Below are 72,089 nucleotides of genomic sequence, written 5' to 3'. Positions count from 1 at the left end.
GAATTGTTTCAATTAATAATTCCTAAGTCTTACCTTGATTCCTTTATTTGTGTCAAACATTATTTGCTGATTTTAGCTCCTTATTTCTTCCTGAAGATATTCCACCTTTGTTTATGATTATGACTATTATATTTACCAGATATCTATAAAGAGATGCATTTGTCTACTTAGCATAAAGATTTGTAACAAAGAGCTTATTGCAAAGAAAAATGAAGGTTTATTTCTCCGGTCAATACCTATTTGGAATAATCTCTGAGGGAATTAATTCTGTTCTCTCCTGGATGGGTGAATTCACAAAAAGAAAGAGAAAAAAAAGAAAGTTTATCTCTTGTGGGGAGGTAAGAGCTCACTTTAAGATAGGAGATAAAAAAGATTATGGAATTTTAGAAATAATTTATTTCTTCCTCCTGAGTTGCCCTTGTTTTGCCTATGGCATAATTCCTAGAATATCTAGGCTGCATGCAGAGCTGAAGTGTAATTTTCTGTCATCACAGTCACACAAAGTAATATATACATGTGCAGTCCTAGCTGGGAAGGGTATGGTCAGATCCTTACCCAGCTACATTAAATGCCTTTACCATATGACCTCTCACATCAAGAAAGATCAATTAGGAATCTCTTTCATGCTGCATCAGACAATGATCCATCCCACACTAAATTCACTATTTCCACTAATTAGGGATAATGGTGAACACTCCAGAGCACGCAGCTGACTTCCAGAGTCTTTGTGCACACATAGTCAGTCCAGCTGTTGTTCAAATGTCTCTAGCTTACTACACAAACATACAGCATAGAAAGCCCTCTGAAGACTTAGCTGTCTGCTAATTTTGCCATTTTACTGAATGCTCTCTCCCTGGCATGTCTAAGCTCTTCTTTTTTTTTTTTTTTCCCATGTAAACTACAAAAATTATTTATTTGAAAGCCAAATACCTACAAAACAAAGTGAAAATTTTCAAAGTTTGGTGCCACACATGGCTATTATGTGTGTAGTTTGTCCACCAGTGTAGTTTAAGCATGCTAACTTCTCTAAACAAAAGCACAGAAAAGAGTGACAGGTATTAACATCTGACAGCTTGTGGTTCATCAGCCTGAATCATGCAGTCAAAAGTTGCTTACAGCTCCATTGCTTGGGAGCAATTTCTAGCACAAATCTGCAGTAAAGTATGAACTCATGCCCCTGGTCTAGAGCACATGATTTAAGGCATTTCATAAACACTCCATCCAAACCATAAGAATATAAATTAATAATATCAGTCTGAGGAAACAACACTCTTGAATTAAGTTTACTTCACTATCATCACCACCTTAAGAGAACTTTTGCTCTCTTGGTCCATTTCTGAGTAAGAAATTAACTTCTGAGATTAAAGTGAGGAAGTGAACTGCATAAGGTTGTATCAAAAGAACAGAGAAAAGAGCTGGACAAGCATCTGGTAAAAATCAAGTTCACCCTGCTTAGAATCTTCCAAAATAAGATTCTTAAAGGTTTTATTGGGCATCTGAGAAATGTCTCACAGTCAGGTTTTTACCTGGTGGAAAATACTGAAAGTGCCAGTTGCAGAACAGTCATCAAATCTATCACACCTACTTATTTTCTTGTTCTGTAGGCAAGTGGTGGGCTGATATTTCTCGAAGCCTCTCTCATTTTTCTAGAAGTTTCCTCCTGTTCTCTGCTTTGTGGCCCCACATTTTCATCAGGAGCTATTTCGTCTCTGCAGCATCGACAGTAGTTAAGTTCTCCATGTGAGGCCAGTTATGGACCATGGGGATGCCTGAGTGAAGTAGGCATCTGTGTTCTAACCCACTACCCTGTGCTTAAGCAGGACTTCAGATACTGGGGAGCTCAGTAACGTACACTGACTGCCTATGAATTGCTGGGCAGAAATGTAGTTGCCATAATTTAAAAATATTGTGCCAGACAAATTACTGTGATGTTAGCTGAAGTCATTCCTGCATTTCCATCAGGTCTGCAGAGATTGAGTGTGCTGGCCTTAACTTCGAAAATTCCACTCCTTCCCTTCACCGAAATTGCCGTCTTAGGTGGGAAAATGGTGCAAATCAGTTCACCATTGACCTCTGTTCACTTCCCTTTAGCATATGCTGTCCTGATCAAAGATATCTTCACAAATACCAGATCCTGGCTCATAGAGTTACTCTGCTCATTTTTTATTAGTTTCTGTTGGGCATCAAGGTGTTTTTGTTTTATAATTCAACTCAGACACTTGAAGGCAGACATAGAGAATAGTTTTCAAACAAACATTCTGTCTTGGCAGCTTCTATTCCCACTGAAGCAAAAGTGAGTTTTACAAATTTCACTGAAGACACAGATACACCAAGAACAAATATGTCCCAGCACCTCACTCCAACTGTCTTGTATTGCAGGTAAATGTTCTTTACTTTAAAGAATATGCTTAAAGGGACTAAACATATATGTAGAGAGATTATCTCCTGTGACATCTGTGACATCTAAGATGAATGAATAGTGGGTACTTAAATCGAAAGTCAAGAAAGCATTGAACGAGTCAGAGCAATTAATTCAAGGTCTGCTGGACCAGTTAGCCTATGACCCCTTAAATATTCAAAGAGAGGTAGACACAACATTTAAGGTTAATACTTATAATGGCAGTCTTGCTACTTCCATTGATTCTAGAGGGAACCAGGATCTGTTAGTCTAGGAAATAAATTTACATCAATCGTTGTCCTCTGAAACAGAGACACCGATGCACACAATCTCAAAAGATCCCTTCATCACTTTGAAAAACATGAGGATCAGGTTCTCACCTCCTTTACACCCTTGGCAGATGCACTGAGTGTAATGAGATTTTACAGCTATAATAGAAAAGAATTTAAAATTTTGAGTCATAAAGATGACATCTACATCTCTTTCTTTCTGCCTTCTCCCTCTTCCACCTTATCATTGCATTCTCTTGTGAGATGGTTTAAATTTATACACATGAAAATTGCATGGGGATTATTCTGTTAATCTAATTAATTTTAGCATTGCAAATCAAAACCTAAAAATATACAAATTTATATTGTACCAGAAAATATTTTTTTCCTGTATGTTTCCATAAAACATTTTTGTTTATCTATTAGCTTTTTGTAGTTTTTCTCCAGGAGAACATGTCCTAAATACAAATTGGTACAACAAACCTAAGCAGATCCACAGGCAATCATTTAAGGGAAAATGTTTGCCTTATACATATTCAATGACAAACCGAAGTGTTCCTGTATAACAGCTACATAATATATATTTCAATGAATTATTTAAGTGTGTATTTATGTAGAGGATCTGAGCAGCACTAAGAGTACTCTTCTGATGCATGGGTGGCTCCTAGTCTGGAGAAAAGAGCATCGCTGATTTTGCTAAGTAATAGTCTAGTAGACTGGGGCTGCAAGCTTCATCGCTCCACATCCTCTTCCGAAGAGAGACAGCTTCAAAGCTACTGAAGGCTTGAGAATGCCATGGGTGATGCCAGGACACTCCCCACTGACCACAGTCTATATTTCCTCTTCCCTTTCTCTTCATGCCAGGGTATTTGGATGCACCTTCCTTGCCCAATTGCTTGCATTACTATGCCTTCTCTTTCCACTTGGTGGTACGAAAACATCCCTTCCCACTCCTGTGCCCCCAGCTCTCCCCATTAATGTTATTGATTATTAATCTGAGAAACAAGCCATTCTGGATGTCAACTCATTCAATAGGTAGGATGGTACAGACATGATAGAAAAGCTGTCCAAGCTGAGTGCAGGGTTTTGCAGCTGACAATACCTAAAAGATCATTAGCAAGCCATGTCTCTTTCAACTACAACCCTTCCACGATCTCCTCCAGTCTCATGTTTCTCTGACATCCGATGCACAAGATCTGTTTTATGACGTAACTTTGCTTTTTCAACTTTGACATCCAAATCCATGACACAGATTTAGCTTCTTTCTGCCAGCATAGAGATGTTGCTCATAAAAGCATGCACAGGGCCTTCTCAAAATCATGCAACCTGTTTTCTTCAGGAAGTTTAAATATTTTCCAGTTTACTCAATGATGAGACTTCCACTATTTTATTCACGAACACAGTGTCAAATTGAGTAACAGGGGCTTTCTGCTTCCCCTTCTAATTTGAAATATCATCTTGAATTGAAAATGAAACAGCTTCTTTAGAAGAAAACCTTACATTCCTCAAAACCATGATTTTTTTGTTGAGACATTTAATTCCCTCCCCCCTTTCAGACTGTGATTTTTTAGACAAGTGAGGTTTTTTCCAAATGCCCTCAACTCTCATGAAATAGTTCCAAGGCATCCTCTCCAGTTATGTCAATCAGTTTCAGGCACTCTGCAAAGAGACATGACATTTCATAACAATGACATACCAGCCTGGAAAATGATAGGTGGGAAATAAGTAGTTTTCTCAAAATAATCTCAATCATCTACACAAACTCATTTATATTAAAAAATGTTAACTTTCTTCATCCCAACCATGTTAAATGCAAAAAAAAATATTAAAAAATGAATTAAAAATTGAAGGGCTTGCTACCTGAGAAAAGATTCAAGTTTCACAAGTAATGAGTGGGAAGAAAAAAAATGTCTGATTTCTCTGCTGCTCATGGGTATTTTGATTGAATTTAACACATCTCAAGCTGCCAAAAGCCAATGCTACTCATATGAAGCAGCACTGCTTCTCCAATTAAAAAGTGGAAGTGCAGCTGCTTCCAGGCAAGTGGAAAGGAAAGTTGGCTTGAGTGGCAGCAAAAGAAGAGGAAAAAAAAAAAAAAAAGCAACAAAAAACCCCAAATAGATGTGCTAATTTCTTTATATGAAGTATTTTATTTGGTTGTTTTTTCAAGCAGTCAGGCGTTGTGGCCGTGAGAAGCTATGAGGACACAGGTGGAATTACTGTTATGTGTTACCAAAGGAAACGTGAACCCTTTCCCTGTCCCCTCCTTATGTTCTTTTTAACATTTTTAACAGCTTGTGGGCTCATTCTTGCTCCCTCTCTCTTTTCCTTTCCTGCTGGGAAAAATCATATATATATTTGACCCTCGGAATTCACTTCTCAAGAGTGAAAAGATTAACAGAAATTTCTTTTTGAGATATCTCAGGAGGAAGATGTGTATATATGATGTGCATTCTTCTGAGGTGTTTGATCAAATACGAACATTTTAAAAGGGTGGAATCCAATCCAGCTGAAGTACTGGTGTTTCTCATCCTTTTGAACTGATGTGCAGTCTAGATCTATTACTAGCTGATCTGTCAATATTGTGCTGCAATTTGTACACAACAAGAGTTGTGAAAAGCAATAAAAATGTCTTTATTGCATGATTGTGCACAGACATGCTTAACATCCAAAACCAACCACATGCAAATTTTATTGTTCTGACATTAATTATCATACCAATAAAAGAGCATAGAAAGTAACCAGCTTTCACAGCTCTTTCCCATTCTTCTTCAGACTACTGGCTTTATGTGACATAAATAAATAAAGCAGCTCAGAAAGGAAACCTGCAAACAATTAAAGATGTGTACAGACACAAGATTCAAACATTCTCAGAATCTAGGATACACTAGAAATTGGTACACACAAATTGCCCTGAACTTTCCCAAATATCCATATATCATTACTGGGTCAAATTCTAGATCACCTTTTGAACATCTTTTGAAAGTATTTGGAATGCAGATATAAGTTTGAGTGTGCAGATTAAGAGCTGAGGCATCCTCAGGCTATTGTGAGTTACTACATCACTACACATTAACTGACCCAAGTTATATGTGTGCTTTCATTCTTCACCAAATGTGATATAGTTTGAAGAGGTTTAAAATAGTCCCTATAACACTGCACTCCCTGTGGCCTGCATACATCTATATAGAGAGTTGTATTGTAACAACAGCTTTGTTTTCTGAGCATGATTTTTAAACTATGTATAGAGATAAGAAGATTGACCAAGTATTATCCTACCTTATCTGGTGTCAAGGTCTAAGAAAGCAGGTGATATAGTCCTTCCCCTAAATGAGCTGTCAGATGGACTGAATTTTCAAAACTACCTAAATCACAGAGGAACTTCTACTGCATTCAAAAAATGTGGTATCAGTGTCCAAGAGGCAGGGTTTTCTAAACCAACATGTCATTCAACATTTTCGGTAGGTATCAAGAGGGATTTTCAGAAATGCTTCCACTGTAATCAATGTGACTGAATCAGTCCCGCTGAAATCAATATCTGATCAATACTTAAAAGTATAACAACTTCACAGTGACAGGCCAATGATTGGTTAAAAAAAAGAATACATACTATTTTAAAATGTTCACTGCTATCTACCTTCCAGATGTAATACTCTGTTTGCATGAATGGGGAAGAAAGTATCTGACAGCTTAGTGCTAAGTGCATGGCTAATGTAAATAATTCTACTGCCATTTCAAATAGTGAAATTAATTGTTGTTAAAGTAAATACCTAGACCAAATAACAACAGAGCTCTCTTATTTGGAGGAGTCAAACAGCAACTCATACTATGTGACATCTTTAGGAAAAATCAACAAGAAAAGATTTCTGCATGAGGCTTTATAAGGTCAAAATAATGAAAATGCCATTGCTTTTTTTTTTCTCTTTTGTTAATTAGATACATATTAGCATAAAAAAATCTCCAGGTAAGAAATCACGAACAAAAGCCACCCAAAAAACCTCTATTAGTATTTCTAGGTTTGCTGCTTTAATTCTATTCCTGTCTTGAAAATCAGATGAAAAAGTAAGAACAGACTAACTGTACTAAACATAGTTATTGATAAATAATATATTCACCATAAAATGAGACTGTAATTATTTGTGGACTTCAACGTAATTCTGAAGAAGAATGTGATTAAAAAAAAATAAGATCAACTTAAACTTTAAACATCCATCATCTTTGTGGGTTTGGCTAGTATTTTGAAACAACTTGTTTTTTCAGTTCACCCCCTTTGATATATGGTAACGTTATTTTATTCATAGTAGATTTTACTGATATATTTATTATTTGCTGAAATGCTTAAGGTCTTCTTTGGCTTGATCTAAAACAAAACTGTATCCCTAAATTTTCAACTCTCTTATCAAATCAAAAATAAAAACATAACCTTCTTAAACATTATTTATTATTCCTAGCTAGTAATTTATCTAGATTGGACAGAGCCAATAAGGTGATTTAAAAAAGAAAACAAACAGACAAACAAAACCCACACACACCAAAAAAAAAAAAAAAAAGAAAAAAAACAAAACCAAAACAAAACAAAAAAACCCCAAACCAAACCAACAACAACAAAATCAAAACCAAACCACAACAAACAAAACAAACCAACCAAACAAAAAACCTCCACACTTGGACACTATGAAAATCATTGTTTGTAGATATGAAGGTTTCATGATTAAGACATCTTGTAGAAACCTGCCTTGAAAATGTTTTATCTGAAGCAAGCCCTTACAGCTAAATTTTTCAAAAGTACTTTGGTACAGTGATGTCCAAACTTCTGAACAGCAGGTCCTGTGCCTTGATTCAGTTTCTAGACAGCCATTTTCAATTAAAGGATTTTTACCTGCTAGAAAGCTAACTTTTGCAGATATGTAGCCTATCTATTGGGCTGTCAAGAGGGGTTTTTAGAATTACTGTCCTGACAGAGGCACCTAAATGCAAACCTGGTTTAAGACCCACCCAGTTGGTGAAGCTCTATGAGACATCCTTCAGATGCCTATGTGACACTTATTGACAAGTTTGCCTCACCCATCCCTTGGGTGAAACAAACTATGCTGGCAGAATGATTTGATGATTCAACTAAGAGTATGTTAGGGAATCTGTCCATGTAAAAGTGTCATAAAAATAAAAAAGAAAATTACACTACCAGCTCACATAACTATATTAACAAACACTGCTAAGAGCAGATCTGCCCTGTGAAGAGCAGAAAATCCTTTGAGAAGGGGCAGGGGAAGTTATTTGAGATAACTTCAGGTGAAACAAAGCAGACTTCAAGAGCTATGAGCCGGTGCTAGGCAGAGCTGTGTGGTTTTTTTCTCTGAAACGAGGAGCACTATGGTTTCGTGCAACTTCATTAGTGCTGGGATTATGATCTGACCTTGCTCACCAATCTGAAAGTAGACTGAGAGTCTCACTGTTCGTCATTACAGGCAAGGTGTTACCAGATGTAAATAGGTATCCTCAAAGGAAAAGAAGATCTGTACATAAAAGCATTATCTCTAGTTTATTTAATGTGGAATGACCAAACTGCAGGACTTTTTCATGTATAAGGCTAGAACTGTAAGCAAGTGTATCTGTACCACTGTAACTCATACAGCCAAGCCTGTATACTTACCAGGATCTCTTTCATCCTGTTTAGTTTATATAGCATTACCACCCCTAGGAGTTCATATTGCTTTCACAGTTTTCTAATGTTTTACAGACATATTTGATCTCTAGGGATGAAATGAGGTACAGAAAAATAATACTCTGTTCCATCTAGATATGAGTATCTGCTGCTTTAGCACTACTGTGAATTACAGGCTATTTTTACAGTTTAAGAAAATACCTGTATCAAAGCAACACAACAGTAAAACAACAAAAGTACTACATCATTCCAAAGTCCTGCTAAGCCAGGTCTGAGAAGGATAGACTAAAACAGAGCTGAAAAGAATACAACTAAAGATCTTCTCTGTGGTATCTGATTGTGGATGCATTGTTGTCCCGTGGTCTGGGGAGTCTGCAGAAAGCTAATGTTATCCAATTTCCATTCAAGCTAGCTCTGCAACCAAACCTGAACATTTCCCTTCATTTCACTGGCCACCTGAAAAGTCATTTGCATTCCCTAAAAACCTCTTTAGGGCCAGATATGGAAACGGTGCCACTTTCCCTGGATTTGTGCCCCACCTGCAGTGTGAAACACAGCCCCTCCCCCCAGCTGCTTTGTCCCCATGTCCCCATCAGGGACCACCATCCCTGGGAGGAGGTCTAAATGCCTTTGCTGCAGGAGTGCTTCAGGTGAGTTTAGCAGACCCAGGGAAGGGCACTCGGAGGGGACGAGCTGGATCCCGGTGAGTAATTCCTCTGGTTTCCCACATTGCTTTTAACAGCATTTTAGATATGACTGACACTGCCTATCACCTAAACCGTACTTACTGGAGTAGCTTATTCGTGTCATGAAATGGAAAAAGTTCAGGGAAGGAAAGACAGGGGAGCAGTTAAAGCAGCTTCTGCGGCTAGTGACGTGTCACCACCAAGTGACAGCCCTGTTTCAGCTTTTATCCAGCATCCTAGAGCTTTTGCCTGAGGACTTTCATTTAAAGACTTTGTTATGTGAGAGAGAAAATCTTTTATTCACAGGAGAAATGACAGCCAACAGACCGTGCCGCTTAATACTCTGAGAACGCACTCCTTGCTGTCTCCACACCAGCACCATAAGTCTGGATCTGTCCCCAGCAAAACCGTTTACAGAGACTTCATCTGTTAGCGTGGCTATGGTCTGTGGATATCTTTGGTTTTCTATACAGATGAATGTATAAATAGTTATTCTACTTAGGTGTAAATCATTTGTCTGTGCTAGGTTCTGCTGTGGGACAAAGCTGCTTATTGCTCATTGTTCAAGTTAGCCTGTCCTAAACTGAGTTCAGCAGGCCACTTGATGATTTTCTTTCTCATTTGTCTGCAGTCACAGTAGGAGACGTGGTTTCAGGATACAAATCCAGGAGGCTGAAGATCTATCAGGAGAAGCTAGTGCAAAACAGAAGCCACCCTAATGATGCTCTAATTTGTGGTGTGGATTGCCCATGGCAGTGGGACCTCTCAGGAGCAAGAAGGTTGGTATCTTGCTTTCTGTCACACACTGTTCAGTCCCAGCTGAGGAACAGAACAGAGATTTGCACATATTCTAAACCAGTAAACAAGTATTTTGCACCCTTATTTCACAGCTGATTTCCACACTCTCAGAAACTGTAGGCTAAATGGGAAGGAAAAGCAGAGTTTACCCGCTGCTGTGAATATACAGACTTCTTTACATATGACGGTCCCAGTCAGCAGTTCTCTAAGGCACAAAAAAACACACTGCTTTTTGCAGCTCATCAGCTGAGATATTATTGGAGTTTGGGCCTCTTTGGAACAGTGTGGCTGCACACAATTCAGAATGAGAGGATGGTGCTATTATGGCAAACAGTTTTGCAGATGTTTATCACTACTGTCTACACGGTTTTAGGACTTAAGATTAATAACGATGACACATCCCATATTTTACTTTACTCTTTTTTCCACTTCTTTTAGGCACACAATGGAAATCCATTTCATTTATTATTTTTTTTTATGTGATGGTACATGGGGTCACATCAACTTAGACTGCTCCATAAGGCACTGGTTGGGAGGTGGGAAACAGGCATTTTTTCAAGAATGAACAAAAGAATTAGGATTTTACGGCCCAAAAGCCTGCATCCTAATTCTTCTTATTTTTCTGTAATGGTTTAATACCATTAACATGTAAGCACTGAAAGTTCAGAACTTCCTTCCTGTAGCAAAATCTTCAGGCATCTAAGGCAAAGTAAGTGGCAATATTGATACTCATATCTGACAGAATGGAGCAAACTGGATTTTTCAGGAGCCTAAGGAAGCCACCTCAAAAAACAGTCTCTCAGAGAGCATGAGACACTATACACAAAAATCTGTTTCTCTATTCTGAAGCCTAGCTCAGTGCATGGGCAGCAAAATGGCATGTGCCACTTTTATTCTTATGTTGGGCTTTATATTAACTATTTTTTAATTTCGCTCAAGTTAATGATGAATTTTAGGGTAAAGTTACATCTCACCACCTAAAATAAAATAAGTTAATGGCAGACCAGCACTGAATGGTAAGTTCCTGCTTGCCCCCTCCTTTCTTCCTTCCTTCCTTCCTGCCTTCTGCCTGGCCAAGAAAGGAGCAGATAAAAAGGAGAAGGACTTGCTTCTTGACAGCAGTGAGCTGCCAGACTACTCCCGCTTCACCCTCAGAGAAAGGAATTTAAAAAAAAAAAAGGCAGAGTAAACAAACCAGCAGCAGGATTCTAAAAGTGATGGTGGGAACATGCTGGATTAAGATGGGTTGTTGTTGTTCACCCTGACTCCTGCGCTTGGGTGCACGAAGAGCGGCTGAGTGCAGCAGCCTGAGAGGGAGCTGGGAGGAGGAGGAGGAGGGGAGAGAGAGGTGAGGAAGCAGGAGGGGCTACTTTGGCAACACCAATTCTGGACAATTTCTTATATCCTTTGATAGGGGAAATAGCCACTCTAGGGAAATATGTAGCGTTTGATATTTGATGAAAGTTCTTATGCGTATTCTGATATTTTACCCTGCCTGTGACTCCTATGGACAGGAGAAGCTGAATAAAGCAATTTTTAGAGTAATCGTCATCATATTTCAAGCAGTACTGGTTAACAGGATTCTTAAGTTACTAAAAACTTTCCTCTGGCTACTATAGAGCCTATTAGAGGAGTATTATATTATTTGTCAAGAACGCTTTATGATGTTGTCCATGCCTACCTACATGAACTAGAAAACCTATGGTCAACAATTTGCTAGCAAGATTCATATTTAAATGCTGTTCTGTTGCTCATAATCTGAGACAGTGGATTAAATAGTCTTGCAAAGGAAAATACAAACAAGGAGCCATCCAGAAACTGAGCATGACTTGGGTGAGGTGACAAGATGGTTTGTACTGTTGCTTCTGGTGACAGTACCGTGTAGAAGCACTTGCAACAGTCAACTCTGAGATGTCTTCATTCTCCATCTACTTCTTCATGCCCATCTGTTGTTCTCTAACATGGTGTGTGGAACAGTACCAGAATGGATGGCAAGGCCAATATCCAGAATATAAATATTTATATTTAAATCCAACCATCTCCTACTCTAAGCTTGTATACTTTTATTAAACTTGATCTTCCTCTGTCTGTACTGCTGTTTGAGACAATACAACCACACATATATTCCTACGTTTTTCTTGGTGGTGTTTTGCATATTGCCTCTCAGCTTTTGCTTGGGCTTAGCAGGCAACATGCAACAATTCCTTCGCAACAGTTGATCTTCTGCTATTGCAACTGCAAAAACAAAATACGCAACACAAGATAAATACATGTTTATAAAAGCTTTTAAAATTTTTCAGAATGTTCTTAAGAGTCATAGCATGAAATAAACAAGATTGATAAAATTATTTTAGCACTGTCAGTCAGCATGATGGCAGATGACTTTTGGTTGCCTTGTAAGATAGTAGAAAGGATTCAGTCTGGTTTGGAAGCAATAAAACATGGAAAAGCATGTGGGAAACCCAGGCTCAGCCCATGCTTTTCTCAAAGGCCTGTGCTCAACCAAGAAAGGGTGTGCCACTCCAGGACCTTTTCAGTGGAGACCAGTTCAGAAAGTACTTTTTCTGAAAAACGAGGAGAGAATGAAAATGCCTCTTCACTACACTGATTACAGCACTCTGCTGCAAGAGGGATGATTGTGATACAGGCCCTGCTCTAATCAGTGTTAAAAATGTAATGGATCTTAAGTAATTATTAAGGTATTATTAGAAGGTAGTATAATTAATACTTATTATTTGTGATAGCTATTAAGTATGTGGATGTATTCGGGAAGATGAAATCATCAGTCAGGGATAAGATTCATATTTTGTCCTGTAAGTACCCAAATTAGTCATTAAACCCTTTCAAATTCAGGTGTCACACCTGACTTCAGTCTTGCTCAGGGGGTGCATTATGCATTTTTTTCTATATTCTGCTGCCATACAAAAGGGAAACTCCCCTGAGTATCATCGCCTGAGTATCAACGTCGCCTTGGCTCACCCATCCGGGGGCAGACAGAGGCCCCCACCATGTGTCCCGTGCAGTGAGGCTGGTGGGAGCTGACTGGGGACTGGGTGCCTCTTTTTGGCTGGAGCAGAGAAGACAATGCAGGGCAAAGCTTGCAGGATATAGGATGGGGGTCTGCTGTTTAGACACAAGGAGGTTCAATTTAGGCACAAACCAGCAAAGCCCTTCACAGCCGAACAGGACTAATGCAGGCAAAACCCCTCCTAGAGGCAGCTGAGCCAGTTTGTTCTCCAGCACAAACCTGATGTATGGGACACTCCAAGAAGAATTAAAATGTGTATTTTTTCTTTAACATAAGACCTTTTTTGTTGCAAGTCAGAATCAAAAATTGCTAGTGATTTGCTTTTGACAAAAAAACTACAACATCACAAAACATCGATGGAGCTTGTAAAGCTCCAGTATGACAGGGCAAATATCTTCACGGATACCAAACTTCTGATTGCAAGAGTCATACGAAAGGTTTGCTGGAAATTCAACAGCTGCCATGTTGAGTGCTATTGAATTCTTTAGTTTTATCTGTTTTTTAACCATGATACAAGCCGTGTCTTCATTCAGAGTTTCATTGCTGACTCCCTTGCTTTGGCTGCTTTGGCAGAACACAAGGCACCTTCCCATGGGACATGTGTGTCCCAGGGGCCTCCAAGGAACACCGAAGGGTGACTGCCACTCAGTAAGATGTTTCAGCTTGAAAGAAAAAATGCAGTTGTTTCATTTCTGTCTCTTTTCCTGATGAAGGTCTCTTTTCTTCCGTATGTCTGTCACACAGACAAAGAGAGAAACCTTTCTGAGAGCAGTAGTGTCACAACTGCAACTTTTTCATATCCAGTAATCATATCAGTAATGAGTTTTCCATTTAAATTTTGATAGTACAATTGCACTGATATTGCAAATGGCCAGCTTCTTTTTCACACAGTTATGAATCAAGCACATTCTTTTCAAGTAGCATGGAAACAGACATCAGCAGTAAATCAATCTGGACATATTAAATGATAGATTTTATTTATTCAAGTAGATTACTTCTTTTCTTAGGTCCAAATTTTGGCAGAACTGAAACATTCTAAAAAACTCACATATATAAAAAGCCAAAATGTTTTAAAGCCTGAGAATTATTATTTTTTCATGTCTCCTCAGGTGTCTGCCTTGATCAGAGGTTTAGATTTTGCCTCAGAACTGTTGTAAAAAGTTAATTTAAGTTGAACTGCTATATTCATGAACAAAGAGACTTTTTACACTCAGTGATGTGGGCCATTAATTGGACATCTCATTCATCACAGACTCTTACCAGAGAAAACAAAGAACACGAACTAAAACAGGGCTCTGGCTTTGTTAAAAAAAAAAAAAAAAGGAACTTTAAGGAATCTGCATTTAATCAAAACATGCAAAACAATCTCCAGATACTGTCTGGCAACAAATTTAGGATTTGCAGAGCTGAAGTGTTCATTTGCTTGGCTATAAATATTATGTTGATGAAAGACAGTCCTAACTCTGTCTTCCACCACTTCACTTCTGATAGAGAAGTTAAGATTTTATGTGTTTGCTTAGAAAGTCATTAGATCTAACCTTTCCAGGAGAATTACAAAGGGGAATGATGAATGGTCATGTATCACTTCAGGGGAGGGAGAGGTTTCAACTGGGGTACTGCAGGGGTAAGTACTCAGTCTAGGCATATTTGATGTTATCATTCACAATGAAGTGTATAAATGAAAATCAAAGATTATACTAAGGTGGCATGAACTCCTAACATTCATGAGAAAAAAATATTTAAAATTCTCTCGTGTAGTTAGGAAGAGGAGCAAGAAAATCAGATTAAAACTGGAAAAATGTAAGATATTATATCTGTGAGAAACATTCCGAAGAGATATTTAGTGGGAGGAAAAAGCAATAATGCAACAGGGCTGAGGCTGAGCAGAATATAAGATATGCACATGCAACAGGAAAAGACAACAAAAACCAAATAAAGTGCTATGCTTTCACAGGCCTTAGCTCAAAACTGTGGCATTACCAAAGCTTTTCCATATGCATGGGCAGCAAGAAGAGATCTAGGAAAAGGAGATGATCTGTGAAGTGTGTGAACAGAGTTCTGCACGAGTACAATCAAGTCAGAGGTTGCTGACTCTTGCTGACTGGTAGGTTCTGCATCATCTTGGCAGAAAGGTTTCTAGCTAGCTACACAATCTTTGCGTCACATGCCTCTGCAAGCATAAATGTAAAGGCTCTGCAGAAAGAACAGAGAATTTGGAACTAAATTTTTGCAGAATGCCCTCTCTACATCACTACAGAGTTTGACCCTCAGTAAACATAGGAGAGAAAAATCCTGAACTGCATACAAATAATAAAGTCATAAATACGGTCTGTGTGTTCCATGAATATAATCACTGTATGGGCTGTTACACTACTAATTTTAATTTGAGCACCTATACTGGGCTGAAACAATATCCTTAGAGGTGAACACTATCTAACTGTAGCATTTGGAAGTGTAATTTGAATATAATTTTTAATGCAACTTGTTGGGAAAATATGGAGTAATATAACGCCACTTTATTTTATACAGCATCTTATTATGTAAACCATAACATCGTCTGAAAGAAACATCCCACAACAGAGGAAAGTAAATGAGAAAGAATTCCAGGAAAAGGAGAAAAATAACACATAACCATCCTTTAATTGCTGACACCAAACCTATAATCATGACTATAGCAAATATTTGCATGAAATCAATCCATTTAAAGAGTGAAATATTTAGAATACACATAACATTTTCTCCTTTTTAGGATTAGTGGCTCCTAAAAAAAAGAAAAAAAAAGAGCAACAACAATAACAAAAACCTACATGAAAGAAGAATCCTTTTTCTCTGCTCAACGATAGACTTTCACACTTTGTCTAAAATTCTCCGTACATAAAGTCCTGGTCATGTTTTACACTGTGTTACATATTTAATAACTACTCACAATCAACCTGGGTCAATAACGCCAGTTTATCAGGAACCGGGCTCAGCTCTGGAAGATTATCAGAGAACGCTATAAAAATACTGCTGTTTGTAAGACACCACTAAGAACAGTATGTTATGCCCTATAAAGCAGCCAGGGCTGTTTTATTAAGGTCAGATGACATTTGAAGACAGAATCATGAAGAAACATATTGAAAAGGCTTTTATAGAATGGTCCTGTTGTGAAAACACCTTAGGGACCTAAGCACATGCATACATATGTTTCTTGTTTTTATTCCCATGACTTCATGTACAGTCACTCAGTTTAGTAATCAAAAAGTTTTCTGTTACTGCTGTCTTAAGCCTATACTATATGTGGATCTTCAAAATATATGTTCCATATGGCGTGAAAATAAATTGGGCTTTTATTAATGTCACTGAATATTAAATTTAAACAAACAAACAAACAAGCAATACACTACAAACAAATAAAACAAAACCAGTGTCGTGGTTTAGCCCCAGCTGGCAACTAAGTACCACACCATCACTCACTCATTTCTTCTCTTGCCCTCGGTGAGATTGGAAGAAAAATCCCAAAAAAACAAAGGTAAAACTCATAGATTGGGATAAAAGACAGTTTAACAGGACAGTAAAGGGAAGAGGTAAACAGTAACAATAATAACAATAAGAGAATATACAAAACGAGGGATACACAATGCCACCACTCGCCACCCAGAAACCAATGCCCAGCATGCTCTCAAGCAACAATTCCCTTCCCCATCCATCTCCCTCAGTTTTATACTGATCTTGACATCATATGGTATCAAATATCCCTTTGGCTAGTTTGTGTCAACTGTCCTGGCTTTGTCCCCTCTCAGCTTCCTGTGAAAATTAACTCTATCCCATCCAAACCCAGGACAATCAGGTCAAAGAACAAAGACTTAAAATACAGGTATTATTGTTGTTGTTACTATTATGTAGAAATGAAGATAAGGATGTATTTAAATTGTTGTCTCTTTGAAGACAGACAGTGAACCCAGAAATCTGGTGCAGCCTTCAAGGAGCTAAGAGAGCAAAACCAGGGAGCCAAGACTTAATGTAGCAAGACCTGGGAATGGGAAGAAGTGCAGAGCACGGCATCAGCACAGTACCGTTCCTGAGCTTCTTGCTTGAACAAACAGCCGTTGATTCTGCAGTCCGAGATAGTCTAGCAGGAGCTAAACAATCCTACTTGTGAAGTCTTGGGTCATCCCTCCCCCTTTTTTAGGTACATTGTTAAACATACTTTTTAAAGCTGGTGTTGTCATACCTAAAATCTGTATTTCTGACTTAGCCAGTGCCTAGCAAGTTGCAATAATTGCACCATTTTTTATATTAACTTGTATTTTTCATTATTAGTTTAAGATATCAGGTCATTCCCTAGAATTGCCTTGGATACGCTAGGAAGTTCCGGATTCCTAAGAATCACTGCAGTACTGAACTATTCCAGCTACCAGGCTAATTTTGTACTGATTCTCTGAATATTTTCAAGTTTTCCAGTTTGCTTTTTGAAGTACAGTCAACAATACTGGAATGCCATACCCAGCATTAATCACAGTATGGCCATCAATATGGTAACAACTTCTCTGCAGTTCTTATATCCCGAAAAGGCTTTACTTGTTGGTAGTTCATGTACAACTGGCTGTTTATACTAATGTCACCTCCATCTTTCCAAGATCAAAATATGTCACAGGTTTTCAGGGAAGAGTTAAAATGATCTCATTTTCCCAAACAAGTCAACCCGGCACATCTTACCAGTTCCTGTAATTATTTTCTATATACTTTTTGCTTTTAAATCATTTGCTAATGTTATCAGTGATGATTTTCTATTGTTTTTCTTACCACCACCAAAGATACTATACGTAAACAGAGAACAAACCCCAGAGGGACTTGCTAGAAACCTCCTGTCAGCCAAAGATTACAATTGCATTTTAGATTCTGCTGGTACCTAGGCTTAATCTGTATAGTACTTTCTGTATGTATTGTATACATTGATTCATACTAAAATATTATGGGAGACTAAGCCAGATTCTTTAAAGGTATTTGTTATTTCAACACACTTATCAATCCAGTTTGTGAATTTGTCAAAAAATTTTGACAGATCTGTTTTCATCAAAACCTCACTGAGTGACATGAATCATTCTCTTTTTCTTTCTTTCTTTCTTGTTTTGATTTTTAGCTAGATTGCCCAGATCAAAATTTCCCAGGCCATGCTGTTTACCTTTTTCTCAGTTACCTGGAAATGGAAAGCAAATAAAAGAAACTAAATGCACCAGACAAGGAAAGACATTGGATTAAGGCAAGACATATTGATTTATGTTGAGGAGATTTTAAAAATCATTGTTACAACAAGATGTTCAATTTCATTAGCAGGTATAGACCTTACTATACTACTGTAGTACTACAGCATTTTATATAGAAGCAAAAATAAGGTTTATATTTTCATTTAAGTTTTTTTGTTGCTACTGGGAAGAATTTAATAGGTGTGTATATATATTATTTAGGTAGAGTACAGGTAGTATTTAAGGAGATTTAGCACATAGTATACATTTAACATCCATGTTCTTGAAATAAATTTATTCTATCAGAAGATGGAGACTGACAGTATTTGTCAAATGACAATCTTTACACATGATTTGTTTGTGTTACTTTGGACAGGACTTAGAATTCAAAAACTGCACAAAACTGCATTCAAAATGTCTTTATTTTTATTAAATAATACTATTTGTCAGTGTTGGGCATCATGAGAGAAGATTTTTTTTCTTATCTTTAAAAACATCAGATCTAGGAAGCATTGTTTCTGATTCATAAGTCTAAAGCATCAAGAAATTTGTTTATGCTTCATCACCTAACCAGGACTGTCATCCTTGACTCCCTTTGGTCCTCTGCAGTCTTGTAATAGTTGTAAATACCTAAAGAATGTCATAACTCTGAACTGTAAGTATTTCATGATTTTGTAGGAAACTATCATAAGTACGGGTTGATTTATACCAGCACAGTTGTGAGCATCCAGCTGATGGAATAACAGTAAGTATATTCTGTGATGGAATTATTATAAAGAGAAGGTTATACAGAGTGAACAGAACAGATGAACAGGAGAACTCTTAAACAGTACTATTGCAAATTAAAGAAAAAGGTATTAAAAAAGACATATTTTAAAATAATATTTAAAATGGAAATTAGGATTTTTCCTTTTCCTCCCAAGAAACTCTAAAAACAAAGCCTGTACAAATATAGAGTTCGTTGTCAGTATTGGCATTACGCTACATGCTATTATAAACCAAGAAAATCTATTATCACTTTAAGTGAGTCACTGAGTTCTCTTACTGTTTTAAAATACAATTAAGAGACAAAATCTAAAAACCTAGGAAAAAACCTAAACTGGAGCAAATGGGAGCTTTTCTTACTGTCTTCAATACACTCCAGAAGTAAAATTACTTGGTTGGCCTTCACATTAAAACTTGACTTATTTTTGCTCCACTATTTCATTGCATCAGAGAATGCCAGGTAGGAGTGTTCTCCCTGAAGTTACAAGATATAAATTTCATTTTGGTGCAGAATCTATGGGAGGTATTACTACCTAGGAGTTGGTTTGAGCACAGAAACACAACTAAACTTGTGCACAGGCTTTCTTCGCCAGTGGTTGCACTCTGATGTAGAGAATTTTAGTTTTTAACCAGCTCGGTACACTGCCACTCTCAGTCTTTCCACAGCCCTGAAAACTGAAAGCAAACCACTTCTCACTTCTTTCCTATAATGGCAATCTAGCACAGCTCATGTTTACACTTCTCTGGGCACAGGCAAACTGCTGAATGTAATGGCAAAGCTACTGAGCAAGGGATAAAACTGAGATTTTGCTGAGTAATGTAGTAATGTGTTAACATATAATTATAAACTACCATTGAAGCAATCTCTTACCTGGGTTCAGCTGCTGCTATTGTTTATAACCTATTACTTTGCATTGCACATCTGCTTGTTTGTGGTTTTTTTTGTTTATTTTGTTGTTTTTTTTTCTTTTTTAAATAATACTTGGCATTTGTTATTAATACTTGGCATTTCTATAGCATTTTTCATGTTAAAAGTGTTAACTAATCTAACTTATTTTCTGAGGAACTATTGAAGCTATCTGATTAGTAGACAGATATAGTCATCTTAAAGGGAAAGGCAGTTGTCTGAGTTCTCTTTGAAAGAAAAGTTGTCTTAAAGAGAAAGTTCCTGTTCTCTGGAAAGCAAAACAAAACCAATCAAAATCTGGGAATATCTAGGACTTTCCAGGGATTTGATGATCTGGGGATGAGAACCTCTTGTCAAAAAAAACCCAAAACAAAACAAAAAACACAAACAAACAAACAAAAAAATCACAAAAACAGGATGACACAATTTAAATTCATTTAAATTAAGCCACTGAGCCAAAAACAATTATTCCAGAATTCTAATTGTGACTCGTAACATACTTCCTTTAGCAGTGTTTACATTTTGTGTAAAACAAGAACTTGTGATTATGATCTTGATTTTGGTGTCTGATAAGTGTATCCATAAGCAAAAGAGGAGGCAGCTCACTTGATTAGATGCTCTTCAAAAACTGTACCAATCACAATTTCTATAAAACAAACCAAAACTTTACTGTACAGCAGCAGAACGTTTGGCAAATTGTGCTACGCTACTCTATCTATCTTTTATTTTGTCTTATGCAATGTCTTTCCATCTCTAAACTGGCAGAGCTTTTAACGTGTTTTTGGAACTGGTTTTTATGTCCGATGATTGGTATGCATCTTTGTGGCAGCCAAGAGGCTAATACTGATCTTTTTTCTTCTAAGGTTACATGCAATTTCAGCTATCATTTCTCTAGAATGTGCCTTATTGTTTGGTCCTGTCCTCCTGTTTTTCCTGTTCATAGTTCATGTCACCAGAGAAAAAACTGCAAGGACAATGTGGCACTCTTACAGTGACAGACAAAGGAACCTCTGGGTTGCAGTGTAAAACTAAGCATTCTGAGTAAAAAAAAAAATCCTCTTTTTATTCCTGGAGAGGTGTTTTGGCAGATATTGCAGAGGTAAATCTGCAGAGGTACTGATACCAAATAAAGAATTTGTATTGCTGACAGAATAAATCATCATTTTTTGTGATTTCATCACCAAAATTTCTCAGAGCTTTAAGGCAGAAATATCTCACACACTTCACTGGAGTCTTCTCCAGGATCCAATGGTGTCAGCCAGAAACTCACCCATACCTCTTGCAGCACTACAACAGCACTCAAAAATTAAAGTTTAAGATAAAGCTTACATCAAAGCCCACAGGGAGCAGAAATACACTGATGGGAATTTGTGTTAAAGTGAGTTGCTGTCCTACTGCATTTAACATCATATAGGACAGCGAATGAAAACAAGAATTTGAGTATTGAACATGCTTATAGTTCCAGCATCAAATATCTCACAATTCTTCCAAGATTGTTTCAGAAATTTGCATTTTTTCCATTCAGTCTATCACAATTCTACCATGAGCCACAAACTGGGGAAGAATAACAGAAGTTCTTTTAAGGTGAATTATTTTAATGGGCTTTGGGTGCCCAAACTGTTTGGAAATCTTAGTCAATATTCTTTGCATTAACAGCATATGGTCTTAGTATTTTGAAAAAAACATTACACTTACTCAAATGTTTATTCCCACTGTGAGCATTTAGACAGTAAACTAGATATTGCAATATCATAAACAGCTGAAAAAAATACACCAGTCAATCCACCAAACCTTATGTTTTAGTGCCTTTTGAAAGGCTTTATAATATGGTGTAGATTCAAATACAGAATGGCTAAGATATTATATCCTAGAAAGTTTATTCCCAAGTCAGAAGTCAAAAATGTTTATATTTCCAGTGGGCACTGAAAAAAAGTTGAATGCAATCAAAACGTCCAGAGTTGTTTTCCTATTATTATTTTTATCATTAACACTCTATGTAAAGCACAGACTATAGGAAAGTGCAAGGAGAGAAAAAAAATAAGAACATCTACTGTCTGCCAGATCTTTTCCTAGTTTGGAAGCTGAACAGTCATTTCCAGTTTTGCTGTCTTTTTTTTTCCCCTTTCCTCTCAGCACAAAACATTGCAAAACAGCAATTGTAATGAATGAAGTGAAGGAAACATAATCCTAACCACTCAGAAACATGCCCTAGATCACATGGGAAGATAATGGAAAAAGGGAGGGAGAAGTATACATCTGAGACATATAGCTTGTGTCATTAAAAGTAACATTAAGAAGTAGAGGTCCTTGTCAAGCTCATGGACACTGGGATGATGACAACCTGACTTGGGCTTTCTCTGCATGTTCAGATGCTATTTAGAGGCACACCAGCGTCTTCTGCATCTGCCAGCTGAAGTGTATCACATCACACAGCAGTTACAGCTCAAAATATGAATTAATTTCAAGGCCTCATGTTTTGTGCAATTTACAAAGGAATATCCACCAGTAGGTATGTAATAGGGGGATGTCAAGACTTCATGTCACAATTATCGTACTTTCAGTGTCCAAACAAACCAAGCGCCTCTGCAGAAGAAACAACTCTGCAACCTCTGCCAGACAAACATGTAAGATCTGGAAAGCAGATAAAACATACCAGCATCTTGTCTTGTTTCCTGATGCATTTAGCACCAGTAATGCTTGTATATTCAGCAGGAACCTTATCTGCATTAGAGCTCTTGTGCATTCTCTCTGGGCAGCTGCCAATCAGCCTGATAGCTCCAGGCAGCTCGGGCTCTTGGGTTCATTTCCCTGCCCTTTCTGGGGCTGGTCCCAACACCCACCACCCCTTCCAGGAGAAAGCCCTCTGCCTTGTACTGCAACCATCCAAAGGCAAAATGCACCACTCTGCTACGGACAAAATTTCACTTTATATTGAATTATTTCTCATTTCACTGGGAAATAAACCCAGTCATTACAGCACCCTGTTTCTGAGTGCAGCCATTACACAAGGTCCACAGCTCAGTCTCTCCACATTGTTTTTTGATACTGCGTTCAAAGTGGGAACAAACAGTAGTGAGGAACCACTACCACCTATAGAAGTATTTTTGCAGTTCTCCAGTTCATCCACAAATCAACAAAAGAACAAGTTCGTGTTCATACATGGCTTTGGTCAGGATGAATTGAATGGATTTGTCCTTTGGCAACCTGTAGAAGACTTCTGAAGCGAAACTCTTTTATTCATAACTTTGTTGCAGGAATTAACCCTTCAGCTCCTCAGTCATCTCTAGTTGGGTGTCAAGGGCTGCTGTAAAGAACAAAATTGCATAGGGCGCTGAGCTAAAGTGCAGGGTGCAGATCAGCTTTCGCTTTTTAACTCAGGTGATACCTTCATAGCTGTGAGCAAATTGTTTAATCTCTGTGATTTTGAGTTTATTTCTAGCAATTTTCTTTTTCTATTAAGACTGGTTTTCAGGGATACAGTGTCCTTAAGCAAGTGGAGAATCTTCACTGATTACAGTTTTAGCAAAAATTTCATTGGCTAGAATTTCACTCCAAAATCTATACAGCACTTTGGGAATGGACTTGCTAGACATTTAAATAATGTTAAAAAATACTCAAATATGTGAAACTTTAACAAAACAGATTGGATAAAATAGGAAGGCATAATCTGTATTTAGAATATGCATAACCTTTTCCTCTAACTTCTCATTTTTTTTCTCTCTGTTAAGCACTTTGTGATGAAATGTATTCTAAACAGATCAACATTATTATTCCATTCACATTTTTAAAGTGTTAATAACCTTTTTCCATTTTGCAAATTAACAAAATAAAAAAGGCTCATAAAATCTTTCGGATTAAGAGATAAGGATTCTCAGTCTCACAAAACCATTTGGTTGGTTGATCTAGCATTAACAATTACGTTTAGGAAACCGTTTAGCAGCCACGAAACACAACCTTGTAAGCATTAAGCATGAATGTTACACATTTCTACTATAATTAATTTCCAAATAAAATGCTGCTTTATTTGTACATAATAAAGATAAATAATAAATTATATTTTTTAACAAACCAAGGTACCACAAATGTTAGGGGACAAAGAAGGGTTCCATTTTTATCCCCACTATTAACACTGGAAGCTTTCTGACATTAAAACTAATGGCAGGGTTACTCAATTTGAGCAGCAGTTTTCAAAGGGTTGTCTTGTCTTGATAATTTTTGTACTACAAAATACTTGTTTGACTATTACTAGAGAACAGAAAATTGTAAATAATTGCCTTTGAGTTGGAGCCAAGGGCCCCAAAAGTCTACTTTGGGAAGAGAATGAGAGATCAGCTGTTTTCCCCAGTGCTGCTTCTTTTTCCCCTGAGAAAAACCTGAAAAAACCCCACCACACACACACACACACACACGCACACACACACGCACACAAAAGCTAAAAAAAATAATTAAAATCCAATATGTTTCAAGAGAATTGATTCAAATTAAATGACCACAGCCTTTAAAAAATAATAATGTAGCAAATCCTTACATTTTCTTTTGTGTATTCTTGAGAACTTTTTCTAAGACGAGGAGTCATGCTAATGGCTCTAATTTCCCAGGGTGATCCCTGACCCTGTTCCATCCCCTGGAAGTCACTCATCCTCCACAGGTCCTCAGCCACCATCTCTAATGGTTCTGCCATTACCTCATCGCCTGGTCTCAGAACTGGAAACTGGATTCCATCAGGCTTGAAAGACTGTAAAAAACACAATTGTGCTATACAGCTTTCCTACAGAAATGACAGAAGCTAAAAAAGAGAGCTGGACAAAATGGTTTATGAGGTAAATATTCCAAGTCATAAAATGGTTTGGCACAAACAAAAGCTGTGTCCCAAAATGTACAGAATTATAGAAATAAAGAAGGAGTTTTCAAAATACATGTTTCACCTCCTAAAATGCATATGATAATTCACTTTTCATTACAAAAAAGAACATAAAAAGAAAATCAGGAAAGTAGGTTACATCAAACTACAATGACATAAGGGGAAATTGTTAAGTGTGTTACGTTTTCCATGATTCAGCTTTCAAGATTTTCGAGTTTCTATGTGTTTGTGTGAAGAGGTGAAAACAACCAAAGCAAATTTAAGAAGTCTTGTGTGTGAAAACTGTCATGGTTAGCAATTCTGCATTGAGAATGAGTAATGTCTTTACAGACAATATTTATTTTAACTTAGGTAAGTGTTGCTTTGTCATCTTTTAATTAACCAGAAATCCCTAGCACCAGTTTTATCATGTCCAGTTTCACAGGATACAATGCTAAGCCTGATCCACTCAACAACCCTGCCCTTACACAATGTAAGACTTACATTGCAGGAGCTTCATGACTTCATGAAATCCCATCTCACCCACTGCATGTGGCAGAACCTCACCTTTAGGCTGGCCTTAAATCCCCCCTTTCGTATAATTCTCTGTGAAGTATGAATTATGTTGAGGAAATACTTGTGGAAAGCAAAATAAGCAAAAGTGCTGTGAATGCTCATTTAAATATAGACTTGTGAGAACATTGGCACCCATATTCTCTTAGCAGTCTCCAGTGCTCATACAGCACACCAAAAAAGCTATAGTGAATGTTTTGTGAAAAAGAAAAATATCTCCTTTCCTCTTCTTCATAACTCTCAGACTGGACAGCCTGTGACAGTGGCAATCGCATGACAGCTAGCATGTGAGTTACGCATAGACTAAATGAGACACATGTTTCTGACCACTGCCAAGATTCCTTGTGTGTGTTGTGACATTTTTAGAGTCTCTCTGGGGTGTGTATGCAAAAAGTGTGGGACCCCAATGGGACTGTGTGGTGTGTCTCCATATACCCACCTCATTCACTAATCAGTTTCAAATACAGTGACTGATTTGTACCTTCCACAGTGAAATTATCTTTGTGAAATATTTACAAAACATGCAGATTCTGAGAGAATACAGTACAGAAAACATGTCCTGCAGACAATTCCCCAACTTTCCACTGGTTCTTAAGTAAGTCTGCAACAGCAGCTCCTAAATTATGATCCACGACCAGCCAGAGTACATCAAGTTATATGGTCCACAGAGTAATGACACTTTTGTCATGTTTTTAAATGAGTAACTATGATAAGGGTGCACGATGGTTTGTGGAAAAGATGTGGTATTGGTATGGGTTTGAGATCCCTCCACTCCCGCTCTCCTACAAAAAACAGTTCACTTTGTGCTGATGAATGGATCTAAGGAACCCACACCAGATGCAATGCTGGGTTTCATCCCAGGAAGATTTTTTTCCAGAGCCCTGAGGGATGCACCTCCTCTGATTTTGGCTAGCAACTTGCATGCCAGCACACCCTGGCTGAACTGCAAATGGAAACATCTTGATTGAATGCACCAACGGGGAAAGCCTGCAGTGGTAGTTTGACCTGGCTCCCTCAGAACATAAGAATTCATAATCATCCAGAGCATGTGGAATCCAACAAATCATCTCCAGAGTTAAAATGTCTAAGAAGGCATTATAGACGTCACAAACAAATTAACAGACATAATCAGCCAGATCATCAGCTGGTATATGTTGGCAGAAATCCACTGTAGCAACACAAGTTTTGTAAAGCTAACCTGAATTACGGCAGCTGAAAGACTCAGCTTATTTTTCCTGCTATTATGCACACAGTAACCTGGCTATCTTAAACCTTATTTGTCTTCTGGGGTTTTCATTTTGTTCACTTTTTCTACAAATCTTGTCTTTATATACACAGACATGCAAATAAATTTAAGGGTCAATTCTCCATTCCATCTGCTCTACAGCAAACCATTTGTTGCTCTTTAAATGACAGCTGCTTGGCCCAGGAACAAGTTTGGCTGCCACTGTGCAACACATGTGTGTGCTGCTGGCACAACAGCAGAAATCCCCAGCTCCTCACTGCCCTGCCCGCTCCCGGTCAGCCCATGTCTTGCCCCGGCACCTCAGTCCTGGGGACTGGCACTGTGGGATGCTCAGGAAGTAACAGGGTTAGATGTCACTGAAGAGTTTCCCTGAACAAGAAATATTCCCCCTGGTTGTTTGGTTTTTTTCCTGTTGTTAGCAGCAAGGACAAGAGGTCCTGGTCTGAAAACATGTTTATGTTACAAAATAAGAATAGCATAAGAATTACCTTAACATGCCTAGGATTAATCATAATTTAAGATTTAGGAAACTCTAAAAACTCTATGAAACTGTCGTGATGGTGACCACAATAGAGGGCTTATCAAATTTCTGCATTAGAAGTTTGCTGTTAAGTTTCGTTAATTAAAATTATCTGCTGGCTCTCATCCTCTTGAATTAATAAAATGTGGCTGACATTCACTGCAATATTACAGGCTATGGTTGTTATGAAAATATAGTTGCTAGGATACCTTCATTATTTCATTCTCATGTTGTACTGGTCTATCAATTAATGAAGAAACACTCAAGCTACTTCTCAGCACATCTATGCACATTCTTGACCTGTGACTTTCCTCATCTGGTGTGACATTCCTCTGTGCATCCACCTCCGAACCACAGCGCAGGAAACAACAGAGTGACCACATCAATTTGCAAAATATAGTAATGGTGCAACTCTTCCACTTGGCCCTTGTTCCTCTTCGTTAAAATGAGGACAGAAAAAACAGATGTCTTTACATCCAATATTTTTCCACTGAATGGACCTGAAAAAATAACAATTTTACAGGGGCAATTTCATGAGTCTATGCTATCAATTACCCATTTAAAACTTTTTATCACACAACCTCAGCAGTATAATGCCTATTCAAAAATTAGATCCTGCAAAATTACATATTTCTCAAGGCAGTTATCTAATAAAGTACATGAGGTATTCTCATTAGAAATGAGGAGGCAGCCAAAGCTCTGGAAATACTCAGTCCCAGAACTGAATTTGTTTGAAAGTCTGATGCAATTTGATAGACTACAATGGAAACTCACCTTGGATACACATGCTAAGCATTATCCTTTGCAGGAACACAGACTCTGTGCAACACAAAACTCCTGACACAGTCTAAATGGAAATTAAGTAGGAAGCAGGCATTATACAGACCTCCTGGTATACTGAATTTCACAAGCAAAGCGGAGTGTGCACCCTTCATGACATTCTGAGAGTAGGACTGGAAAGTTGGAAAATATTCTGCCCGACCAGCAGTTAGTGAACCCTGAGAGACAGAGAATGAACAAAAAACATATCTGCATTTCAAGCTATTTTTTTAACAGTTTCACTAAATATAATGCAATGATCAAGTGAACAAACAGAGGAGCTACTGACATTTTCAGACAGATCACCACATCTAAACAGCTGATCTATAAATAGTCTGCTCACAGTATTGCGGCACATGCTGACCACACAGATGTGATCCTGCAAAGCAAGTACCAGAGACTGTACGCAGCTGTTTTCACTTGGTTAAAGCCTGTGTGGTCTTTCCTTCAGGACAAGGAAATATACTTCATTTTTTTAAAAACCTTGCAACTCCTACTGCCTGGGCTAATAGATTTTATATATTAAATAGGTTAATTTTGTCCTGAAAATGATCAATGGTTCAATTAGTAAATAAAGGTTCTCAGAGAAACAAGTAAAGTAATTTGCATAAAACATTAGGAAAATATTCCCAAAGCACTCAAAATATTTTGGAAGATATTAATAATTTGAGATGATTATGTATGATTTGTTGAACACACAACCATGCTTAAGCAGGCAGAAGGAACACCTACGACTGCCCGAGAGGCACTTGCTACATACAGGAGCCTGACTTTTCAGGGTGCTTTGTGTTAAGTATTGAGTGCTCTTGACTCTCACTGAAAGCCTGGGGAGCTGAGGGGGCTCGGAGCATTGCAGAAGGTGCTCAGCATTTAACAGCTCTGGGAACCGGGGACCAAACTTTGGCTGGTGTCCGTTTCTTCATGGGAACCTTAAGAAAAATGGTTTAACTTTGCCCATGTTCTGGAGCAGATTTAACACACTCCTGTGCCCATGCTACTGCTTGGCTTTTTGCTGTGGAGGAAAAACAGGGTATGACGAGAAGAACCCCATGAGTGCTTCTGTGTTCAGGGCTCCCGCTGCCGTGTCATCAGATGGGTGGTGTGCAGTGATCTACCGCTTCTGCCAACAAGCCCCAGCCCATCAGCTTGGTCTGCCATGAACTACTTCTTAGCAGCCCTGCAGTCTGTGTCAGTGCCCGGTGTATGAACATGCTTTCTGCATGCCAGGAAGGTGGACTGGTGATGGAGCATCCTGACATAGGTGGCTTTCCTCCTAAGAGATGGGGGAGGAAAATGGCTGATCCCTGAGATGTCTCAGCCCAAAGTTCTGTTCCTCTATATGGTTGCACAGTCCCATTCTTTGCTGCACTTAAGGTTAGTTCATATACTCACTTTATATGGGCATATAACAGACCTGGAAGAAGGACAAAAGAATGTTCTGATGTACGTGATGAAAACTTTATTGGCCAGCAATTGGTGTGTCTGTTTATCTCCTGGATGATGAAGCCATGTGCAAAATATATATGTGATCTCAAGCAAGTGCTGATTAACATTCGTGCAATGAGCTCCACAAACATTCTGCTTTCTTTACAGTCTTGCACTCCTTCCACTGTTCTATATATGCTCTATTCTATTTGCATTAGGACATTGTCTTTTATTGTCATATTGCACACGCTTCTATTATAATAAATTCTTCTACCCTTTGTTTGTGTCATGCCCATTCTTTCATCAGGCTTTAATTATAGCTTGTCTATAACTTGCTGCCTTTGGCTGTTTACAGTATTGGTTTTCTGCCTCTCCCTCACAAATATGGTTCATTCCTATTCTTCTTTAGATTTCAACTTCTACACAGTCATCACCTTTTGAAAGTGCAAAGCAGGACAATTAGTCATTGTAACAAGTTTTCCAAGGCTGGAAGGTCACATTACAACTCAAACTTCAGTGGTTTAGATGTTTTGAGATGCAATGTGAAAAATGTCTTTGATCTTTTTATTGCCTTGGTGAACTTTTTATTGGCCAATACATTTGTCTAGTCCATTAGAGAGCTCAATAAAATATTCTGTGTACAAAAATACTGCATTTCACCAATTACGTACATACCTTTTTTCTGTAAAATTTACACTTCTGTGCAGAGATTTAAAATATTTTATGAATACAAGTGATTTTAATCTCAGAGCTCACCACTGCAACAAAGTAGTTGCTACCTTATTTTCTTAGTACTTTAAGCTATTAAGTATTCATTTTTGAAAATCATGTCTCCCACTTATGAAAAATGAAGTCTTAGACTTGATAAGTGTGTAGTTGCTGGAACTGCAAATACAGGTTAGCTACTTATGCATGAAGCCAACCAGTTTCGATGTATCTCTGGTCAGCTGTTATCACATTTGTATGCCAAATTAGTCCCTCAAAGGGACTCCATTCTAAAAGACCAGACTTTGGAGATTAGTGCAAACACACAACAGTCCCAGGCTGGGACTGTAGTCATCAGTTTGGACTCCTCCTTGCCAGATTCAATATATACATTAAAAGTGTAAATATATACATGATACTGGCACGGTCATCTTCTCTGACATAAAAAAATATCTGCTTTTGAATTCTAGACAGTAGAAAGGAAACTGCTGACAATTCCAAACCGGACCCTGTTGATGATGGCTCCTTTCAACTAGCTCATCTTCTTCTGTTTGCACCACTTCAGTGTTGTTAAGTAATTGTAAAGGTAGCTTCATTGCTCAGGGAAGGCTCCTCACCCAGTCTGAGAAGTATCTTCTCCCAGCCCCTGTAATTAGCACAGAAATGAACAGAAACTGGATTATGGATTCTCAGAGTGTAGGAGAAGTTATGTTTTGCTGGTCAGATGGTCCTTGGGACTAACCAAGGGTCCTAGAAGTGGAAGCAGCACAGTGGGGTCAACGTGGAAGAAAATTTGTTATTCCCGTCACTACAATGAGGAAGTGGAAGGTAGGGGTAGGGACTGGTACTAGCAGGAGGATCCGCTCACCTTCAGCCCCTTCAGTAGTCACCACAGCCCCAGACCTCAAAGCTCTTTCCTGGTGGTAGCACCCATGGCAGATCCAGAAAAGGAGTCAGGAAAACCACAGCTATTTTACTGCCTCAACAATCATTTACTGCAGGCAGTTACCTACTGTGTTTCTTTGGCAAGTTTGATGTGACCTCACCTTTAGAAGCTGGTTCATACTTGAGTAACACACTGCCAGTTCCGGGATTGTTAAAGCAGCTTAAAGCTGTCATCCCTGTTGTGCACCAAGGATCACTTGTCCAGCCCAAGAATTTAGCCCATTTTCCTTTCACTATCTCAGCCACTGAGTTGATTGGATATTTTTATCCCATTCTTCCCTGTCTCTAACTTTCTGCCTTTGCTTTGCTATCACACCACCACTCTGTTATAGGTCCACTTTCCTCTCTTCTCCATCTCCATGTATTTGCTATCCAGATGAGCCTCCATGTCACCTCCTTGCCACTTGTCTTCCAGTGCCCTGTCAGCTCCCTGATCCCGCTCCATCTTCATGAGACTTCAGCCCAGCCAGGTGGTGAGCACTGAGCATGCTGCAGCCTTTGCTTGATCAGCTTTTCTGCCTGGTTTCAGATTTGTGCTTGTCTGTCTGCTTTCTTTATTGTTGCAATCTTTTCCCTCACCTGAGGTTTCCCCTTCCCCCTCCTTTCATCTTTTCCCCAAATGCTCAGTGACATAAAGACATTTTCCATAAACCACCTCCATACATCCCCCACCTCTTTCCTCCTTCTTCCCCTGCTACAGCAGCATTGACCTGCATTATAGATGTGGTGGCTGCAAGAGGAAATATGGTGACACCAATAGTCATTTACTGGTTGAGTGAGAAGGTGAACTGCAATTATCTCATATGCTCAGCTAATTTTAAGAGGTAGAGATCCTATTCAAAGCATGATATCTCTGAGGGTCACAGCAATTCACAGTGTTAGTGGCTATGTGTGACGCTTTTATTTCCAATACTGCCAGCGTCATACACTTTTACAAAGACATATTTACCCAGCAAATAAAAGCAAATAAAAATGGCCTAAAAAAATTATGTCCATCAAGAAATGTAACGTAACAGGTATAGCAGTATCAGTGACCTAGCTTTGCTATTTAAACCATGAAGATGCTGTGGTCCTGGAGAAACTGAACAATTCCCCAGCAACAGTGAATAGCAGCATGAGGCAATTAATTGAAAACCTAGCTATGGTCCTGCAGTATATATTGCAATCCCACTAGGCATAATGTAAAGAATTTTAAAAGCTTAGAACCACAGGATATAAGTCTAAAATTACGGGGTGAAATTTTGCAATACTTCGGCTACTACATAAATACAATTTTAAGACCTGTAAATCTCCTCTCTGCATTACTCTGACAATAAAGAAAAGGATGAACTAATTGATTTCAGTGTGTAAATGTTCTCTGAAAACAGAAAACAAAACTCAGATTTAATCTAAGGAGATCATTCTCTGTTGCTGTGAGTATCACAGTTCACTGTATGTATACTAGATTTATCTCCAGCCTTCTTCAGTGACAATATCCCTGTAAGAGGTAGAGGAGTTGTTTACAATCATAGGTAACATCAGCATTTTGTTTGATGTAGAATGAGTCTGATCTCTGTCAGTCCCTGATGGGTTCTAGTCAGGTCAAAGATTTGAGAAATGTACACATCTATTTCAAATCAGCTGAACTGATTTTTGTCTACACTGTCCCGTCCAACTCTGCCTGATAGTACTAAGATACTACTTATTAGATGTTTGAAGAAAATTTCAAGTACTGCAAGTTGTTTTACTAATCAAAGTTAAGGGAACTAAACATGCCAACAAACCTTATACTATGTCTGTATCTTACGTAGATGAGAAGAGGGCTGCATCTTGATCTCTTTCCCCTGAAATCACGGGCCAAAGAGGTTGCAGCTGAAAAAAATTCTGCTTCTCAATGTGGAATAGCAGTGATACCATGGCATGAGGAGGTGAGTGATAAGCACTGTTCTCAGGAATCCTACGGCAAAAGCAATAGAGGGAGATCTGTGATTTTACACATAATATGCTCTAAACTAATATTTTATTTCCCAACTTCAGTAATGTTAATACAAACATTACTCATTCTGGAAATCTGTTTAGATTTGCGGAAGTCTTTGTTGATTCTGAATGTTATATACTAAAATCAATTTTCTTCTGGTGCCTCTATATGCATTCTTTCAGTTTTATTATGTCTGCACATGTATCTGAAATACTTGAAAGATGCATGATGTGCCATCTCATGCAATCAGGATCTAGGACATGAAAGGCTTGTTCAGTACGATATTCCATACAGTCCAGGAGATCTGACCATGAGTTAACTCCGAAGCATAAACATGTGTCAGTGGTTGCTTGTATACAGAGCACTGTGGTGTGATCTAGCCCATTTCCTGGTCATGATCTCATTCCCCACCACGGCCTTGAACACAACTTCTCCCCTCCAGCACACTTTCCCTCAGAAATGAGTTTTGTCCTTCATCTTAGATCTCTTCTGACCCAAACAAAGTGCGTGGACGATGACTCCCTTGTTAGCACCTTCCTGAAGGCAAAGTCCTTTAACTCCTGAACAGTTTGTCGGCTGTGGTTTTGTGGTAAGGACTTAGGAGTCTTACTCCAGTAGTATTGACACAGCATGAGGAAATAGGTTTTCAAAAGCCAACACTGATCATCTCTCCAGCTCCACTCTCACTTAGTTTTTCCCAGTTGGGTCCCCCACATCAAGCCTATTCATAGTTCCTGAGACACCGCTCAGTCCTAGCCCTGGTGGTGTTTTCTTTTTATCACATCATCTTTCCAGTGCAGACTCCCAGCATGTAACACATTGAGGTACCAGGATTTAAAAAGAGAATATCTGTACAGGCTTATGCCACCCTTTTCCCATTCATTTTGAGAAGCTCTTACTGAACTAAAGGTACCCTTTATATCATCCAGGAGACATGCCACTGAGTCATCTATTCCATTATATGATCCCCCCTGACACTCATTCACTTCATTTGAAGAGGAACTCTGTGCAGGGCAAAAATGAATCTCAGTCGCACCCTCATAAAGATCCAGCACATCCTGGGGCGTGGTGTGCATGTATTTATTGATACAGTAATCATGGTGGGTCACATTCTCTTTCTGTATATTTAATGGAGACATTATTATTCTGCCCCTTTTGCCTCATTATAATAAAATCTTGCCTTGGATTTAATAACTAAAATAAATCTGCTTGAGTCAGGCCAAGAGCTAAGTTAGTATTCTTCCTGAGGACCATCTTAGCTATGCAAAGGAGAGACGACACTTTACATCAGCCAACATATGATAACCTATCTTTAATTTCTCTCTGCTCTGGTGCTATTATCTCTCCTCTGCCACAGCTGCATACTGCTATTGTCAGTGGTAAAGACAAGACATCTCTAATTAGAGGGCAGGATAAATTGCTTTTATCTACTTTTAACATGCTTTTACATGGCACCTGGTACACAAGTCTTAGCTAGGCAACGATAATTTGAAAAGCAAATCACTGCTTGGAGAAATATGATACATTTTAAAAAGAAATTAAATGTATAGAAGAGCAGAATCAACATATTGGAGATTTCTGAGCTTTAAAGCTGTCAGAAGGCTTGTATTCTTATGTTTTATATTGAGTTAAAATAAGCAATCACAGTCTATATACCCAGCAGTTTCTCTCCCTCTGTCTTTCTAGATGATCCAAAGAGCAAGCTGTGATTTTGGAATTATACATGCAACACAGCAAAGACACCCTTCCCATGCAGCAACTCTGTCTTCTCTGATGGTAAGTCCAACTGAACAGTTTTAAACCATACTCTACAGGATCAGCATTGACTCATGCAGATTTATCCCCGGAATAAACTCGCCATTTACAGTACTAGTTCATATTACTGCTTTATACCATGCTTAACAAAAAAAAAAAAAAAAAAATTAAAAAGTACAAATATGCAATGATGGACATTTGTCTTTAGAGAACAAAACATATTTATGAATGATTCACCTGTTCTAATTACCCACTTTCTGTAGAAAAACAACAGATTAGCTACTAAGGCCCCAAAACTATTGATCTTTGGCTAAGAGGAACCATCAAATATCAGTCAAAAATTTCAGCTGTCCATTAACTCTTCAAGTTCAGTTCATGTAGCTGGGAGTGCATGACTGCCACACTAAACCCACAGTGTTCAATCCCTTTGCTCATCATCAGAAAGTACCAGGGGCTCGTCCATGAAAGGCATCACTAAAGAAACATATATGCTTTATAATGCACTGTCAGTTGGTTTCATCTTTACTAGCAGAGTCAGGCAGAACTCATACTTCTAACACATCCTCCAGGCTTTTGATTACACTTTCTTAAAAATCTGTTGAGCTTGTCTGATTGTTAAGAGCTTTCTGAGATATAAAACTTCATAGATCCAAATGGTGACTGGGCCAAATTATTTTATTTGCTATTTACCACAACTTAGCAGTTTGGAAAGTCTACAGAAACATCCAAGAGTGACAGCTTGCAGAGAAAAGCTTAGTAGAGCTTCTGCTGTTAGTTTAATGAAAGGGAAATCTCTTTGCCTCCAGACTATGATTTCTGGCCCAATTTTCTCCTGTGGTGGCATGCACATTACTAAACGTGTTCAAAGAACTGTAGTCTGCAGTGTGCACCAGGTGTTGCCCATCAGAATGCCAAGTACAGTGCTGGTAAAACAGTGTCAAGGAAAACACCCCAGGCTGGAATAGAGCTTTAGTCACATTGGATGAGTTTCCATCTAATGATAAAGCTATAAAGGATCTTGTTTTCCCTAGCTCATTTGCATGAAATGTCCCACAAAGAGAAACCACTTGTTCTCTGTGCTCTTTAATGTATAGCTAGGTAGCCTTTTACTCAGTCCTAGAGTGAGTCAGAAAGAAAATAAGCCAAGCAGTTTCATCGGGGTGTACTATTCGCTTTTCAAAGCTGTCACAAAATCTAAGAGAGCTGGCAATGTACTTTTGCTGATATTTACTAAAGAGAGACAAACTTCAGGGAATAAACCTTTTTTAGTCTTGAAAAAGAAGGAATAAACTTAAAGAACATGTTGAGAAAAATTGCCCCGATCATAACCTACTTTAATGTATGAGGAAAGAAATGCCTGACTGGGATATTTCAGCAAATACAAGGTGCAGAGCTGGTGCTGAGCAAAACTCTAAAGTGTAGGTGACAAGTTACTTATAGCAATGTCTAATGACTCTCATACAAATCACAAAGTTGCAAAAGTGAAATTGCAATTTAATTGCCTGTCTCTAATACAAGCAAAATATTAGGAAAAAACAAAACAACACAACAACAACAAAAACAAACAAACAAACAAAACAACAACAAAATACACACAAAAAACAAACAAACAAAACCCAAAACACACCAAAAACCAAAACCAGTTGATCATAATTTTGGTTAGAAAGTCAAACACTTAAAATTTAGAAAATGCAATTTTCTGTAAATAAGTTTAATAATACAGTCTCGACCTCATCACAAGCCGTTTTTCATGGTATCTTGATTTCACTTAGGGCACAAAGTAGGATGTGCTTACTTAGTTAATGAACAACTATCCGTTCTTTTTCCTCCTGTCCCATTTGCAACCCCTTGATACATACTATTCAAACAACCTTCAAAAATCAGAATGATTAATGTTTCTCCAGTGTTCATCACAACAATATCCAAATCTTGTTTAATCACACTTATCTTCGTAACAACCTTGTGAAATGATGGAGCGGCTACTCTTTATGTTTCAGGTGGGGACATGAGGCATAGATAGTAATCTTACAAGTGTCTGTTGATGCTGGGTAGCCAATCTGAGACCCCCTTTTTTTTTATTAGTTAGCATTATCTTACTCTTTGCACATTCAAAACAAAACCATCTTCGATGTCAGTTGGAGCAACGAGTTCTGAGCATATGTGAAAATATGTCTCAGATCAAGCCCCTTAAAAGGCAAATTAGTGCAGAAGTTCTGCTTGATTTATCTTGTCCAGTATCACCTGGGGATGTGTTGCAGAGGCAAGAACAGAATCTTCTTCTTTCTGTAGGTATGTAGATATTAGTGCATTGATATATATACATAAACACAAATATATACATATACGCATTAATTTTATACCAATTGAGTTTTACAAGGAAGGAGATAAATTACACTGTTATTAAGATAATAAGTACTGAATAATACAAAATGAGGACTGCAAGGATTTCCCACCTAAAAGTCACATAACATTTGGCTTACTTTGGGCTAGTTTTACATTCTAAAATTTCTCCTTGATTCTCGGTTTGTTTCTTTTAACATACCAGTATTGCTTTCTTGGAGCATAACCCTTATTTTTTCACCTGACTTTATCCTTCTTGAGGCAGTGAACAAAAGTGAACAAAAGGAGCAGATTAGATAGAGGAAAAAGCAAATTCAGCGGTAGATAGCAACAAGCACTATGTAGTACTTATCATCAGTGTATAAGGCTGCATGTTTCCCCCGCAAATAAGCAAACAGAAAAACAATGTAAATACATGGATAATCTCAATGGATTCCATGCTACAGACAGAAAATGTGCTATTTCAGAAGTTTCTAGGAGTAATCGTGACAGAATCTTCCTTGATGGAGTCAAAGTGGTGGACTTCGCAGTGTTAGGTTTACAGTCGGACTCAATGATCTTCAAGGTCCTTGCCAAGCTAAAAGATTCTGTTTCTACGATTTGAATTTTAAGTGCATCTTTCTTGTCTGTTTGGTTTATTTTTTATTCAAAGTACATGAAACTGACCAAGCTCCATTTGGAAACTGGAAATTGATATTTAGGTTAATAAAATTTAATTTATAAACATAACAAAGGTTTTAATTTTTTCTCTATGTTTGTCTTGTTTTAGGATATTGTTTTCTTACATTAGTACATGATGCTCTGTAAAGATTTTTGTATTTCCTCTGTTTCAAGATATCTAATACCTAATATAGTAACATACACATGTAAATTTCTGGTATCTACACACCAACCTAAAAAGGCTCATGTCCTTATTAGATTTAATTTGATCTAGCCACAACTGCTAATTAAGCTGTACTTTAATATAGAATCAAATTGTACGAATCAAATACACAAACTTAAGAGACAGTCGTAGTTCCATTTTTTCCTAAAAAATCATGCTCCTTATTAAAGGAAGTACTTAATTGTAGCTTTTACTAATTCACTGTGAATGCTAAAAATAAAATTAGACAAATGCAAAAAGGACATATTGTTGGAAAAATTAGAGTGTACCATGGTCTGTATTATTTATGAGTGACTAGGGAGACTAGAGAGAAGAGAAAGTTTGTACTAATAAAGCAAACCACATAGCTTACAAATATCTTGAGCTTTGAGATGCAGAGAGGATATTTGTTCAGTTGAAACATACGTATAAGAGCAGACAAAATTACATTTTAGTCAATTCAACATATAAAAATGGTGTAAAATCCTGCAATAGACAAAGCAATACCTAATAGACTGTGACTTTTTAAGATGGGAGTCCACTCTAGTGACTCTTTCTGACATGGCATAGTATTCATAGAATAAGAAAAAATAGCAGTTTTAAAAATCAGAATTCAATCAATATAAGCATGGTTCAAACACATGCACGGTTGGCAAAAAAACCCAGAATCCTTGACACATAAAAATATTAATCCTTCCATATACTACAGATTTTAGAAGGCACATACCCACATTGGCTATGCTCACACTGAAATGAGTTAAAAAATAAAAACTGTAAAAACAAACAAACAAACCAACCAACCAACCAACCAACCAAAAAATCCAGCTGTTACTGAAGTTAGTAAGAAGAGTTGTAATTTTTTCCTTCTGTCCAGAATCACACCTTTGGTTATGAAGTGCCTCCTGAGTTAAAATGTACGTCAAGCTGATGGTTCACATTCTTGAAAAGTGTTTTCATAAAAAGGCAAAAGAACAAGTGTTTAGGTGTCTTGTGCCACTTGTAGACATGTTGATGGTGAACTGTTGATGCTACAGTTTATGCTGATTCAGGTCCTATGTTAGTGGCATTATAAGCAGCGTTCAGCTCAGGTGGGACGACCATTAATCCAGATATAAAAACTTTGGAACTGGTCCAGGCACTGCAAATTTTATATATCAAGGTTTATCTAGCTTCAACTTTTTACTGAAGAATATTAAAAATTCAGGTCAATCCCATTCCAGCAAGACGGGAGAAGAGGGCCTTTCCAAAAAGAGGGAAGTCTACAGATTCAGGAAGTCTTTCTTTTTTCTTTTGTTCCCTTCCCCTCAAATGGCTTCCTAAAGTGAAGACACAGGAAAAAGATGACAAGAAGTACATAGAAAAGATTTATTTCTGGCCAAGCTTTTGAGCCATCCATCAGTCACTCACATGTAGCCTAAACCGGACACACAAGTAATGGAGGAAAAGAAACAGTGCAAAGTGGATGAGGAAAGAAAATGGCTGGTTGCATTCAATTTTCAGTCAAAGGGTTATTCATATACTGAAAAATAAAGAATCTCTCTGACAATCTTTTCCCCACACAGTTCGGTATTTAAAATTACTATAATTTGCTTGATGAAAGCTGACTTTTAGGTATACTAAAAGTTCTAGCCACAGATCTTCAACTTTAGTCTGAAGTTTTACCTTTCCATATTTTACCCCAACTTTGGCAGATTTTGTGGGCTCTGGGACTGTGAATCTTAATAATTACATTTGGATCTGGTTGCTTGAGTCCTCCCTGTGTGTAAACTGGATCCATCAAGACCTTTTTATGGACCTCTGAATTGTCTTTTCCACTGTGAAACGCATTTGTGGTTTTCCCCTTGTCAAGCTGTGTCGCAGTGGATATCAACCACAGTTAGTGTTGGGATGCAGAAGTTTTACAGGAGAGTGGACTCATGATGTCCTTTCTCTGCAAGAGGACACACCACCCCAGTCCCGACTGCAGAGTGAAGGTTGGTCCATGCTCCTAGACAAGGGAATCTAATCCCTTAATAACTTTCCCAGGGCTAGACAACAGTGTCACTTTTTCCTTGTTAGCTTTTCTTGAAAATTACAGAAACAGACAAAATTTCCTGTAAAAATATATGTACATAGTAAAAATTATGACAAAAAAGAGTCTTTCCAAGACAAGCAACCCACAGCACTGTTACCTTTGAGAGTTCAGGTATGTATTGTCATATATAAGTAAATCTGGTTTGCAGCTCTGAATGACTCACAAGTTAATGACTTTAACTGTTTTAACAAAATTGCAAAGTTCCATGGAAATAATTCAACTGATTTCTTTCCCTTTCCTGCTTCCTTTAAATCACAGAAATCAAAAGCTCTGACATTGCTTCATCCGAGAACATTTTCTTTCCTGAAATGAATCTTTAGACAACATATTTATTTTTTAAAAGCTTTGCTTTTTTGAGACTGAACTCGAACTCTACTTACTGGCAAGTCTGCATTTACAAGGCTGCCAGCTAAAAATAACGCATGAAGGAAGAAGTCATGTGGAACAAATCAGGGCACGACAAAAACATTAAGAAATAAAATTCCTTGCAATATTCTGCACTCATACACAAAAAGTTAAAGTTCATGGTCATATAGGAAAAAAATTGCAAGCGGTCCAATACATTAGATTAACTACTGCTATAAATTGAAATGCAGCCTATCCCTAAATGTTCTTTTCACAGTAGCATGCAAGTATGACAATGTAGGTAAAGTTAAGCAGCTGATCAGGTGAGCGCTTTTTTATGTATCCTAGTTCTTGCAAGAGGGCTCTGGATTTATGTTGGACTGGTGGTAGAATTTGGAGATACTGATAAAGCTGTAGAAAACTACTATCATGAATAAAATCACCCAAATGATCTTCAAAATGAGCAAAGATTTGTTATATGTTCAGAGCGAGATTGAAAAGAGGTTTAGAAATTAGTTGATATGACCTGAGTCCTTCCAGCTCTCCATAAAATTGATATGCTAATAATTATGACTAGACTGTACCATAATCTGTTGATTTCAAAGTGCTTCAGAGATTTTAGGTAAAATTTGATGTGTAAGATATTAAAAAATAAATAAGCTGCAATATGAAGTTTGAATATTGAGAGCATTTCAAGATAGGTATGGGTAAAATATTTTTACTGGACTTTTCATGGTGAGAAACAAAGATTCACAAGAGTCAGTTCTGTGGAATCTTTCACTTAGCATATCTTCGCAAAAAAAAAAAAAAGTCATCGTCTCGAAAATATATATAGACTATTTCCAGTATTACACATAATTATGATATAACTATTATAAAATTCTCTTTAATAATTTTTAGGAAGATTATTCAATTTATAGTAGCTTTCTAATAATTTACATTTCAAAATAGAACACATTTCAAAATAGAACACAACAGAATCATCTTTGCCATGTGGTTAAAAATCCAGCTTTTTATCCAGTTCTGTTGCAAGATAAGAAGGTTAAGACTTTCAGACTGTGTTGCTCAGAAAGAGCCATGTGCTGCATTGTGTAGCTGACTGGTGTGTACATAAATAACAGTGCAGAATAAAGTGGATTTGTGAATGGACCTAATCATGTGCACATGCAAACCAAGAATAGTGGCCTTTTATACTGTGGTTTGTGCAACACAAGTCACAGATATGCAAAGCATAAATGTGCTTCTGCCTTTGGGCGACTGAGTAGCTATCGCACAACAATTTGTCTCAAATTAAATGGCTTCAAAGATGTGAAATAAGCATGTCATTCACCTGCCGTCTCTTCTTTTATTATGCCTGATGCTATCATATTGTATTTTTCCTAATCCTCCTCTGTGGGTGGACTGTTTGCACCACTTCTGGTTTGTCTCTATCTGTAGTGGTACCACTGTGAGTTTTCTTTAAGCAAAACTGCTTTTATTTGGCAGCATTGTAACGTCTATCACAAGAACCAAGAGCGAGTACTTTTTGCTGCTCTGCCAAGATCTTGAAACTCACCTTCTTGTACTGTGAGCATTTTTGACTTGAGCTAATGTGATTCTTGACCTGTCTAAGAACATCAAGAATCAAACTGCCATCTCTTGGGAGAGGCAGGTTTAGCAAAATAATCTCAAACTCATTGAATCACCATGGCAGCAGAAAGAGATACAAATTTCCATTGAGTGAAAGGATCTACAAATTGGAGGCAAGGACACAAGGAAAAACCCCCTCTTTCTTCACCTCCTCCATCAATACTTCAGAAAGCAGTGCTAGAAAATAACAGGGGACTGAAAGCCATATCGTTGCAATTGGGGTAAGTGAGATGCACTGAACAAAGGCTTTGAGCTCAGGGGGCCCAGGGGAGGTTAATGGGTATCTGTGTGCGCACAGAACACTGCAGGGGATTACCCACGTCACTGCTTACTGCCTGAGATCCCCATCACCTTTGTTAGCTCAGGTAAGTTGGAGAACAGTTAAAACATCTCCACAGATTTGGTCCACTAATCACTCAGGGCAAGGTTGTGGCACCCTCATTAACACATTTAAATCAGGCTAGCTACTGAGAAAATAAGCTGCACAGCAAAGTAAACAGTGAAAGAATTTGGGTTGTTATCAGCTCTCCTCATACACAATGAAGTATTAATTGATAGAAAAGCTGCACTCTGGCAAAGTTTGAATGCACACCTACTGTTCTTTTCATAGACGATTAAAGAGAAATATACATATTCAGAAGACAGGCGAGAAAAAAGGTGAGGCGTGGATGGGGTGTTCTCTCTCTAGGTAGCTGTTGCTCATCTCTATGAGGTCTGAAACGAAGAGCTGATGTCCCACCGCCTGACCTCGTGCATCAGATCTGCATAGGAACCGACACTCAATCTACTTCTCATTCATTCAACTGCACAACCTGCTTCTGGCCAAACACCCAACATCAGTATTAAAGTATTTCTTCAAAATGCACATGGAATAAAATAATAACATAAATACTGGACTGGGAGATCCTGATGCTTGAACTGATACCTGACAAAAGGGACAGTAAACACTCAAGCAACCCAGTTCACTTTCCTTTTTTATGAAGAGACATCAATGACACTCCAATCCCCCAAATTCTTTGAAACACCAGCGAGTGCTACAGCTCACTGTGGTGGCTGGTCGTGTCAGGGAGCAGAAGCACTGGCAGAAGGAGAGCACAACTCACATGGGAAGGAACACATTGTAGTTTTGTGTGGCGATCATGTTCATTTTAATTGCTGGGGAACAATGCTACTCCACAACACCCACAGCTTGGGTCTGTGACTTAGTGGCACAGTCTGTCCCTACACATGCAATATGGCTTACTTGTTTTTTATTATTATTTTTTAACATGAATTTACCATGAGCAATTTAACAGTTTCCTTTCCTGTTTCTCAGTGGCACTCATACATTCTTTTCATGGTATTTCTTTCTAACTTGAGGTCCACATTTCTCTGATCCATCACTGTTGCCCATTTGGGAAGGAAACTGCAGATGATTTTTGCTGCCCCAAGCTACTGCCTTGGACAAGCAAATGCCTACTTTACCTGCTTCTGCAGTCCATCCCACACTAACATAAGGTTAAAAAGCACTCTTTATGCACAGGGAATAGATTTATGGTAAATTCGTGTCATTTTAAAAAAATCTTAATGAAAACCACTGTCACATTTTCCCTGGTGCTGGCACACAGCTGAGCGTTACATAGGGTTCCCCCTCTTGAAACAATTTTTTACTGATCTTGCTTTGTTTAAACTGCTTTGGTGCATGATTTGATGGAATGCAGGGAGCATAAGGAAACTTTGGATTGAATGCCAGATGCCTGCTTCATTCCTCTAACCTACAGTGTTATTAAAATATTACCAACTGGTTCTCAAGATCTTTCCTCCGCAACAACTTAAAAATAATTTGGATATCAGTTTTTTTGCTTACTGTTGTGTTGTGATTGTTGTCTCTGTTGTCACAAGTATGAATATCAGTAATGGGTACCATTCATTTTTGTAGTTAGTAGTTTTCCTGGGGAGCTAGTGACAGGAGAAATGTATGCATTAAAACAGGCGTGATGGAAAGCAGCTCTCTTTATAATTTCAGTCCAGCTGCTGTATTGATGGATACAATCTTTACCACATGCTCCAGGTGGCTTCTAATGCCTGACTCCCTGCAGAAACCTCTATTTGCACATCTTAAACCACTTATTGGATTTGAACAGGATTTTTCAGCCTGAGTGCAGTAACAGTGTTCGCTTATGTAATATTTGTAAATCCTGGCTTTACATTTCACTCACCAGACTCTCTTCAGAGGTATTCAACAGGGCCTTTATGTGGTCTGATTCTTGCTTTTTAGTGAGATCCTGTCAACTTGTATGGCTACAAAGCACATTGCTAAATTTATTTTCTATCATTGTCAGGGGTTTACAATGAAGTGTAACTCAATTAATCAGCCCTTGCTGAATAGTGCTTTTCTTTGTCACCAGATTTCATATAAAATTCATCTGAAAGCTTTGTATTCAAAGTTCACAAAGGTTAACTTTTATTCAGGGCATGCATCTCCAAAGGCTCTAATCAACTTGTCTACTGTTGTTTAAAACTTCACTTACTACTGTACCAGTTGCTTTGAATTATTGTGCTTGAGACCTTTATTTGGTGCCTGAGTAACTGAACTGGCACACTGAAGCCTGCAAAATAAAGGGCTTTTATAATTACGGATGGGTAGAGCTACTACTAAAGGATATATATTCCATCTCATCTCATGCATTACAACTGTCCACCACCCAGATATTTATGGTACACTTTGTAGCTGTGCAATAAAACTTCAAGTGTTCTCCTTCCCCCAGTAATTTTGCGCACAGCCCAGATTTTGTATAATGTTTAAGTGACTTAATAATAAGTTAGTGTACTAATTAGTGAAGACAACAGCAGACACCCATGATTTATAGCAAATGCCCAACAGATGATTACACTGCTGAACCACAAGTAAATCTTTTCAGCAGTGAGTCTTTACAATTAATTGCACATCAGTATACTTATTTTGCTCCTTTATATTAAAGAAAAACGGAAAAGATGAAAATGTTCCCTTTGAAAGGTGGACCTTATGGTGGCTGCAGGTGTTTCTGCCGATAGAAGGTATTGGTATGCAGAAACCGAACCATTTTCAGATAGGATGAACTTCTATTCCTGTCCTCCTTTGTTTAATATGAAATATTATTCTCCACTTGAGTGATGTTTGCATTCCTTTCCAACACAGTTGGTTTGATTTGTGACCTGAATACAATGACATACATACCAATGATCCATTACATGAACTAACATATTTGGAATTCTTGAAGGTGGAAGTGCAAGGGGACAGCAACCTGACTACATCATTTCTTTGAATTTTCATGTAAATTGTAGATCCTTATTTCTCTTTTTTTTTTTTTTTTTGTACTGGAATCTCATAAAGATATGAATCCCATAAACTTAATATGAATGCAAGGCAGCTGGACTGACATAATAGATCTAAGAAAACATTAGTGCTCAGATTATTGACCCAAAAGGCTGTAAGAGGGATTAGCAAGACACACTGTAACAGCTCCTCCCGAGCCTTTACAGTCTGCTGGGTCCAAAGTCCACTTTGCACAGTCTCCCAAGCAGAGAATGATCTCCAAATTAACATGTTTTCTAAAATACCTGCTAAGCTACAAACCACACTCTAATAGAGCTGTTGGGGTCTATCCAGTGAGGATTAGGCAAACCAGAATACAGAACAGAAGCCAGAAAATAGTAGGCTTTAAAATGCATCATCAAAACACTAAATGCAGCGGAATGCAAATATAACAAAAGTATTTATTTGAAATATTGGCCAAACCTGAGGTAAATGACACAGAGAGTACAGATTCTAGTTCACATTGAAAGACTATTTTGGGCTAACGACTATTAGCTTTAATGTTGATTTCTTTACTAATTATTATGACATAAAACAAGAATAAGTTTCTTCTCTCTATGTTAAACAATAACTAGCTAGAGGAGAATTCAAATTAGTCATCTGGCCTCTCATGGCATCACTGACTTTTTCTTCAGTCTCACTGATGTAAAAATGTCCATGTCTTTGTCTTGAACAAGGCAAACAGTGTTTCTAAAGCAGTTTTTCTCTTCCCATCTGGACCTTCTTCCAGAGCAAAGATGGCCATTACACTTCCTAAAGATAAGAGAAAATTAAAAGTAGTCTTAACCTTTCTTCTTCTAGTTTGCGCTTGTTTTGTTTGTTTTGGGGGTTTTGTTTGCTTGTTTGGTTTATTGTTTGTTTGTTTGGTTTTTCTCATTTTGGTTGCAATGTTCCAAATATTATTTGAGGGAAACTGAAATCTGAGGGAGGGGACAAGAGGAGACACGGAATCTCAAAAGCTGAAAGTAAAGGAAAATCTCTAGCATCTTTTTTGCAAAAAAAATATATTCCTCCTTCAGAGAATCAGGTTTTTCCATTGATGCATTGGAAAACTGAAGACTATCCATGAAACCCATTTTTCAACCAACACTACTTTAATCACAAGACTGCTAATAACACGCTGCATAACTTCAGGGCAAATCAATTTATCTGAACATCAATATCTCCATTCCTTCCTTTTTCTTAATTAATTTGTAATGTTCTCTCTCCTTACTTGCCAAGTGTCCATAGCATTCATTGTTGAGGACTCATTCCAGGGAGCCAGAGGGGGTGACCAACAGAGAGGCAATGAACCCATGGACAGAGGTCTGATCCAAAGCATTCACAGACAGTGGGGACGTCCTCAAGAAGGTCTCTGTCCTGCTTACCATAGGGTAATGCTATCCCAGGGAGTCCTGGGGATGAGATCTCTCACCACAGCATGCAGGGAGGCCGGTCCAAACGTGTTTTGGCCACCCACCCACATTGTCTGCATTTGGTTTGAGGAAAACTTGCTCATGAGGCTATGTCTAGAGTCAGCTCCCTTGCCATGGTGTGACTCTGATCAGGTATCAAAGTAGTTTATCCAGGATGGACCTAGGGGCTGCCAGATGCACAGCAAAAAGTTGGCTTGGCCTCTCATGAGGTACCAACTAAAAGCCCACCTGAAAGCTGATGGGCAGTGCTGTCAATGCAAATAGGGTCTGCAGCACTTCAAAACTATTAAAGCCAATTTTAATTGGGATTTCTCTTTTCTAGGAGTTACTTATCAGTCACTCTGCTGGCACGTTGCAGTCACATTGCTATTACAGCCTAGTCACAACCCCTGTTACATGGCAGTTGCTTTAAAGTACAGAGCAATCCCATCGCACTTACTTTATATTGACAGTTGTATGATGCCACTGTCATATCACAGATATTTCCTTGTCATAATTCAGCGACATTGCAGTCACACGACAGATACATTTTTAAAGTACACTGAATCTTTTGCATGGAAAACTTTGACAATGACAGTCACTGCTTAGTTATCTCTTACCTGTAGCTACGACAAAAACGTTTTGTGGTGGTCACTTACACTAGATACTTTGACTGTCACACAAAGAACCACAGAAAAGTTGCTGTTGCTCACTACAGACCAAGTCCTGGGTCCTGAGAACCACTTTAATGTCAAATTAAAGTAAGAACTGTTTAAATTTACAGCCAATTCCATATTTTATAGATGCTTCTCAATCTTATTCAAATATTGTAAGCATTTTGTCTGGATTTTTAATTGTTATCTTTATTAAAGCTATGTGAATAATTAAACATACAATTCTGTTTGCATCTTTTCACAAACAATTATTTTTTTTCAAAAGTATCTGTCATAAAGTTTCTCATAATAATTTCATTATTCTTTGTAGCTGCTCTATTGCATGTATTTAACGAGCAACATGTAAGTTGTGTATTGATACAGTTCAAATGGCGTATTCCTGTTCACTCATCGACTGATGAGTCCAAAGAGAAGCCATCACCACTGTTAATGTTGCTTCAGGTTTTTTGAGCAATGTGTTGCACTGGAAACTGAAACTGTTTTTAAGAGACATTCATCTACATTACTTTAAAAAGTAATTATTTCTCAGATATTATATCCAATTTAGAGAAGGAAAGAACTTACATATGAGATAAGTGGGAAAGTTTAAACCTCTGTATAAATAGAAATTTTGCAGTATTGCCATTACTGTACATTTATCTGAATATTATAAAAGCTCCTTTTCCCTAGAAAAGTACATAAGTACACATCAGCAATTAAATTCTGTCCTAATTCAAATCTGCATCAAAATTCAGAACCTTGAAGTTATTCCAACCCAGGACCGGGTAATCAATGCAAGTCCCTTCTCTAATTATATAAAATTTCCCAGTGCAGAAGAAATAATAAGAATAAAAAAATCACCCACCCTCAAATGATATTCTTTGTCTGTCTTTGATGCTGTGATGAAGTATTGATTCTATGAATAAGTGTTACATATTCGTGTCCAAATAATCTTGGGACTCATCATATGAAGACTGGCCCTTGTCACAAGTTCCCAGCACTCCAGTTGGAGTTCATTACAGATCCTACACATCATAGGGGCTGGTATTTCCCTTCAAGTACTGAGTTGGGTGTAGCAGAAAAATTTCTTGTTAGCTGTTGGCAAATTTTGCTGAAGACAACTTTATGTCTCTGAATTGTAAGATGTGAGGAAAAAAAACTGATTCTAAGACTTTCTTTTAACAGCTTCCCTGTAAAAGAGAACTATAGCTAGCCCTTCCTTTAAGTTTTATTGATTTCAACATTTTTGCCATCTTGATTTCTCAAACAGCAATTTGTTGTCTTTAAATCTTCTCAAAGACAGGTGCTGTTCCTCCTTGGGGCTTGTTTCTGTATACTCAGAGAGGAAGATCGCCACCATGGATGTCGTACTATAGCATGACTGCTCTGGGAGGGAGACTGGTTTTTATACAGGCTGTTACATTGATTCTCTTTCCTGTAAGTTGCATTGTGGCATTATCTTCTAATTATTCACTTGGTACATTTAAGATGACAATATGGACCTTGCTGAACTTGACCTTGAAGCCCAAATTTTAAAATTATGATCCCTCTGATTTTGACAGGGATCAGACTTGAGTATGACAATGTCCGTGGTATGAAAACTAGGGTATTTTTACAGGAAAAAGCATTTTTTACATGCAAATCCAGCATAAACTGAACAGGTTTTGTATCTGGATTCTTTATAGACTGTCTGCTTGTGCAAGTGCCTAAAAAAGACATATGTACATGATGCGTCAGTGTAAAACCACATTAAACAAGAAGCCTGATGTTCTACTGATAATCTAACATTTATTCTAGTTGATACCCTTAACACCTATACTCATTTTCAGCACTGCATTACTAGAATCTTTTGAAATAAAATTGAAAATGAAATTAAATTGAAAATGAAATAATCTTAGTGCAAAGTCAAATTTGAAAAGAATCAATAAGTATTAACATTTTAAGAAATAACCAGGGGAAAGCTAGCAAATTATCCCACGGAAAAGAAATTATATGAATACAAATTAATAAGAAGCTAATCAAGAAGAGGAATCTGAACACCCACAGAGGAGTTTGCAAGCTGTCCTAGGTTTATTTCATTATTATGAGTATACAGATAATATCTGATGAAAAACGAACACAAAAATCTAAACTCTACTTGTACTGCTATATGACCAAAAACGTAAGCAGCCAGATTATGCAGACCTGTCAAGTGAAGGCTTCCAGTCATTTCCCTCCTCACAGCACATCACATTCTTATACCACAGAAGGACTCAGCATGGAGCAGATCTGCAACCGTTCAGTGGCCTCCAGCTTCAAGATTTCTCACTGAAAGCAAGATGCAACAGATGTACATACAGTCTTGTTTTGAGGCTTTACATTGTGAGGCAGATTTTTCACTAAACAAAACCTATGTTTTTTTAGGCATCAAATGCTTATCTCAAAAATTCAGACTTGAGCTTGTGAACTCCAATGCGGTCTATGCCAACTCCAAATAAATTGTTTAGGAAGCAGAGGATCTTTTCAGAATGGTCCATCCCTATATATAATTTTTCTAGCACCTCAAAACATACATGTATTTTTTCTCACTTTGGAGGAAAATGGGTTGAAAGCATCTGTTTTTCATGCCGTCACACTTTTTTAATTTAAAGAGCAAACCTAGAAATATATAGTGGAGCTAATATGGACCACAGTCTTTTTACACTTATATGTACTATCTGTGACTGGAGCAATAAAACCTTCAAAAACAAATGACCTTTTTTATTTCCACTTTTATTTGTCTACTGTTCAAATAATAAAGGAAGTCTATAAAACAGTTCTACTCTGTAACTAGTGAAGTTAAATCCAGCTCACCAAAATAATGAAGGAACTATGTTATTTTAAAAATACATCCCGTTAGAGTTTAATTAAAGAAGTTAAATACATTCCATTGCTATGAGGTACTTCACAGCAACACACAATTAATTATCTGGAATTAGCACCTGGGTGAAAAAATAAAGCCTTAAGTTCAATGTTTACTGTTATGGAAAAAAGGTAGTAGCAGTGTAGGATGCTACCAGTTTATTTTGTTGGTTTTTTACAACCATGCTAGTGATTAGTTTTAAGCAATTATATGCCAAGAAAAAGGGTTTTTTGCTTGGATTTTTTAATAATGTAAAACATTTAATTGTATTTATTCTATGCATTTCAAAATATAATATATTTGGTAAAATACTTCAAGTCAGTATCTTTCATTGTTAAGATGTTATTTCTGAATAGTTTCCTTTGTGATCTGAAAATATGTTGCATGTGGGTTGTAATGAGCAATATTTTATCTATCATCTGACATTACATGGTTTGTCTATACAGTATTTATTGTACATCACTCAGGAGAATTGTCTACGTAGAGGGCCAATCTAATTGTCATATAGTCTACAGCAAGGAAATACCTACCAAGAGACCTGATATCCCTCTCTAGGTGCACAAACACTAAACGGATGTCTGGGCAGCACACCAGAGGTATATGTGCACCAATGTGGCATCAGCTCTGGCCATAGCCAAGGGTTATTGCTCATCCAATCTCTGCCACTGTCAGAGAGCGCAGGCTGTGTCTGTGGGACTAGCTGGCCAAACAAGACGATTTCCCAGGTCATGCGGTACGCAGACCTGGTTTACATAGTTTAATAAACGCAATTGGCTATTCTTGAATGCATACACAGACTACGTTGATGGTTTCCTGACTACCAAAAACTGCTGATTAAATATGACCACAATTCCAGCAACATCAAACAACATTCTGTTTGCCCAAAAACAAGATTAGGGGATTTTGTCCAAAAATTTAACTTAAAAATTGGAGGTTGTCTTATGACACCACGGTTGTGCACTGTGGAATGTTTTTTACTTATGTGCATGAATACGCCCAAACCACCCCAATTTTTGAACAAGACAGTGGAGCGATTTACTGCTGGTTTTCTCATTCACTAGGGAAGAAGTGTGGGTTGGGTCAGAGAATTCTACCATGGGTTTTTTAATCACTTCAGGTGAATTGTGAAATAGCAAAACATCTGGAGATAAGAAGGACAAGTGCAACAGGAAACATACCGAAAGGTATAAGCAGGAGTTACAATGCAGATTTCAAACTCACAGTGGTACTATATGCAGGAAAAACTAGCTGTTGTGAGTCCAAGAGGAAATATAATGTTACTGAGGCAAATGTGCCAAGATGGAAATAATCAAAACAGAAGCTGTTGTGCACTAATTCAATGCAGAAATCATTCAGTGCCTGAAAAAGTACACTTCCATGACCTATCACAGAATTATAGAGAGGTTGGAAGGGACCTTTGGAAGTCATCTAATCCAGGCTTTCTGCTGAAGTGGAACAACAAGTTTCAGAATTTATGCACTAAAAATCAAAAAAGGTTAGAATTCTATTTACACAGGAAATCGTTAAACTGAAATCTCAAGAAACAGCACAAGCATGACAAATTACATGGCAAAAATTCAAGACCAGTAATGACTGGTGGATACAGATGATATGTCATAATGGTTTTTGCCTACAGAGAAGGACTTCACGTTGCCAACATTTACCTTCCAACTTCACAAAAAAATTCATTGCATTCCAGCAATACATGATTGGATTGTGTAAAGGTCACGATTATCTGTTGATCCAAATGGGAAATGCAGATGAGACACCAGTTTCCTTTGATGAGCCATCCTATAACATCATTGAAGATATAGGCACAAAATCCGTCATCATCAAAACTTTGGGGAATGAAAAAATGTGCATTACAGTATCGCTGGTAGTGTTAGCAGATGGTATAAAATTGCCACCGTATGTGATCTTGAAGCGGAAAACAATGCTGAAGGACCAGCTGCCTACTGGAATAATTGTTAGGTGTCAAAACCAAGGATGGATGTCTACAGACTTAATGAAGGATTGGCTGAACATCATTCAGAACAGCAGACCAGGTGTGCTGGTATGCGAAAGGAGAATGCTTGTCCCAGGTACAGTCAAAGGGTGTCTAACACCAGCAATGAAGAATATCATTGGAGAAATGAATGCCTCTCTTGTAGTCATACCAGGATGTCACAGCTGCAGGTGCCTGATGTAGTCGAGAACAAGCCCTTTAAAGAGGGTTTGGAGCCCTTATGGATCTTGGCAGGGGACCGTGCTGTAACTCCTACAGGGAAGATAAAGAAGTCCTGGTGCAGCACTGCTTTGTCATCGGTTTAAGACAGCATCGGATCAGATAAATCCAGAAGTTGTCACTGAAAAGTTTAGAAAATACTGTATTTCAAAATCCATAAGAGGAGGTAATGATGATCTGAGTTCAAAGAAGAAGCTGAGAGTGGTGAAGATAATAAAAGTGGGGAAGAAGTTGAAAATTGGGATAGAGTGTCAGTGATGGAAATTACGAAGGTGTGCCAGGTGAAATATCTAATCTGCAATAGTAATAAAGCATAAGAGAAGAAAATAGACTAAATTCAGGCAAACCATTAGTGAAAAGTTTATATCCTTATTTATATTGGTTACAGATATGTAATAAAGATACTCGGTTTATAACTTTTTTTTAGGGATGTAGTTTTAAATTCAACATCATTGTGCCTGGGTAATATGAGATATTGCCTATAACTTGAAAATGCAAGAGAATAAGTTTAATTTGCTGTATTCTGAGAAAGCAGTATTAGATGAGGAAATCTGAAGAGCTAGGGAAAGCAATTTCTCTCCAAACTATTTACCAATCTGTTATGTAAATAGAACATTTGTCAAATTATTAAAAAAAAACAACAACAACACAAAACCAACCAACCAACCAAAACAACAGCAACAACAAAAAACAAACAAAAAAACCCCAACAACCAAAACAACAAAACCACAAAAAAACCCCACACTTTTTAATTGGTGCTGCTACTGAACTGAGTGATAAATTTCTCAAGCTCAGAGAAGACAAGGAAGAGGACCTGTTGTGAATAAGGTTTCAAAGTCTGGCCCATTGTTTTTATTTCAGTGTTGACATTCAGCAAAACCCATAAAAATAGCCAAAATATTACTTTAGCAACATTTAAAGTCAGACACAAAAAAGTGAGCCAGCCTGGCTCTCCCCACCCAACCCCAAAATCAACAGAGCTGCCCTTGCACATCTCTGTCTACAAAGTCTGAAGATTTGGAGAATCATAGACCAGGCTGCTTCTGAGGCAGCTGAAGAAGGAAGTTACCTCCAAGGTTTTGATCTTCATTGGTACCTTGCCAGAAGAGCTGCAGCTCTCTTCATTTACTGCAATTGGGCTGTTGTCCACAAGGAATGAATGTGGAAGGTTAGAGCTGTAAACTCTGTCCTTCGAAATCAATAGCCAAGGCATGTCCCAAAGCTGTGCTGTAGGAAAGTTTGAAAAGTCAGTGGCCAGCTTGAAACTCAATGCATATCTGTGCTGGGAAAGGACTGTGAGGCGGCCTCCTGCAGTATAGAGCACTGTGCAGTTGTCTAGGCTGGAGAAAGCGAGAAGCAGAAATACCAGCAACAAGGTCAAGAAAAGACAGGCATGACCCAGTGGTCTTTCCACTGACTTCGGTGCGTTTTGGATCAGGTCTCATGCAAACATTCGCTGTCTCAAAGGTCAGCAGTGGAAAATTTTGTGGGTTTTTTTCTGTATTTTTTTTAATTCTCTCAAGCTAAAGATTTCCAGGCATGCAATGCCTTTCTACTTACTGTGTGGAGAAGACTAGCAGTCTTTTTGCAGTGAAGTACGCTTGTGTTCTGACTGGCTTTCCAGCACATTCATCTCTTCAACTATATATTGCCTTATTTATCCATTCCTATCAGCTTTTCATTTGTTTTCTTCTAAACATTGGTGCTGACTATACAGAAGCCAAGAAAATTCAAGGCAGTTTCCAAAGCTGATAATTTTTTCTTCCCTTTTGTAATGAAGACTCCAAACCAGCACTGATTATTTCAAAATGTATGTCTATGGTTTGTAAGCAAATTGACTTCCCTGCTATTCTGTGATGAAGCCTTAGAAATCATAGAATGCCTGTCACTGTTTTTCAGATACTTAATAAATCTGGTTCAATGATTTTCTGACAATTTTCCACCAAAATTATTCAGGCAGCCTGAGTCCCTTTAAAAAAAAAAAAAGTCAAAAACAATGCTGTATGGATTCCATTTCAAGTCGATAAATTGTTGATTAATCTGGCTCATGGTGTGTATAAACTCAGGCTTAGCTCTAATGGTAATCATCTCCAGAGTGCCATACAGCTGCATGCTTTCATTTCACACCAAGGGAGCAAGGATTAAATCCCTAATGGAGAAGACATATAAACAGTTTTAGTCTGTGCGACAAGCACAGCCCCCATGGCAGCATAGTTGTGTATACAGCATGCGAACGTGTGGAGAAGATGGAAGGACTGGTTTTAAAAAAATAATAATAATCTTCACAAAGAGAATGGTGCAACATGTAGGACAACACAAATGAGTGAGGGAGACATCTTAAGTGGAGCACGGCAATAAGTTTAGCAGGGTGCATTGCTGTTTGTGAGGCACCTACACCAGCCACACTCAGGTGGTGTAGCATAAAATATCTCTCCAGCTCTGAGTGACAACATATGTACAGTGACAGTCTGAGACAGTGAGCCATTATGTGCGGGCTGCTGATAGCCGTAAACTCCTAACAGCTATGCGTGTTCATTAGTATGCCGCCCTGACCATTAAGTGGTTCTGTAAAATGTGGTTTCACCCAGACTCTTATTTTCCACCATATAATCTTCCCAAAGCTGTTGCAAAATCTCTAATATAGCAGCGTTAAACATAATGTATTTGTAAAGCTTACTTTTTTCATAGAAAATTTTAATCCCATTTATTGGTAACTAGCTTTTTAAAGTGACATTTTTCCTTGCTGCATTTAGCTTAGTCCAAGGGGAAAAAAAAATACAAAAAAAAAAAAAAGATGCCAGATGTCACGGGGCCAATAAGCAGGTGGGCCGAAGCTTCTGTACCAATTCAAACTGGCACCGCATCAAACCTGGTGGGTATAACCTTTAATTCAGTGCTTCCCTGGCACCAGATCTAGTGCCATCTGCTTAGCTTTGCTAAGCTGTGCTTGTTTCTGTGCAGGGACGATGCCAACAATGCAAACTGTCTCCTACATGTGCAGGGAATCATCGGTGCAACTAGTTTTTCAAGACCCATATGGTGGCATCTGCAAATGTACACTGTCAGCACTGCTACTTGTACCACCCTTCGTGTTTAAGAATGGAAGGAGAGAGCCCTGCTTTGCAATTCACATCAAGCTGAAGGGATATTCTCTTCTCTGAACTCCTGTTCTTAAAGGCCAACTCTGGAACGAAGGGAACATACAGATTTTAAAGAGGAAGCAGTTAGGAAATCAGGCACAGGAACAAGAGGAAATCAAGTAGCAGTTAGGAAAAACTGATGATTTTGTTGAAACCCTCTGTACTCATTGCCTGAAAGCTCCCTCAATGTAGTTAAAGCCAAAAAATTACTGTAACTTGGCTCTTGAGCCTATGAAATGGTTATATTTGCCAGCACTCACACCAAGATATGGGTATTTCCACTTGGTGGGAGTGGGTGCTGTCCTATCACCTGTTCTCCATGGGGTGGTACCATCAAGAAGAGTACAAGTCAGAGGGACAGGGTAGGTAGAGGCTGGCTCCAACCCAGTTATTTTGGTGCTTATTCCAAGCATTAAGAATGGTTACTGACACTGAGGAGGTGGTGAAATGTTCACAGTATCACAGTATGTTTGGGATTGGAAGGGACCTCGAAAGAGCAAACCCAGAACTAATAAAGCTAACTTCAAGATCTCCAATTTAAGTTTCTCTTTGTTAGAGAGCAGCCATACCTCCTTCCAAGTGCAAGGGGAAGTGCCTGGGGCCACGGCCAGACGATGCCTCCTTCTTCCCTCTCCACGCCTGCCAGCACATCCTGGGAAGCCCAGGCTTTTCAAGCACTTTGCAGAACTGGCAGGTGTGTGTGGCAGTTTGGAGAGGAAGGGCAGAGAGGAAGGGCACCATCCTTGCTCACACCTCTGAGCACTGGCTTGGCATTTTCCACTCCTTCATAATTTGGCTGCTCAGACATTCCCACTGGTTCTGATATGTTACCACCTATCACCAACGTCAGTGAGCAAGATCCTGACACATTGCTCTGCCAACCATCATCAAAACACCTCCGTGTGGTCAGGAAAAGTACATTGACCACAATGAGCAGCTCTGCTTGCTGCAAAATAATTAATCGCTCTCACAGAAAGCCAGAAAAATTTGCACTGAAGAGTCTGAACAAAGCCGCTTTCTTTGCATTGCAGACGCTGTGGTGGAATGGATAAATACAAACAAAAGGGTTTTTTTCGGTGGAATAATTTTCCACATTTGATTTCATGGAAATTTTCTATTAAACTCAGAGTCTTCAAAAAAATCACATTTATATACAGAGCATAGCTCTACCTGACAGAGTGGCTTTAAAGCAAATCTTCTTCCCTTGCTCCATGTTCCTCAGATCCTCAAATAGTTCCGTAACATTTTTAAACAAGGAAAAGGTTAACCCAGCAGATTGGGAATTATGAAGCCTGCTGCCATCTTCCTTTGAACGTCAAGCAATTCTCTATTCCTACAATAACATGGGTTCCCCCCTCCTTCTCCTTCGGTGTCATTGCCCTCCCATTGCATGAGCAGTGTAGCCCCCTCTGGGTCAAATTCTGCTTATAGGTCAAGGAGGGGGTAAAAATTATTCTTAATTTGCAGGAAAGTTATGAACCTTCACTAATTCATGACTTAGTTTCAAGATATTTAGATAGAACTCATAACAAACTATGCCAATATTATTATTATTTTTAATTTCAATTCTACCAGCCAGGTTGTCTTCTCTTTCTTTAGTGTAAGACAACTGATTGGCACCAAACACAGCTGCAAGTCACATCACTGCTAATGAATGAAGACTTTTTTGTTGCTGTTATGAACTTGCAGATAGCTTTAAACTGTGACGTTTAAATCACACTAATCCAAAACTGCCTTTTTTTGCTTTTACACTCCACAAGTTCCTTTCCTTGATGTGCTACCTTCTGAGAAACTACAATTAAAGCTTATAACTAATAGAAATAAAAGACACCTTTATGGAAAGGTAGTCTCTTTTGGGCAGAAAGATACAAGTAGGAGAAAGATTTATTTATTCCTTTGATTCATTAACAAAGAATTTATGCCACAGTAATCTGGCTCTGAGTGTTAGACTACAATTTCTTCCTTTAAAACACTTCACCACGATTGGTGTACAATCTGCATGAAATTTCCAAAGGTCTCTTGGTCATGTGCACTTCCACGAATAGACAAACAAGAAAAAATTTGGACTTGTTGTAAGTTTGATATGGATGCTGTTGGTGCATTGCAGAAAACAGTTAATTGCCCAAATCCACTGCTTGCAGTGTTAAGCAGCATTTTTGTTTTTACAAGGAAAGATTACTTGCAAATACTCCCTCTTGTGATCAAAGCTAGAAAACCAATGGAATAATTTTTCACTGGTTCAAATCCTTCTGACTGACATTGTTCGAGTGTTACAAATAGCCTGTGAATGGGACTTTGAGGCCCTTCCATTCTTTGGTCCGGTAAAAGTGATGGCTGCTTTTCAGAGGCACTCAGAGAAGACTCATTCATCTCCTGATGAGGCATTGCATGTGCTGAACTTCATATTTCATTTTACTACTCATGTGAAGAGGACATATTTAAAAGGATGTATTCATTTCTCCTTTCCCAGTTGATATGACAGTATTTTAAAATTGCATACTTTGGCGAGTCTTCAAGGACATAAAGCAGTGTTTGAAACAATGACATAAAGCTTATTTTCTTTTTTCATCTTAATGTCTTCACTAAGTTAAAAAAAATATTTATTTTTTATATAAAATTTTAAGCCTTGAATTTCACCCATTGACTAACGGTAGCTGCTGGACATTATGAGGTTAACAATGCATCACCTGCCTTAGACTTTCCAGAGGATTGATTAAAATGCATACAAATATCTAAAAAATAAAACCAAATTACATAAACAATGTTTTAAGGGGTTGTTGAACTGCCCTTTTCTGGTTAGCCAAAAAGAGATACTGACCTTAGAAAAATTGATTTTAAACCCAGGAAATGTCACCTGAGTACTCATTCAGAAAATCCAAGTTTGTGAAAATCCAGCAGTACCTCTTAGCTGATATTTATTTTTCACAAAAATGTTAATTAGGCTTCTAGGTGTGTCCTGTGCAGATATAAGTCTTAAGTTTAATGTATTAATATTTGTCTGAGAGTTCACAGTTAGCACGTTACTCATTTGTCTTGCTGCCTACTAGACATGCTCTACCATCGATTTGTTCTGTCAGTCGCTGTGGAAGAGGAATAGCACTTCACAAATCAAGTATTAGGCAGGATAGATCACAGAGTTTTAATGAAGAGAATATGTTTGTTAGAGGCAAAAAATGGTTACGGAAACTAGAAACCAAACATCCAAACTTTGACACAATTGTGTGGCTTTACAGAGCTCTGGTTGCCCTCTCAAGTTACCCAAGACAAATTGAAAGAACTCATGATTGCTTAGGCATTTCTATGTGTTGACCAAAAAACATGAATGCACCTGTATTTACTCCCTTCTCTAATAATTACCACACAAAATGTATGTGCACTCTTGCACAGTTAGTAGAGAACCTCTACCCTTAGCTACGGTGGACCATATCTCCGGAGGATCCCAGTCCTACTTGTCACTGTAAGACCTAGATCCTGCAAAAATTTCTGTTCATACTTCAGTGACCTACAGCATAAACTGTTTCCAAATCTTCATACTGATTGCTCATTGCTATTTACTGAGCATCTCCTCAAATGCTTGTTTTTTTCCCCAAGACATTTTTATTTATTGTTTTAGTTTGATTGTGTATTCCATGCTCATCTCCTTGCACTCCAGAGATTTCTCTGTTCTTTGTTCTACTGAGATTGCTCCTGAACTTCCTTCTGGATGCTGTTACACATACTGCTGAAGTGCTTGAAGCAATAAAAAGCTTTCTTATGCTATTTTATTCATACATACATATCTACACCACCCCAATAACAACCTGTATCTAAATCTGTAGAGTAACACTCATGGCTTCGCTGCTTTGCTCCCAGGGTCCTCGAGGCTCAGTAACAGAATGTTGCATGCTTAAGAGTAAGAAATGATCAATAGAATGTGCCTGCAGTATTTTTGTTCATCTTACTTGATTATGTCAAAACATTCATTTCAAATTGTTTTTTTTCTTTTCTGTCAGCTACGGCTTAACCTTGAGTTGTCTTAGCTTGCAAATGAAAAAAGCCCATAGAAACCAAGTAGAACAGAGCAGACAAGGAAAGGCCCCTCAGCCCAAGCTGTGCTAGTGCACCAGACCGGCATTTTGCAGTAAACAATGGCCAGGGTAAAACCCTTTAGTGTTTCTCACACTTCGCTGGATGCTGCTCTTCAGGGTTGTTATAAAGCACATGCAAGAAACAGTTTCTGGGTTTTGCGAGTCCTGAGGATGTTGGGGCTGGCTCCTTGCAAGTGGAGTTGACCTTTCTAAAGAATTTATTCTGGCATACCAGGGGCTGAATAATCTGAGAGACAGACTTAGAGCTCATATAAATAAATGAATCACACAGAGGCATATGAAAATTCCCATGCAGGATATGCCTTTTGCAACATGTTAACCCTTTCTGCAGAGAATTTATGGACAAAGAAGTTGTGTTGATAGTTTCAGTCATCTGTGCTAACTCTGCTATAACTTCATCGATGTGGAGTGAACTATGTCTTCAGCAATGTCTGGAATGTTCCCACATCCACTTAATTTATTTCAGAAATGCCAGCAGTGTCACAAAAGCGTTCATCTATACAGGCTTGTACAGGGTCTCAAGCTCTAATAAATATCACTACTTATTAATCAGTGGCATTCATTTTTTATGTTTAAACTGATTAAAAACAATGAACAACAGAGACAAGAAAAGTATAATCCCCACTGCCATTACATTCTCACTTAAACAGATGTTTCTTTTCCTTGTTTTATAGACTGGAAGAAGTAAATTAGTTGCAGAGTTTGACAACACATTTTTTACAGCAGCTTACAAACTATTTAAAGTCACTAAGCAGGAGTATTAGCATTGCATTTGCTCCGGGGTTACCATACTGGTGAAACAGGCTTACAGGCACTTCCCTAAAGCCTATGAATGATTCAAACCCACTTTATATGCAAAATCATATATACATGCCTTCTCTCAGATATTACATGTTATGCCCATCTGTAAGAAGGAATACCCATCAGCATCTAAACTATAGTCTTTATTTTTACTGAGTAGAATTCCAGCTCTGAATGGGAAGAGTTGCCAACCACTGTAGAAACATACAATCTCTGTTCTCCAAGAATTTATACTAGGATTGTCAATTGAAAGGCAAAAGGAAGATAGAGCCAACAAACAAGAGTATGAGAAAACCAGGAGAGGCTGTAATGTTCTATTACATGAGACGTTTAACCACTGACAATTTTTAGACAACTGAGCATACATTGATCTTATCAGAGTGTCTGAATACACTTTTACATGATTCCTGGCTGGCAAATCTAGTCCCCAACCATTCAGTTCATAACGATGCCTCAGACTGGCATGCTTTCTGTCCATGCCCCAAAAGAATAATGATTATCAAACCACCCTGGAAAATGAGATATTAGCAGAAAAATATTTATCTGGTAGGAGGAATGCATGTCACAAAGAAATTTGTGGTTTTGATATACAGTTACACCATCGAACTGTTACAGACAATCATTGAAAAGTAGAGACTGAGCATATTTGTACACAAGGTAGATTCCCATTCTTTCAAACAGACATCTTTCAAAGAGGAATACACAAAAGTTTGAATTTAATTCCTGGCCCCACATGCTGGGCTAGGTTGTGTAGCAAACTTTGAAGATGAAGGCACATGAGTAAACATAGAAATGCAATGCCAGACCAATCAGAAGGAGTTCGCACAGAAGCAAATGACTGATTTCTGATATGCATGAACAGGGAGAGATTCAGATTGAGGAAACAGTGAGATACAGTTCTTTTGAAGATCATTGAAGTAAGGTGACAAATTAACACTCTCCCTCTGTTCCTGCAAGTTATGTCCACACGACCTTTGGTGAAGCAATTGAAATGAAACTTTAACCTGTTGCAATGACAAAATCTTTGCTGTGTAGCAGCACTCACATGGTGACAAGAATGAGCTGCTCTGTCATCGTACTCACCCCTAGGATCCAGATGAAATGTCTGAAACACCAGATACACAAACAGAAAGTCAACAGCATTTTGGACAAGCTGAAGTCTGTAGAACAGAAATTCAGAAAAGCATGCAGGGGAGAAATACCATCTTAAGAGGGAGAATTGATGAAAAGCGTCGTTGAAATTACAACAGGAACACAGGGTCAGGAAAATACCAGCTCAGCTGGTGTTCACTGCTGCATTGGTAAATCTGCCTTCATCATTACCAACTCTGGATTTGAACTTGATATTACATCTAAAAGAAAGGTAAAGTATAAATAGCATTTCATTGGTTTAAATTAAAATATAATACTCAGGAAATGAAAATTGAAATCTGACTAAAAAAACGAACTGTCCCACAAAAGAATAAATATAGATCACATACCTGAAATTTAAATTACAACCCCCAAAGAGATTCTAGCATTGCCAGCACAGAGCCTGAAAAACCCACAGTGCAGCTAGGGGCTTTATGCAAACCTCTCCCACAGCTCTGTAAATTCCCATCCAAAGAGAAGTAACAGCAAGAGGAAAAGAAAACTGGAGTATTCTGTGAGTGTGGTTCCAAGACAGGGCCAAAAAATCACCTATAAAAGATTAAAAAAGAAAAAAAAAAAAAGAAATGAAACAAAACAATGATAATTACAAAACAGGAAAAGAAATTGAAAAGCAGTTAAGTAGTGCACTCTGAAAAGTCTCCACTGAATTATGATAAGTATGTATTAGCTGCAGTATGTTTATCTATGTCCACAAGAGAGGATTAGCTGCAAACATTCTTCTGAGATAAACCAGAACTATTTGGTGCTGGCACTGTTAAATTTTTGTGATATGCAGGTGTTTGGAGTATGTGTGCAGCTTCCTCATTGGTTTTGATCCAGGTATTTCCACTGAGATTATTTTTACGCGCTAAATGTGGCGAGGTACATAGAATAATGGTAAACACTCCATGTATCTAGCAAAAATAGTTTTATTTACATTGAATGTTGAAATAGTTTCAGGTGATAAGGGCCATTAATGCAATTACTCACTTTGTCAGAAAAACTTGGGGCCAGTGAATTTCACCCACTCCTAGTTGGCAGGCATCCCCACAGGCTGAGTAGTGCAGGGCTTCTTAGACATGGATGAGAGCAGAGCTACCCTGTTTCTGACAGCAGAGAGGTCACGGTGTGAGCAGGGATTTGGGGTGGCTGGGAGGGGTCCTGCACATAAGGATGGGTGAAGAATCCTCCGCAAAGTCTGGTATCATTGCAACGTACCCATGCTGGACCAGAGCTCTTCACACCAGCCCACCCCTCTTTCCCTCCTGCTCTAAATGGCCTTGTGCCGGATCCAGATCTGCCATTTGTCACCTTCCACCTCGTCTTGTTCCCAAGCTTTTCAGCTCCGCTCTCCTTCAAGAGCCCAGCTTTCCTGACCCTCTTGATTAAACATGCCAGTAAGATTTCTTTAGCAACTTTGAAAGGTACCCACATCTTCCTGTTTGAAGTCTTTTCAGACATCCACTGCATCCTTACTGCCCTAAATGTAGTAGCTGTAAATCAGCAGTAATTTTGGTGTTTATTTCAGAAGTGGAGCTCTATGTGACATTCAAAATCTAGGCACAATTTTGATAACCAAATTCAGCAGACAGGATGTCAAATCAGACATCTGAAGAGGACACTAAGTTACACAAAACCCCAACTGTACATTTTTACCTTCTCCAGTTTTCACTGAAAGGCAACATTTTCCAGTTAAAGGATCTTTCCAAATAACTCATTTCCTATGTCAGCAAACCTAATTCCTCCTATCACTTCGCAGCATTCCATTCTGTCAAATGACTTATTGTAAATTGTGCCTCTCCTGCAGTTCCTGCTGTCCCATAACCTCTCAGTCCATGCTACACTTACCTAAGATGTGGGGGCAGCTCTGCACCTTCAGACTGATTCATGTGGAAGGCCACTAGATATTTTTACCTAGGGATCATTGCACGGTTTTAATCTTGTTGCTCTTGTCTGCAAACAGCAACATTCTAAGCCCTTATGCAGTGTAACCTACGGTTTAAATGAAATTTCCAGTGTTTCAGATCTTTTTGTTTTGAAATCTTCATGTCAGCGTTCCAATTTCCACAATTTATCATTGTGTTTTATGGCATAACAAAGCATCTTGAAGTCTCCAACTATTTAACTACATCTATTCTTCTCCACTGCAAATGCCTTCTAGCACAGGTTACTTCCACTGAAATCTTGTATTATCCATGAGATCTAGTTGGTATTTCATGGCTCATAACCATGAAAATGCATTTCATTTTTGCTTTCCTCGAACCTCACATTTAAATTCTCATTGCAGTTGTGCAACCTTCAGCTGAAGTCATCAGGGATTTTTTGGCACTAAACTTGAGAAGAAAGGAGAGTATTTCCAAACACTAAAGATTACAAGTTATTTATAGGTTCCAGTGGACTATGGACCTATCCCCATACCACTTGAGTTAACAGGATTTTTACTTCTGGCTACAGTTGGATGTCTGTATGGCTTTCATTTGCTGTAAGCCTGGAAGCATTAAAAATTCAGAATAATAATTTCTATTGTGTAATACACCTAGTCAAAGTGGACAAAGATTAATCTTCACTAATTACACAGCAAGAATATCTATATATTATCACATGAAGATAGAGGTCCAATTCACTTAATCTGCTCATAATTAAAGAAGTATATTTTCCAGTGCTGCCAGAAGCTGGAAAGAACTATAGTCAGACCACAAAGAGGACTTATATCTTGCTGACTTTTGTGCTGAATTCTGTAAATAATAACAAAAACACAGATTGTAAATGCACCATGCAAAAATACAGCATTAAAATATTCTGCTATGCATCTTAACATTGCACCAAAAATTTACGCTTCCAAAAAATAGTTAAGAAAAACTTAGCAGCACAAACATCTTTGTAGTCCTAATTCTGCAAACTATTTCAGCATATCCTTTAGCTTTTCCACACTAAGCACAGCATTTTAGCCAGCAATTAACTATAGGCCTTTGCTAAGTACTTCGGTGCGCAGGAATGGATATCGAGGTTGAGATCCGATATAACAAAACAACAAGAGGAAACCAGGATATACTCTGCACAAGACCTTGGAACTATAGTTTTAAAAACCTTTAAAACTTAATTTACATATATTTTTTATTTTTTTACTCTTATACTGTCATGATGACTCTCAAGTTCCAGGAAATTTCAAGACTCTATTCTGTTATAATCAGAAAACTTTTCATTCCCAGTTTTACCTTTGTGTATGGCCTGGTCTACTCATAACTATTAGTCTTTAAACAGTTTTGTTGTATTCCCAGAAAGACCTTTCTCTTGCTGTTTTTTATCCCCCTGCTAGACAGCCACATGTTCGCTCCCAGTCTTTTTTCCCCACGAGGTAAACAAACTAAGATCTTCTAATCTCTTCTCATAAAAACAATCCATCCTTTCCCCCAACAACCACTATTTCAGCTGAATTCACCTTTCTTAATATAGATGATCATAGCTGCAAAAACCTCTCTGTGCTCATATTAACATCTTTAGGCTGAGACATAGGCTTGTCTGAGAACTGGGCTTGTCACCTTCTCAGAAGCATCTCTTGCATGGCTCAGATCCACCCTGGAACCAACGAGGCTGCCTTGGTTCCTCTCCTCTGCCATTTCCTGCCACTGAGTTTATCAGAGAAGTTCTTTCCAGTTGCCCCGCTAAGTGAGTGACCTTGCACAGTTTGCTATTGAATTACAGCTCTTTTCTACTATTTCAGTCCTCTAGGTTACACAGATCTTCCTGCATTATGCTTCGATCCTCTGCATATTGACAAAACCTCCAATTTTGTCTCATTACCACACTGCCACTTTTTATGCCTTTGTCATTACTAAAGCTATTAAGGAAAGGGATGGGCAGAGGAACTGGTTACCAAAGGGAAAGCCAGAACTCATCATTTACTATGCAGCAGCTGCCCACATGCACCCTCCTACCTTCACTGAGAGAGAGGAGATGTCTCCTATTTATCAAGGGGTGCCAAGGGACAAGTGTGTACAGAGAAACAACTACTGCACTTAAGCTGTAAACTCACGCTCTAGCCCATGACAGTCATGGCAATTGATTAGGTCTCCTTAATCAGTTCCTAATGATCCCTCAAGTCTTCAGGGTACCTCTTTCCAGCCTGATGATCCCCTTTAAGCACAAGCCATTGCATAATTATCTTGCACTCAGTTAGTTCTTTACCTATTTTAGAAGTTCCCTGCTAATCCCCATCCTCTCTAGTGCAATTAGTAAATTCCAGTGGAGCGCTACATTAGATGTCTTATTGAAGTCCAAGCAGATTTGACCTACCTTTCTTCCTAGTTAAGTCAGTCAGTTATTTTCCTGAATAATGATATCAAGGCAGTGCTGGTAAATATAAGTTGCATTTTAGCTCATGTAGCTTCATATATTTGTTTTTATTTTCCTTCCAAATTTATTCTAAATTATATGCACTCTTTAGGCAGAACTCATGAAACTGTGCTTGTCCAGAACACTTTTTCTCTTTTCTTAATATAGATTTATGCTTTTTGTGCTCCAGTCAAATTCTCAAACTTATTTTAAAATAATATGTAAAAATCACAGCTAACAACCTCTGATTATTTCATGCTGCACTGATGATTATGTTTTTTCCTATGTATGATGACATTAAACTTTTTTGCATTTTGATTCTGTCTCAAATGTGGAGATTCCAGATTATCTTTATTTTCCTTGGGTAGCTTGATCTGTTTAGCTAGACAAATCAATGCTCAACATATTCATTCTTGGCAAGAACTGGAAAAAAAAACCCAAATTTTGCTTTTGAGTCATTGCTAAATCTTAACCTGACCCCCCTGCATAGAAGTATAGCTTCCTTCATTGTTCTTTTGTTAGTTTTACTACCAATAAACCTTCTGCTATTTGTTTATTTGTTTTTATTTTCTCTGGGATGCCTAATTCAGTCTGACTTAAGGTAGTTCTTTCTATTTCCCCACAGTTTTTCACCTTTAAAGTATCTTGCCTTCTTGATCAATACCTTTTTCCATTCCTTATGTGTTCGCTGTTTATTCCCTAAGTCTCTTTTGAAACTTTTTTTGAGTTAAATGTATTTTGACATGATATCTTTCCTACACTACTCTCCTTCAAATTTTTAGAGAGATTTCACAGTTTTATATTTAAAATATTCCAGAACTCATCCATATTCAAGAAACTGAATTTTTCAATCCAGCTGACTCCACTAATTGGGTTCCGTAATGTCTTAAATAGTAAAGAAACCTTACTTAAGCATCATTTTATATTTAGTTTCCATTTAAATTAAAAAGAAACCACTGCTGATTGAGATAGAAGGTTATTCTCTGAAATCATTGGTTTTTGTAGTATTCTCATTACTCACAACAATTCATAACTTCTTGTTGGTCCTGTGGTTACACAACAACCAGACAGCTATCACATGCAGAAAGAGCTGCACCAGGTAAACTTCTCATGTGAGGCTGGATCCTTCAACTGCAGCTGAAGTCTCTCTTAATGGCACAGTGCTGTGGTTCCTGGCAATAATTCCTCTGCTTGATAACCTGTTTGTCCATTCTCAATCTAAGCGTGCTGATTACCGCTTTTACTATTATTGTCACGTGGAAAATAAGGTGTTCATTAGCCTTCTCAAAACCATATTTATTTCAAATGTGTTATTTTGTGCTCTCTATTCTTTCCTAACAGTTTAACACATTGTTAGTACCGAAAGCTTTGCACTACCTTTATTTTCATTTTATTTTTTAAATTTTTCTTGAACAATTTTTCATCTACTCCCATGGATTACCTCATTCTTGTCCAGGTTCTCTTTGACCAGGTTTCTTTTATCTCTGCACTCTCTGTTTTCACAATCTATGCCAGGAAAATATATTTCTAAAGGTTCCTGGACAGGTACTTGCATTTATGATGAAATAATTATTTCTCATAAAAGACACACATTTTCCACGCCAAATAGCCAATACTGTATTGGCTGCCCATCTACTTCATCTGCATAAATGCTCCTTTTCTTCTTAGTGTCCATTGTTCTAAAATCTGGCGTTTCTTTATCTATACATTCAAGAGGCCTATGTGTCCATGACAAGGGCTTTTATTCTGGAACTTGTAGAAATAGCAGGAAGCCACTGGGATTTCTTTTTCATAGGTGGGGTTGATCAATCAGCAAATCAGTTTTCTTGTGTATCCACTCATGAAAGTATTTGCTGAATGACTTTTTGTTTTGAATAAATTACTACAACACTATTTATTGTAAAATATCTCCACATTTGATACGCAGTTCCATAGTCTGAAGAACAAATTCCGGTGATAAGAAACCCTTGCTCCAAAGCCAGATTTTGTTTTATCAGATAAATTAGTTATTTGTCATTAGTACTGCCAGCAAACTAAATACACTAGTACAGCAGCTGAACATAAACAAGAAAGAAAGTTTTAATTAAAAATATAAAAATACTGAAAATGTTTTCAGAAGCATTTTCTTAGATCTGATATTTTTATATTTATCTCTTTTGATCCAGCCAACATCCACAATGCAATGACACTCAGAAACAGTAATGAGAAAAATAAATTCAGCAGCTAAAAACCCAAACATCTAATCTGTTCAGGAGGAACGGTGTTTTTAAGAAAGATACTGGAGTTAGAATCTATATTCTGTTTATTTTCTCTAAATGAACTGGACACATAATAAAATCATGCAGTTTTTCTCTATTAAATTAATTTAGTAAATTAATTATAAAACAATTATCTGAGTTTTAATGTCAGGCAGAAAGTGTCATTTATATGCCAGTTGTATGCAAAGAAAGAAAAGGTTGCCCTCTTAATTTATTGTAATGCATGCAACAATGAAACATGATTTAATTGAAACAAAGGACAAGAGGATGAAAAGAAACTTTTTTTTTTTTTTCAGAGAAATCCAAAGCATTTGCATGCAACGCCTTGAAGCATTTCCACATTATAAATTATATATTTATATGTAAATGGACTTCTGGCTTCTGTCCAGTATATCTGGCAAACTGAATGCTAGATTCCGCTTGTCTTTACCTCCACTGAGTTGTGAACTTTTCCCTGAATATTCCTATAGGCTTCTATGGCTTTGTGTAACTTAAGCTACCATGTGTAAGCAATAAGTGAAGGTAACCTCATCTAGGTGTTCCTGCTCCGGCAGGGGGATTGGACTAGATGATCTTTCGAGGTCCCTTCCAATCCCTGACATTCTGTGATTCTGTGATGTTGTGTGTGAAGGGCTTTATATCAAAATGGGTGCATCCAGGAGCTACCTACTACCCATTTGAAAAATAAAATGACCCGTTACTGCAAAGTTGATGTGGATGATCGAAACTTGAGATCAAAGCAAAAGTTTTGGATTGTTTTTCCAATATCAGAAAGAATTCCTCCATTAGAAAAGATCCCTTTCAAACTGACATGAATCTACGATTGCTCAAAATTAGTTTGCGTGGCTTTGAGGAAGAAATTGTAAAGAGGAAGATAAGAAAAGTCATCACGCACTTACAATATCCCGGGGATTGGCAAGGAATATGCTACCACTGAGCAAGACTGTGATCCCTCATACAAAATTAACACAACTACAGAAGGGGGAAGGAGTCCTTTTAAAAGTAGCCAAAAATGTTTTACCCTGGAATCCCAGACTGAACCCAAAAATCTTTTCTGAAGAAGCCAGTTCTTACCTTCATAACTTCAAGGTCAATTATTATTTTTGGCAAAATTATTTTGTCAGGAAATTCCTGATCAGCTCCTAATTATGTGCCTTATATCATAACCATCAGTAATGATCATACCACTGGAAGGACAAGCGATTTAAATGACTGAATTCTGACTCCTCAAGTTGCCTCATCAAGTTAAATGTGACTTGCTAATAAGGGCTAGAACTACAATTTCAAGGAGGCGTAGGAAAACATGTAGCAGAATACGCTTTACCATTCTGCTTAAAAAAGTTAAAGAAATATGCCATTTAATCCTTTATTGTCAGTAGAAAAGAAGTCTCAGAAGAGATGACAAAAATGTGGCAATGTGAACAATAATGCAGTCGGCTACCATTTTGCAGAATATACCTTTCCTAACTATTTCCTACCACAAATACTGTATAATTGATTTTGTTGATTACCAATGTATATCTTCCTTGCATTACTTCTCATAAAATAATTCCTTTAGACTGTTGTATTTTAGGGTTCTTGTTTGAAAACAAACGAGAGAAAGGATTTTTCTTTGCTTAGAAACCCCTGGGTCTCCACCTAGATATCTCAAGTTTCAACTGATAAGTTTTCCAGGTGAACACGACCTGCCCGCCCTGAGGCTTTTAAAAAAAATCTCAACCAGTGGTTTTCTCTTTGGAAACACCACTGCAGCACATTATAAGAGCTGTAGTCAGACACCTCATGCTACCACTCTTTTGTTTGGGCTAGAATCTCTATCACACATTTTCCTCCACCACATTACAGATAAGAAAGCAAGCATGTATTGTAGGACAGCACAGAAATACCTTAGCAAGATTAACAGCATATCACCCAGAGCCAGTCATACACTTTTTCTGGAGTCTGGGCCACCTCAGCTTTTGCTGCTTCTACAGTGCCTCAAAACAGTCCCTGTGAACATCAAGTCCGCAGAGCAAAAATGGACATGAAAGTACCAAAGTATCATTTCCAATTAAACAATTTCTGATATGTGTCAGAAGTTGAAATTTTCCACTAGAAAGAAAAGGAATCTGCAGCAAAATTATTATTTCACAGCTTGGTGGTATAGACACAAATATCTGACACTGAGTGATAGAGCTGATACTGCAGCAATGACACAAGAAACAGGAAAAATGTTAGTTTGTTGTCACATAAAAAATTTAACATCAATATTTTGCACATATCAAGTCTGATACAAAGTCTTCTTGTTCCACATGTAGATTTTTAGAGTATGACTTTATAAAAAGCTTTGTTCCAAAAGGCAATAATACAACTGCTCTTAGTCGGACCAGTATCACAGAGTCCCATAATTTTACAGCAGAATTTAAGGCAGTAGTAGTTCTGCTTTTCAAATGTTCCAAGGGAAAGATAGAAGCTCTTGATAATGACTTAAAAGAAAAAAAAAAATCTGATTTTAAACTATAATTTTCTATCTTTGAACACATTTTCTTCAAAAATAGGCTTTTGCTCATTTGAACAAAAAGCCTTCAGCTTGTTATAGAGAACAGTGCGGGGGCTGTATCATGAAGTTCAGACACAGTAAATCTGGATTCATGTTTTCGTACCAGGCTACTCATGAGCTCGGAGACACAGCTGATTTCCTTCAGCCTGGAGCCCCTCCTGGAGTGTTAGTGAATAACTATCTGTTCCACTTAGGCAGGTGCTATTACAAGGCAGATGATAATTACATCTACGCTGTGGTTGCAACAGGAAAAACACAGCACCTCAAAACTTTAAAATTAGGAATGATTTCAGGTTCAACCAAATTGTTTTAAAACATGGACTACAGCAAAACTAGAAAGGCCAATAAAATAAAATAAAATATCACAGTCACCTAGTTATAACTAAAGCAAGTGAGCCAAATCATTTGCTGGTTAACTGTATAATTCTCCCTGAATGGGATATATCTGATCTGCAGTCAGCACTGCTACAAACATAATTCCTCTCTCTGGAGTCGAATAGAAATATCCCTGTTGCTTTTTTGGGGGTTACAGTAGGTCAGTAGGTCACTGCCCTCTTCAGTGTGACACTACGCAGAAAAGGTGAAATACCATCAATGAGAGCTTTGCTGTTGATTTCAGCTAAGCCAGGACTTCATTCCATGTGTTTCAACCACTCTTAAATTTTAATAACACTTATCTATCCTAAGAAGTTTCAATGGTAAAAATCACTTGACAGGCATGTAAATCTATAAGCTTGGAATCTGAGTGAAGGAGGATGAGCTCTGGAAAATTGGTTCCACATTCATTGAGATATTCTCAGTCTCCTACAAAGATCTCCAACATGTTAGTGCTTGATCCTACCTCTCCCCAATACCAAGAGCAACATCTCTTCAGATTTCAGCAGGAGAATGTGGTAACAGGCATGCAAAAGTAAGAGAACTCTGCCTTTTAATGCTATCCCTCATAAATCACCTTTGTTTGCATAAGGCCTGAGGCAAAGTCCATTGAAATCAGTGTAAGCCTTTTTACTCTGGATCGAGTCCATTACCTCTGCTTCTCCCGCTCCTTTTTCTTTTGGCTGAAATGTCACGTCTCACTTAAGCACTACAAGGGTGGCCAACGGAAGAGATGGAGCCAGCAACTGGAGTGTCATGAGAATACATGAATGAGATATGTATATTCATAGAAAGATTCATTTTAAAGCAGAATAGCAGAGCGAAGATGCACCAGTTGCTCTTACACACTGATAATTTACACATTTTACACATTATTACTTTGCTGTTCTACAGCAAAAATGTAGTTACTATAGCAACCAGTTTGTCATATGATCAGAATGCTATTTTTAATATCACTCAAAGATACATATTAACATGCATAATATATGGACTGCTTATGGTGGCTGGAAATATATATATACTAATATTTTTAAGCTTATAAGAGATAATTCTCTCTAGGTTCTTTTACTGTATGGATTTGTTTGTTAGGTTATGTAATCAAAGAGTGTTGAAGAGTGATGGAGAAAAACGGTCATTATAGCTCCTGGTGAACCCATCCAGTTTTT

At 37.9% G+C, this 72,089-nt stretch overlaps 1 long non-coding RNA gene across 4 annotated transcripts; it reads right to left on the bottom strand.

Annotated features, from left to right (window-relative positions):
- Positions 1-36,188: 36,188 nt before the first annotated feature.
- On the bottom strand, positions 36,189-62,117 carry LOC136098347 (uncharacterized). 4 transcript variants are annotated; one of them, XR_010650932.2, is made up of 5 exons: positions 61,770-62,117; positions 61,491-61,640; positions 53,329-61,393; positions 49,339-49,461; positions 45,489-45,860 (listed from the first exon to the last, which is right to left on the bottom strand). It is a non-coding gene; the product is annotated as an uncharacterized lncRNA (long non-coding RNA). The 4 variants fall into 4 exon arrangements; XR_011737366.1 differs by lacking the exon at positions 45,489-45,860 and adding an exon at positions 36,189-39,041 and having other exon boundaries at positions 53,329-61,640; XR_011737365.1 differs by having other exon boundaries at positions 53,329-61,640.
- Positions 62,118-72,089: the final 9,972 nt, after the last annotated feature.

Source organism: Patagioenas fasciata, chromosome 2, assembly GCF_037038585.1.
Source record: "Patagioenas fasciata isolate bPatFas1 chromosome 2, bPatFas1.hap1, whole genome shotgun sequence".
NCBI lineage: Eukaryota > Metazoa > Chordata > Aves > Columbiformes > Columbidae > Patagioenas > Patagioenas fasciata.
Note: the sequence above shows the minus strand (reverse complement) of the source record. Positions and strands in the feature narration are given on the sequence as shown.